The sequence below is a fragment of the Lucilia sericata genome, unplaced genomic scaffold, assembly GCF_015586225.1.
Source record: "Lucilia sericata isolate MDLA Ls3-8-SP2 unplaced genomic scaffold, ASM1558622v1 Contig000097F_arrow, whole genome shotgun sequence".
Classification (NCBI taxonomy): Eukaryota; Metazoa; Arthropoda; class Insecta; order Diptera; family Calliphoridae; genus Lucilia; species Lucilia sericata.
The window spans coordinates 690648-748822 of record NW_023994129.1 but is presented as its reverse complement, the minus strand read 5'-3'; the positions used below and the strand labels follow the sequence as shown (position 1 = coordinate 748822).

General features: G+C 29.3%; 4 protein-coding genes across 4 annotated transcripts; 2 read left to right on the top strand and 2 right to left on the bottom strand.

The window, feature by feature from the left end:
* Positions 1-4375: 4375 nt before the first annotated feature.
* On the top strand, positions 4376-7085 carry LOC119599925. Its single transcript, XM_037949870.1, has 4 exons — positions 4376-4887; positions 5233-5283; positions 5346-7005; positions 7071-7085. Exons 1-4 carry the CDS (start codon positions 4376-4378, stop codon positions 7083-7085), a joined length of 2238 nt encoding a protein of 745 aa, XP_037805798.1.
* A 6223-nt stretch (positions 7086-13308) lies between these two features.
* LOC119599924 lies at positions 13309-16019 on the bottom strand. The gene is made up of 4 exons (XM_037949869.1): positions 15508-16019; positions 15112-15162; positions 13389-15048; positions 13309-13323 (listed from the first exon to the last, which is right to left on the bottom strand). Exons 1-4 carry the CDS (start codon positions 16017-16019, stop codon positions 13309-13311), a joined length of 2238 nt encoding a protein of 745 aa, XP_037805797.1.
* Positions 16020-18332: 2313 nt separating this feature from the next.
* On the bottom strand, positions 18333-21080 carry LOC119599943 (probable cytochrome P450 308a1). The gene is made up of 9 exons (XM_037949894.1): positions 20896-21080; positions 20553-20793; positions 20363-20458; positions 19627-19814; positions 19283-19523; positions 19059-19185; positions 18817-18961; positions 18631-18749; positions 18333-18559 (listed from the first exon to the last, which is right to left on the bottom strand). Exons 1-9 carry the CDS (start codon positions 21078-21080, stop codon positions 18390-18392), a joined length of 1512 nt encoding a protein of 503 aa, XP_037805822.1. The 3' UTR covers positions 18333-18389.
* Positions 21081-21637: 557 nt separating this feature from the next.
* On the top strand, positions 21638-25432 carry LOC119599922 (D(1A) dopamine receptor-like). The gene is made up of 3 exons (XM_037949868.1): positions 21638-21662; positions 22773-23241; positions 23689-25432. Exons 1-3 carry the CDS (start codon positions 21638-21640, stop codon positions 24086-24088), a joined length of 894 nt encoding a protein of 297 aa, XP_037805796.1. The 3' UTR covers positions 24089-25432.
* The last annotated feature ends 32743 nt before the right edge of the window (positions 25433-58175 follow it).

The window sequence follows — 58175 nt, the reverse complement described above, 5'->3', positions numbered from 1 at the left end:
ATTAAACACAAATACCCCCAACCATTATATATAATATTATTCTAGACAATTCTCCTCTATTTCTTCCTTTTTGCTGTCTAATTCTATGCCGTTTTTTGTATAATTTTCTAATATATTATTTTGAAAACTCATTATTAACAAACGCTTAAAGTAATTTACTTATACCATATTTCTTTTATCCCACAAAACCCTTACCTTATCTCCGGCTAAATTAGGCAATTATGCCGAAATAATAAAAAGGTGCTGCTCTATGTCTATACAAAAATTTCATAGGAAAAAAAACCATGAACTTATAAAATATTTGCTTTTTTTCAACGAAAGCTTTTATCTGCTAAAAAGAAAATAAAACCTTAAAAATTCTTTTCTTTATATATATTCTTTTATAAAAAAAGTTGTGCAATTTATTAAAAAATTGTAAAAAGTAAACAAAAGGTACAACAGGACGTATGAGTTTGTTCCTAATACAACTGAGAGTATTAATATAAATCATACGCACTATAGGCCTTGAAGTTTTTAATGATATATTAAAATGTAGAGCAGACAATAAACAAAGTTTGAATAATTTGTTAAGGTTTTTGAATTACAAAAAAACCATATGAATAGAAAATAAATATAAATATATTTTTCATTAAAATTTTGTTAAAAAAGAGAATAGGACGTTTAAAAATAAAAAATAGCATTAAAATATATGTAAAAAAAACGCTGTCATTGCTAGTAGTAAGCTTGTGGTTAAAACAGTTTAAATTTCTTTACATATTTTTCAACCTGCTTATTGCATAAAACTTGTATTAGTATTACAATATAATTCTAAGTTTAGATTATATTTTTATGTAAAATAATTTTTTTTTAACACATCTCTTATGATATGTTTAAGATTACTTGATGTCTTTTTCAAGTTTTTATAATCCTTGACCTAATGATGTTTTGAAACTAACAATTCCTTAAGAAAAAAATACTAAGAAGCTTAACATATTTTTCCTTTAAAAAATTCACTAAAAAGCATTCATTAAAAATATGAAACAAAATAACAATAAGTAGTAAAATTCTTATACAGATATCCTACAAACATCTCAGACATATACGAATATGCAGAGAAAAGAAAAAATACAATAACTTACCTATAAAATAATTTGTAACAGTTCGCATACGTTTTGTTGTCATAACAATCCAAACAACAATAAGATTTCCGCCAGTCGCCACAATAACCATGCCACCAAATAAAATGCTCCACAATACTTGGCGCCACCATGGCAATATAAATGAAATATCTCTGCAAGAAGAATGGTGGAAACAATATGATAAAGAATACAAAATGAAATTTAGCAAAGAGTGAATAAAAATAATGACAGTAATCAGTGTTAGAATTTAGATTATTCTTAAGAAATATAAAGTTAAATAAGATGTTAAGATTTATTTGCACTTTGTTATGGGATTAAAGTCAATTGAAGGTATTATTGTTGTGGATAAGAAGTGTTAACGAAGAGTCTATAAAGAAAATTATAGAAAATGTTCGAAAAATTTTTCAAAATTATGTTTTTTCTATGAAAAATTTCGAAAGTTTCTCTTTTTATAGAAAAATTTCGAAAATTTCTCTTTCTAAAGAAAATTTTTGAAAGTTTCTCTTATTATAGAAAATTTTCGAAAATTTCTTTTTTTATATAATTATTTCGAAAATTTCTCTTTTTATAGAACATTTTCGAAAATTTCTCTTTTTATAGAAAATTTTCGAAAATTTCTCTTATTATAGAACATTTTCGAAAATTTCTCTTTTTATAGAACATTTTCAAAAATTTCTCTTTTTATAGAACATTTTCGAAAATGTCTCTTAGTATAGAACATTTTTGAAAGTTTCTCTTATTATAGAACATTTTCGAAAATTTCTCTTTTTAAAGAACATTTTCGAAAATTTCTCTGATTATGGAACATTTTTGAAAGTTTTTCTTATTATAGAACATTTTCGAAAATGTCTCTTATTATAGAACATTTTGAAAATTTCTCTTATTATAGAACATTTCAAAAATTTCTCTTTTTATAGAACATTTTCGAAAATTTCTCTTATTATAGAACATTTTCGAAAATGTCTCTTTGAATAGAACATTTTCGAAAGTTTCTCTTATTATAGAACATTTTCGAAAATTTCTCTTTTTATAGAACATTTTCGAAAATATCCCTCTTGTTATAGAAAATTTCTCTTTTTATAGAAAATTTTCGAAAATTTATCTTTTTTAAGAAATTCTTCAAAAATTTCTCTTTTTTATGAAATTCTTCGAAAATATAACTTTTTATAGAAAAATTTCGACAATTTCTCTCTTCATAGAAAATTTCGATAATATCACTTTTTTTGTAGAAAATTTGCCAAAATTTCACTTTTTATAAAAAAAGTTCGAAAAATTTCTCTTTGTATAGAAAATTTTCGAAAATTTATTATTTAAATTTTTTTTGAAAATTGTCCTTTTTTATAAAAACAAATTAAAAAACCTCAATGTTACAAATTTAATATTTATGCACTGATAACAAATTTTTACCTTTATTCTCTGACTCTGGCATTTAATGGTTTGTAACATTTGCAAAATGTATAAAGACAATGTCAACTAAAATGTTTAAAGTTTCTGCAACACAAACAACATACATAATAAAAAAGTACTTTTTAATTAAAACTCATAAGTAGTATGTTTGAAGGGATTCCAGGCCACTTTTTAATGACAGACATTGCAACCGAAATGTTCGAAGGTTCGATCGCTGTTTGGTTCGATGCAACCAGTTAATGTGTTCGACGATGTTCGTTTGATTGTTACTTTAGCCACATACAACAACATTATATTTATTGTGAAATCAAAATAAAGTAGCCCGACGGTTCAAGGAGGTAGTTTCCAACCTAGTGACCGACGGTTCAAGGAGATAGTTCCAACCTAGTGACGTTGCATATAATGGTTTACCACTGGCGGCTAGGCTGATAACCAGACGGATAGAAGATAGGAGGTGTGGTAGGAATAGGGATAATATAGAAAGGTGAAGGATTTAGGATGATCGAGATGGGGAAAAAGAGAGGGAGGATGGAAGGTTGAAAGAGAGAGAAGGATAGATAGAAGATTCGAACAATATAGTTTACTTACAGGTTTAGAGTTAGGTGACAGACCCGTTTAGGGTTGCCACTTGTTCAAGAAGAATTGGCTTTATGACTAGTTATTCCAACATGGGCTTAGAAGATAATGACTTTTAAAGTTAAAGGTAAAAAAAGTTACATGTTTCCACACCCTAGGTTACTTGGGGACACTAAAGTAACGATTGACTAGTCTATGCATTTCAAAGGGTACATTAGTGACTAATGACCCAAATATATACTTTTACTAATGTCTATCCACTATAGTGGTTTGACTTTAGTAAAAATTATAATCTTTTACGTGTGTACTGACTCCTGGTCGAACTGCTGGATTCATTCCAACCAAAATCGTTGGTTGGTTGTTTGTTCGATCGACTCAAAAATTGTTATTTTTATAAAAAATTAATCGAACATGTATGAATAATTCCATATATGACCAGAGAGGGAATAGTGGTGATAAGCAGAAAAATATCAGACATAGTCGACCTTATTATATCCTAACCCATTTTCATATTTTAGCATTAATATCAAACTGTAACATAACTCCATTTTACATACATTTGAATACAATTAATACATTATAAACAAATTTTTAGGAATTGGATAGGTGAATTTACGTTCGTATAGAACTTATTTATGTTGAGTTTTATTGGGATTTTAATATGATGATCGTCTGCTTATTAAAGATGATCATTTTTATAATGTTTATTTCTTGTTTGATTTTTTAAAGTGCGAATGCGTATTTTTATTTACATTATTCTCTTCTTTTGTTTATATTAGAGTTTACATTTGTTAGCATGTGTCATATACTATATGCTAAGATTGTCGTTTATATGTATGTTGATATATTTGAGAGTTTCTATCATGTTTGTGCATGATTTCTACATTTAAAGAAAGTTAATATGGAGGCGTGAATCAAGTTCATTACTATCTTCAGTTACGTTAGTGCATATTTATATCTTAAATGAACTGATTCAATTAAAAAATTATCAAGTGTATGTTTATAGTTACTTCAATTCAAATATTAGAGAAATAAATAATATTTCAATATATGAATCCAAAGGAGTTAACATAAAAAAGTAGATTATTGACTTGTCATATATTTAAAACAAAATATTTTAACGTATTATATTCAGTATACTTCACTACTTTCCCAAGAACGGATCAATTGTTCTAAACATACTTTTTTAATTAATTAAAAATTTAAACATTTAAATTTTGTTAATTATACTATATTTGAAATAAACAATTAAAATATATAAATTAAATAAAAAAATGCCTGAAATAAGTCATGAATCCACTCCAGGCAGTGCTGCTGCCGAACAATCAACATTTAATGGTTTTATTAAAAGGGAGAAGAGCGCGTTTAAAAACAGAATTATCACATTATCATACAATATCAATAATGAACAATGTCTCATACCAGAAATATTGTTGAAAAAAGCTGGCAGAGAATTTATGGAGGAAGTCTATAAATTTTTAAAACTTAATATTGGCTTAAAGTTCAACGTTGAACTCCATGCTCTTTACGCCAAGCCCAACTTAGATGATTTAGAAAACACCCCATTAGATGTGAAAAGTTTTCAAACAAAAATGAAAGAAATGTTCGACATCAGCGAATTTGAAGTAAAATTTACCAACAATATTGGAAGCATTTTACAAAAAATGGAAGAGTTTCAGGAAAGAGACAGTGGTTGGACTTTAGTACAATTAATAAAAGTTGTTCTAAATATAAATAAGTATCAACCACTGAAGGGTTCATCCTATATATCACTACCCAAAAAATTGTTAATGAAGAACGCATGCGTAAATGTCAAAAATAATGATGAATTTTGTTTCAAATGGGCCGTGATTTCAGCCATAGTTAATTTGGAAACAAAGGCAAATCGTACATCAAATTATAAAGTGAATATTTTGTCGAAAAATATTAACTTAAAGGGCTATTGCTTAAATTTCAATGGGTTGAGCTTCCCATTAAAAATAAAGGATATAACCATTTTTGAAGAAAATAATCCATGTATAAGTATAAATGTATTTGGATATGATGAAGCAAAAAACATTGTTGTTGGGCCATACTATAAAACAAAATGCAAAAAGCCTAATCATATTAATCTTTTATTTCTTCAAAAAAGTATTGGGGATAATACCATGTGTCATTATGTATGGATTAAATCTATTTCAAGGTATGTATAATATAAAAAAAAAACATATCCTTTTGACTATTTGTATTTTACTAATTTTACAGATTGATTAGAAACCAACAAACGAAAAGAAAAGAGAAGGTATTTGTATGTGATGATTGCTTACAACATTTTCATCTGATAGAAAAATTGGTAGCACACCAGAAGAATTGCGGTCAAAAAGTATCTTATGTTCCGGAAAAAGATAAGTCTACTTTAGAATTTCAAAACTATTGTAATTCCATGGATGTACCGTTTGTAGTATATGCTGATTCTGAATGTATATTTGAAAATATTCAAACATGCATTCCGAACATGGATTCATCATCGACAACATTAGTTGATAAACATATTCCATATGCATTTTCATACTACATTAAGTGTGCTTTTGATAATAGTTTAAGTAAATTACGTAGTTTTAAGGGATTTAACTCAGCAAAATTATTTATAGAGAATTTAGTATCAGATGCTAAATTTTTAAATGATAATTATTTAAAAAATATTATACCAATGGCACCCTTGACCGAAGAGGAAAATTTAGATTTTTATTCAAATAATATATGTCATATTTGCTCAAAAAATATTTTAAATGAAGAAAAAGTAAGAGATCATTGTCATTTAAGTGGAAAATATAGAGGACCGGCTCATAATACTTGTAATATAAATTACAAATTACCTTCATTTATCCCAGTTATTTTTCACAACTTTTCGGCATATGATTGTCATTTATTTGTGAAAGAGCTTAATAATATTGATGATGGTCCCATTAATATTATTCCACTCAATAAGGAGTTGTATATATCTCTTTCAAAAACTATTAATAGCGATAACGGTCGCAATATTGAAATAAGATTTTTAGACTCATACCGGTTTATGACATCGAGTTTAGATAATTTAGTTAAAAATTTAACTCAGGATGAACTGAAAGTCGTCAAAGAATTTCATTCTGACGATAAAAGTAAATTTAATTTGTTAATAAGAAAGGGTGTTTTTCCATATACATATTTAAATTCAGTAGAAAAACTCCAAGAACCTTGTTTACCAACCATAGATGAGTTCTTTAATAAATTAACTGAATCAGAATGTTCTATAGAGGACTATGCACATGCACAAAAAGTTTGGAATACTTTTGAGTGCAAAACATTAGAAGATTACTTAATGTTATACTTAAGAAGTGATGTTTTATTATTAGCCGATGTATTTGAAAACTTTAGATTAGTCTGTAAAAACATCTATAATTTAGATCCATGTCATTACTATACGGCACCTGGTCTATCTTGGGATGCAATGCTAAAAATAACAAACATAAAACTAGATTTGCTTACCGATATTGAAATGATTAATTTTTTACAAAAAGGAATTAGAGGTGGAATTGTTCAATGTTCTCAAAGACATTCTGTTGCAAACAACAAATATCTTTCTGACTACAATGACAAATTGCCCTCTAAATATTTAACATATTTAGATGCTAACAACTTATATGGTTGGGCAATGTCTCAATCTTTACCAGAGTGTGATTTTGAGTGGATTGAAGATATTAGAAACTTTTCATTGGAAAGTATTCCGATAGATTCTGATACTGGATATATTTTAGAGGTAGATTTGATATATCCCATAGAAATTCATGATAGTCACAACAATCTACCATTTTGTTGTGAAAATAAAGCACCACCCAGTTCTAAAGAGAAAAAATTAATTGTGGATTTAAACAACAAACATCAATATGTAATCTATTATAAGAATTTACAACAATGCTTAAACCACGGTCTAAAATTAAATAAAATACATAGAATCCTAAAATTTAAGCAGTCTAACTGGTTAAAAAAGTATATTTCCTTAAATAATTTTCACCGAACAAATGCAAAAAATACATTTGAGAAAAATTTTTTCAAACTGCTTAATAACGCTGTATATGGTAAAACTATGGAAAACGTTGATAAACGTAAAAACATTAAAATTGTGAGTAAATGGGAAAATGAAGGAAAAAGACTTGGAGCTCGTGCTCTAATAGCAAAACCAGAATTTCATTCTGTTAGTATATTTGAAGAAAATATGCTAGCAATTGAATTAAATAAAACGTATTCATTTTATAACAAACCCATTTATCTAGGTTTTACAATTCTAGAACTATCTAAATGGAAGATGTATGATTTCCATTATGATTATATTGTTCCTAAATACAATTCAAAAGCTCAACTTAATTATATGGACACTGATTCATTCATTTATACAATTGAAACGGATGATTTCTATAAAGATATAATTGATGATATCGATTCAAGATTCGACACTTCGGAATACGAATCTGATAATCGTTTTGGTATACCAAAAAAGAATAAGAAAGTATTAGGAATGATGAAGGATGAAAATAATGGTATACTTATGAAAGAATTTATAGGTTTAAGAGCTAAAATGTATTCATTTAAAACTGAAGATCATAAAGAAATCAAAAAAGCTAAGGGTGTCAAAAGTAATGTAGTTAAAAATTTAAGTCTTTCAGACTATAAGAACTGTTTGTATAATAAAAAAGTATATTATGGAAATATGATTATCTTTAAATCAAAATTACATGTTTTGTACACAGCATATATAAATAAAATTAGTTTAAGTTATTTAGATAATAAACGATTTATTTGTAATAATAATGTTAATACTCTTGCTTGGGGGCATTATAAACAAAAACTTTTAATAAATAATGATGATGAAGATCATGTTATGACCGATTTAAACATGATTAAAATGAAAGTAAATGACATCAATGATGCATCCATAAGCAATGGAGATGAATATTTAATGGAAATAGAATAATAAGATTTTCCTTTTATATAAAAAATGTTTAGACTTAGGCTAATAATTTTTAAGAAATTATATATCACTTAATATACATACATATAATATTATATTAACTTAAGTATGTTAGTTAAGGGAAATTTATAATGAAAAATAATAAAAACAAAAAACTATAGAAATTTCGTTTCATTTTAAGAATTTAGAGCCAATAACGAATGTTTTAATATTGGTGTTACACTTGCGTACATCGAACTCATATATGAATATTATTGCGCAAGGTTATGAAATTTTAATAAAACAATTTATGCTGGAGATATTAAGTGTCCACAAAAGGGACAAACAAAAAATCGAAAGCAAATAAAAATAAACATTTTAACTGCCATATGAATGCCACACGAACGGATAACAACAAAAAATTAAACACACTCATTCAGTGAGTACGGCGCATACGTATATACAATCCAACATACAAACACAACAGGACAGACGAATTTAGCTAATGGAATCAGACTTAAGTAAAATGCAACATAAACATAAATAATTATCGATATTATTACGCAAGATTATGAAAGACAACTACTTAGAACAGAAGAATTTGGGTCAAAAACTCATTTTTGATAAAGATTTGATTTTTACCTTAAAATATGAATTTTTACAAAGTTAAGTTGTAATTGAATTCTAATTAAGTTGGATTCAACGTTAGTTGAGTTTTAATATAAGTTCAATTTAAATTTTTTGTTAAGTTATAGTTTTGTTCTATCTCAATTCGAGGCTGATTATTGTTTAGATCTAGTTCAGTTGGAACATTTTTGGACTAAAGAATCATATTTTAGTCAAAAAAAACTTAATTTTAGGAGAAAATGTATAAAATTGCTCTAAGAATGCAATGATTTGTTAAAAAGTCTATTTTTCTGCAAATTCTTGTTCATTTAAGTTGGAATCTAAATAATTTTATGTTAAGTAGCAGTCAAGTTGTAGTTTGTTCTAGTCCGGTTCTGTATAAATTACAGTGTCGTTAGGGCTTAGTTCTAGTTAAGTTGGGATATTTTTGGATTAAAAATCTTATTTTAGTCAAAAACTTAATTTTTGGAGAAAAATTAATTAAAACTACACTATGAATGCAATGTTTTTCGAAAAAGTATATTTTCCAGCAAATTCTTGTTCATTTAATGTAGAATTTAATTCGTTTTATATTAAGTCGAAGTTAAGTCGAAGTTAAGTTGTAGTTTAGTTCTAGTCCGGATAAATTCCAGTTTGATTCTTATTTAGCTCCAGTTAAGTAACAAAAATATTTAAAATTTTACAAACTAATTTAGTGAACATGGAGCATTCGTATGATTTCGACATGGACAGACATAATTGACTCAGATGAAGAGAAAATCACATATTTACAAAAAATATTCATATATATATACATACGTATGTATATGTACATATATATGAATATCATCTGTCTTCTTAATAATGTTTATTATTCTTATAGTTTTTTTTTTTTTTTTACAGTTTCAAGTGCGATTGCGTATTGTTTTCATTATCCTGTTCTTTTGTTTATAATTTAAACAAACTTTTTGACTTCAAAATAGTGAGTGTATTAAACATATGTGCTTTATTACTGATATTTCTGTACGCCTGGTGCTAACCATTCGATATTAATGCATTTTATCCTACAAATATACTACATGGACAGACATAATTGACTCAGATGAAGAGAAAATCATATATTTACAAAACAATGCACACATATAATATATACATATATGTATATGTACATACATATTGATATCATTTGTCTTTCTTAATAAAGTTTACTGTTCTTATCTGTGTTTTACAGTTTCAAGTGCGACTGCGTATTGTTGATATTTCTCTACGCCTGGTACTAAACATTCGAGATTAGTGCATTTTTTTTAAAAAAGTGTTAAATTCTCGGATTTCACCCATTAAAATTTAAAATTTACTATGAAAATTTCAAATTTTAATTGCCCATAAAAATTAATTGTTGCTGTGCATACAATCAAAGTAGTTGTGTAATGTACGTTTATCAACCATTAATTTTAATGGGCAATTAAAATTTGAAATTTACTATGAAAATTTAAAATTTAATTGCCAAAATTTAAAAATTTTTTTTTTTTTTTTCAAAAAAATTTTTTTTAAGCAAATTTTTTTTTTTTTGCCAAAATATTTTGTTTATAAATTAAAAAAAAAAATATATGAATCACATTCAATACACAACTACTTTGATTGTATGCACAGCAACAATTAATTTTTATGGGCAATTAAAATTTGAAATTTTCATAGTAAATTTTAAATTTTAATGGGTGAAATCCGAGAATTTAACACTTTTTTTAAAAAAATGCACTAATCTCGAATGTTTAGCACCAGGCGTACAGAAATATCAACAATACGCAGTCGCACTTGAAACTGTAAAACACAGATAAGAACAGTAAACTTTATTAAGAAAGACAAATGATATCAATATGTATGTACATATACATATATGTATATATATGTGTACATTGTTTTGTAAATATATGATTTTCTCTTCATCTGAGTCAATTATGTCTGTCCATGTAGTATATTTAGTGTATTTGTAGGATAAAATGCATTAATATCGAATGGTTAGCACCAGGCGTACAGAAATATCAGTAATAAAGCATATATGTTTAATACACTCACTATTTTGAAGTCAAAAAGTTTGTTTAAATTATAAACAAAACAAGAGGATAATGAAAACAATACGCAATCGCACTTGAAACTGTAAAAAAAAAAAAAAACTATAAGAATAATAAACATTATTAAGAAGACAGATGATATTCATATGTATGTACATATACATACGTATGTATATATGTATGAATATTTTTTGTAAATATGTGATTTTCTCTTCATCTGAGTCAATTATGTCTGTCCATGTCGAAATCATACGAATGCTCCATGTTCACTAAATTAGTTTGTAAAATTTTAAATATTTTTGTTACTTAACTGGAGCTAAATAAGAATCAAACTGGAATTTATCCGGACTAGAACTAAACTACAACTTAACTTCGACTTAACTTCGACTTAATATAAACGAATTAAATTCTACATTAAATGAACAAGAATTTGCTGGAAAATATACTTTTTCGAAAAACATTGCATTCATAGTGTAGTTTTAATTAATTTTTATCCAAAAATTAAGTTTTTGACTAAAAATAAGATTTTTAATCCAAAAATATCCCAACTTAACTAGAACTAAGCCCTAACCACACTGTAATTTATACAGAACCGGACTAGAACAAACTACAACTTGACTGCTACTTAACATAAAATTATTTAGATTCCAACTTAAATGAACAAGAATTTGCAGAAAAATAGACTTTTTAACAAATCATTGCATTCTTAGAGCCATTTTATACATTTTCTCCTAAAATTAAGTTTTTTTTGACTAAAATATGATTCTTTAGTCCAAAAATATTCCAACTGAACTAGATCTAAACAATAATCAGCCTCGAATTGAGATAGAACAAAACTATAACTTAACAAAAAATTTAAATTGAACTTATATTAAAACTCAACTAATGTTGAATCCAACTTAATTAGAATTCAATTACAACTTAACTTTGTAAAAATTCATATTTTAAGGTAAAAATCAAATATTTATCAAAAATGAGTTTTTGACCCAAATTCTTCTGTTCTAAGTAGTTGTCTTTCATAATCTTGCGTAATAATATCGATAATTATTTATGTTTATGTTGCATTTTACTTAAGTCTGATTCCATTAGCTAAATTCGTCTGTCCTGTTGTGTTTGTATGTTGGATTGTATATACGTATGCGCCGTACTCACTGAATGAGTGTGTTTAATTTTTTGTTGTTATCCGATCGTGTGGCATTCATATGGCAGTTAAAATGTTTATTTTTATTTGCTTTCGATTTTTTGTTTGTCCCTTTTGTGGACACTTAATATCTCCAGCATAAATTGTTTTATTAAAATTTCATAACCTTGCGCAATAATATTCATATATGAGTTCGATGTACGCAAGTGTAACACCAATATTAAAACATTCGTTATTGGTTCTAAATTCTTAAAATGAAACGAAATTTCTATAGTTTTTTGTTTTTATTATTTTTCATTATAAATTTCCCTTAACTAACATACTTAAGTTAATATAATATTATATGTATGTATATTAAGTGATATATAATTTCTTAAAAATTATTAGCCTAAGTCTAAACATTTTTATATAAAAGGAAAATCTTATTATTCTATTTCCATTAAATATTCATCTCCATTGCATATGGATGCATCATTGATGTCATTTACTTTCATTTTAATCATGTTTAAATCGGTCATAACATGATCTTCATCATCATTATTTATTAAAAGTTTTTGTTTATAATGCCCCCAAGCAAGAGTATTAACATTATTATTACAAATAAATCGTTTATTATCTAAATAACTTAAACTAATTTTATTTATATATGCTGTGTACAAAACATGTAATTTTGATTTAAAGATAATCATATTTCCATAATATACTTTTTTATTATACAAACAGTTCTTATAGTCTGAAAGACTTAAATTTTTAACTACATTACTTTTGACACCCTTAGCTTTTTTGATTTCTTTATGATCTTCAGTTTTAAATGAATACATTTTAGCTCTTAAACCTATAAATTCTTTCATAAGTATACCATTATTTTCATCCTTCATCATTCCTAATACTTTCTTATTCTTTTTTGGTATACCAAAACGATTATCAGATTCGTATTCCGAAGTGTCGAATCTTGAATCGATATCATTAATTATATCTTTATAGAAATCATCCGTTTCAATTGTATAAATGAATGAATCAGTGTCCATATAATTAAGTTGAGCTTTTGAATTGTATTTAGGAACAATATAATCATAATGGAAATCATACATCTTCCATTTAGATAGTTCTAGAATTGTAAAACCTAGATAAATGGGTTTGTTATAAAATGAATACGTTTTATTTAATTCAATTGCTAGCATATTTTCTTCAAATATACTAACAGAATGAAATTCTGGTTTTGCTATTAGAGCACGAGCTCCAAGTCTTTTTCCTTCATTTTCCCATTTACTCACAATTTTAATGTTTTTACGTTTATCAACGTTTTCCATAGTTTTACCATATACAGCGTTATTAAGCAGTTTGAAAAAATTTTTCTCAAATGTATTTTTTGCATTTGTTCGGTGAAAATTATTTAAGGAAATATACTTTTTTAACCAGTTAGACTGCTTAAATTTTAGGATTCTATGTATTTTATTTAATTTTAGACCGTGGTTTAAGCATTGTTGTAAATTCTTATAATAGATTACATAATGATGTTTGTTGGTTAAATCCACAATTAATTTTTTCTCTTTAGAACTGGGTGGTGCTTTATTTTCACAACAAAATGGTAGATTGTTGTGACTATCATGAATTTCTATGGGATATATCAAATCTACCTCTAAAATATATCCAGTATCAGAATCTATCGGAATACTTTCCAATGAAAAGTTTCTAATATCTTCAATCCACTCAAAATCACACTCTGGTAAAGATTGAGACATTGCCCAACCATATAAGTTGTTAGCATCTAAATATGTTAAATATTTAGAGGGCAATTTGTCATTGTAGTCAGAAAGATATTTGTTGTTTGCAACAGAATGTCTTTGAGAACATTGAACAATTCCACCTCTAATTCCTTTTTGTAAAAAATTAATCATTTCAATATCGGTAAGCAAATCTAGTTTTATGTTGGTTATTTTTAGCATTGCATCCCAAGATAGACCAGGTGCCGTATAGTAATGACATGGATCTAAATTATAGATGTTTTTACAGACTAATCTAAAGTTTTCAAATACATCGGCTAATAATAAAACATCACTTCTTAAGTATAACATTAAGTAATCTTCTAATGTTTTGCACTCAAAAGTATTCCAAACTTTTTGTGCATGTGCATAGTCCTCTATAGAACATTCTGATTCAGTTAATTTATTAAAGAACTCATCTATGGTTGGTAAACAAGGTTCTTGGAGTTTTTCTACTGAATTTATATATGTATATGGAAAAACACCCTTTCTTATTAACAAATTAAATTTACTTTTATCGTCAGAATGAAATTCTTTGACGACTTTCAGTTCATCCTGAGTTAAATTTTTAACTAAATTATCTAAACTCGATGTCATAAACCGGTATGAGTCTAAAAATCTTATTTCAATATTGCGACCGTTATCGCTATTAATAGTTTTTGAAAGAGATATATACAACTCCTTATTGAGTGGAATAATATTAATGGGACCATCATCAATATTATTAAGCTCTTTCACAAATAAATGACAATCATATGCCGAAAAGTTGTGAAAAATAACTGGGATAAATGAAGGTAATTTGTAATTTATATTACAAGTATTATGAGCCGGTCCTCTATATTTTCCACTTAAATGACAATGATCTCTTACTTTTTCTTCATTTAAAATATTTTTTGAGCAAATATGACATATATTATTTGAATAAAAATCTAAATTTTCCTCTTCGGTCAAGGGTGCCATTGGTATAATATTTTTTAAATAATTATCATTTAAAAATTTAGCATCTGATACTAAATTCTCTATAAATAATTTTGCTGAGTTAAATCCCTTAAAACTACGTAATTTACTTAAACTATTATCAAAAGCACACTTAATGTAGTATGAAAATGCATATGGAATATGTTTATCAACTAATGTTGTCGATGATGAATCCATGTTCGGAATGCATGTTTGAATATTTTCAAATATACATTCAGAATCAGCATATACTACAAACGGTACATCCATGGAATTACAATAGTTTTGAAATTCTAAAGTAGACTTATCTTTTTCCGGAACATAAGATACTTTTTGACCGCAATTCTTCTGGTGTGCTACCAATTTTTCTATCAGATGAAAATGTTGTAAGCAATCATCACATACAAATACCTTCTCTTTTCTTTTCGTTTGTTGGTTTCTAATCAATCTGTAAAATTAGTAAAATACAAATAGTCAAAAGGATATGTTTTTTTTTTTATATTATACATACCTTGAAATAGATTTAATCCATACATAATGACACATGGTATTATCCCCAATACTTTTTTGAAGAAATAAAAGATTAATATGATTAGGCTTTTTGCATTTTGTTTTATAGTATGGCCCAACAACAATGTTTTTTGCTTCATCATATCCAAATACATTTATACTTATACATGGATTATTTTCTTCAAAAATGGTTATATCCTTTATTTTTAATGGGAAGCTCAACCCATTGAAATTTAAGCAATAGCCCTTCAAGTTAATATTTTTCGACAAAATATTCACTTTATAATTTGATGTACGATTTGCCTTTGTTTCCAAATTAACTATGGCTGAAATCACGGCCCATTTGAAACAAAATTCATCATTATTTTTGACATTTACGCATGCGTTCTTCATTAACAATTTTTTGGGTAGTGATATATAGGATGAACCCTTCAGTGGTTGATACTTATTTATATTTAGAACAACTTTTATTAATTGTACTAAAGTCCAACCACTGTCTCTTTCCTGAAACTCTTCCATTTTTTGTAAAATGCTTCCAATATTGTTGGTAAATTTTACTTCAAATTCGCTGATGTCGAACATTTCTTTCATTTTTGTTTGAAAACTTTTCACATCTAATGGGGTGTTTTCTAAATCATCTAAGTTGGGCTTGGCGTAAAGAGCATGGAGTTCAACGTTGAACTTTAAGCCAATATTAAGTTTTAAAAATTTATAGACTTCCTCCATAAATTCTCTGCCAGCTTTTTTCAACAATATTTCTGGTATGAGACATTGTTCATTATTGATATTGTATGATAATGTGATAATTCTGTTTTTAAACGCGCTCTTCTCCCTTTTAATAAAACCATTAAATGTTGATTGTTCGGCAGCAGTACTGCCTGGAGTGGATTCATGACTTATTTCAGGCATTTTTTTATTTAATTTATTTATATTTTTAATTGTTTATTTCAAATATAGTATAATTAACAAAATTTAAATGTTTAAATTTTTAATTAATTAAAAAAGTATGTTTAGAACAATTGATCCGTTCTTGGGAAAGTAGTGAAGTATACTGAATATAATACGTTAAAATATTTTGTTTTAAATATATGACAAGTCAATAATCTACTTTTTTATGTTAACTCCTTTGGATTCATATATTGAAATATTATTTATTTCTCTAATATTTGAATTGAAGTAACTATAAACATACACTTGATAATTTTTTAATTGAATCAGTTCATTTAAGATATAAATATGCACTAACGTAACTGAAGATAGTAATGAACTTGATTCACGCCTCCATATTAACTTTCTTTAAATGTAGAAATCATGGACAAACATGATAGAAACTCTCAAATATATCAACATACATATAAACGACAATCTTAGCATATAGTATATGACACATGCTAACAAATGTAAACTCTAATATAAACAAAAGAAGAGAATAATGTAAATAAAAATACGCATTCGCACTTTAAAAAATCAAACAAGAAATAAACATTATAAAAATGATCATCTTTAATAAGCAGACGATCATCATATTAAAATCCTAATAAAACTCAACATAAATAAGTTCTATACGAACGTAAATTCACCTATCCAATTCCTAAAAATTTGTTTATAATGTATTAATTGTATTCAAATGTATGTAAAATGGAGTTATGTTACAGTTTGATATTAATGCTAAAATATGAAAATGGGTTAGGATATAATAAGGTCGACTATGTCTGATATTTTTCTGCTTATCACCACTATTCCCTCTCTGGTCATATATGGAATTATTCATACATGTTCGATTAATTTTTTATAAAAATAACAATTTTTGAGTCGATCGAACAAACAACCAACCAAACGATTTTGGTTGGAATGAATCCAGCAGTTCGACCAGGAGTCAGTACACACGTAAAAGATTATAATTTTTACTAAAGTCAAACCACTATAGTGGATAGACATTAGTAAAAGTATATATTTGGGTCATTAGTCATTAATGTATCCTTTAGTCATTAATGTACCCATAGACTAGTCAATCGTTACTTTAGTGTCCCCCCAGTAACCTAGTGTGTGGAAACATGTAACTTTTTTACCTTTAACTTTAAAAGTCATTATCTTCTAAGCCCATGTTGGAATAACTAGTCATAAAGCCAATTCTTCTTGAACAAGTGGCAACCCTAAACGGGTCTGCCACCTAACTCTAAACCGTAAGTAAACTATATTGTTCGGATCTTCTATCTATCCTTCTCTTTCTTTCAACCTTCCATCCTAACTCTCTTTTTCCCCATCTCGATCATCCTAAATCCTTCACCTTTCTATATTATCCCTATTCCTACCACCCCTCCTATCTTCTATCCGTCTGGTTACCGGCCTAGCCGCCAGTGGTAAAACAAGATTTTAAAAGGGAAACTTACTCGTTCGGGTCTAACAATTAACCATTATATGCAACGTCACTACGTTGGAACTATCTCCTTGAACCGTCGGTCACTAGGTTGGAACTACCTCCTTGAACCGTCGGGCTACTTTATTTTGATTTCACAATAAATATAATGTTGTTGTATGTGGCTAAAGCAACAATCAAACGAACGTCATCGAACTCATTAACTGGTTGCATCGAACCAAACAGCGATCGAACCTTCGAACATTTTGGTTGCAATGTCTGTCATTAAAAAGTGGCCTGGAATCCCTTCAAACATACTACTACCCACCTGAGATATGCATACACACAAAGACAACAATTTTCAACAACAATAAATGAGTTCAATTTTTTTTTCAAAAATAAACTTCTCTTAATAAGAGGAACAACAAGAAATATGTTCATATGTACATAAGTACATTGCATGAATACTCATGTGTGCATTTGATGCATTATTTTAAAAATAAAAATATTTATTTTTTTTTTAAAACAAGGCAAAACAAAATAAATAACAACACACTTGCACAGCTAAAATTTTATACACAAATACATCCAGCTGTATTGCAAGGAGTCAAACAATTATTGTTTGACTCCTTACAATACAGCTGCAAGCTTGTTTATTTGGTTTTTGGGTCTTTGGACAATTAGTTATTCTTTATAATGGAAAAAAGAAGCCAATACTTTTATTAATGAGCTCAAGTGATAATAGAAGATCCTACATAAGATCCTTGGTAATGAATAAAAACCATTTTCTATACTTCTCACTATTTAGAAGTAAACACCCCAAACTGCAGGGCATATAACTACAAACTAAATTTATTTAAGTTTATATTAACATATTCTCTTTATTTTACTTAGGGATTTATATTAAAGAATTTAATACCATTTTATGTTCTTGGCTTAAACTTAATCCAAATGCCATTCTTAGCAGCTGTTAGAAATGTAGTTGTTGACATTACTAATGGTTTGTGCTGTGCATTGTCAGGCAAATGTACGGAAAACTGGGACAGCAATGAAACTAAGCCTGCTTTGGTTTGGGCCAAAGCAAAACGACCACCTTTAAAAAAATTAAACATAAAACAGAACAAATTTTACTTAAAAACACAAACTTAAATTTTGCAAACATACCAGGACACATGCGAGGACCTTCGCCAAAACCCAAAAATGAGCAACTTGGACGATTTTCTTTATCCACTAAAAAACGTTCTGGTTTAAAGGCCAAAGGATCGGGATATAAAACAGGATCACTGTTTACATTTACATATACAAAGAAATGAAATTGTATCTTGTTTTGGAATAGAATTAAAGACTTACTAGTGTACTGCTTTTACCGGCACTATAAATACCATGCCTTCTGGTACTTTAAAACTAGAGCCATTTACAGTTTGTGCTGGCAATTTAAATGATTTGGTGCAGTGTTTTAATAAGGCCATCATGGGTGGATGCAGACGTAATGTTTCTATCGTTTGCAATAACAAACCGCCACAGCATAATAAAATAAAAAAGTTTTTTAAGATTTAGTTATGCAAATGCAAAGAGAAAATGGAAAACTTTACCATATAGGGAAGCATCAAAATATGTCATCTCCTGCAAAGCATCGTAACTTAGTTGGCCATTATAACGCTTTAAAACTTCATCAATTTCCCATAAAACTTTTTGTTGCTCCAAAGGATTTGTAGCATACTGAAACATACAAAGATACATATTATGTATGTATATATAGAGAGACACAATTGCTTTTGCACACTATTGCATTTAAACTTTTTTCTTTTCCTCTCACCTCGTACATTGCAAAGGCCATTAAAGATGATGAAGTTTCAAAACCTTCTAATAGAAATGTACTACAATGTCCCACAATGGTAGCCGGGTCTATGGGTTCATTAAGTTTTTGCTTGTTTTCGATTAACCACTGTATAAAGTCCATGTGGTCTTTAGAGTTTCCATTATCATTGTTTAAGCGTAATTTTAATATGTTTGTTATAATAGTTTTTAACCACATTGCTACACCATCTGGTATGTAGCTGCAAAATAATTTTATTATCCCTATTTCATTTCGTCCACAATTTCAAAGGAATACTATTATATTGGGACTGCTAAACAAATGGGATTGTCAAACATACTTACGTATATTTCATGAGTTTACCCAATGTTGGTGAAAAGAGTAGAGCTGTTGTTTCCAAAAGACTTAATGGATTGGGTAAAAATAACTTCTCTACTAGTTGGGTAAAATCAGAATTTTTATTGGTAAAAGATTGTGCATCTAAGCCGTAAGCAGCAGAGGCCACCACATCCAATGTGTATTTGGAAAATAACTACTTATTTAGATGGGGGGAAAAGTTGTATGTGAAATGTATTAGAAAATGTTAAACTTTCATAAATTATTTTAAATAAAATGAGAAAAAATGGCAGCAAGTGTGTTTAAAAGTTTTTTTTTTATATTTACCTAAAATGTTCAAAAATCTAAAGCTAAAGAATGTAAAAGGTATGCTCTTGTTTGGGAATATTTCATACATTTTATTTTGTCCTCATTACCCTAATAATTCTTTGCAATTTAAAAAATTTCTGAAATTAAAAAGTTAGTCAAAAAAATAACAAATTTCTATATATGTTATGGATCCTTATTAGATTCTAAAAGGATCAAGTCATGTCCGTCCGTATGTCTGTCTGTTTGTCTCACTGTTTAACTGTTTAAAAAATCTTAAAAATATAAACTTTGAACATCGATAAAATCTAAACCATAACGATTTTAAAAATTTCGAAGAGCTTTAATTTTTGTTTCCAAATGTTATGAAATAATATAGCCGCTTAGCTCTTATTTGTTAATGTCTACATAAATTGTTGTCAATGTTTCATTACTTACATCTTTCGCTTCAAAGCAATTCGTATTGATATTATCCACAACATATGCATTCAACTTCTTGCAGACATTCTCAATATGGGGAAATGAAAATTTAACCTTAAGCAAAAATAAAAAAGCAAAATCTTAATTGGTGTATTTACGAGCGGCTTACATACTTACATATGAATGTAAATATACAACACATACTTACTTTATTGGGCGTGAATATGGGTACAATTTCATTTCGCATTTTACGCCATTTCTCCCCTTTGGCTATAAAAGGATTACACATTGCCACAACATCACGTTTGGGATCAACCCACAAAACATTATCCTGAAAATGTTGAAAACTACGTATCATCACCTCTTTGAGCATTTCAGAGCTACGCAACAGTATGCAAGGTTCATTGAACAGACGATAAATGCCAATGTAGGGTAAATCATGGTATTCACTAGACAAGTTAAGACAGGAGAACATTAGACATATTTATTACACACACTTACAATTTTTGTCTAAATGCATGCGAAGTATTTTGTAATTATTCTCTACACACTTGTAAATATTTTGATACACATCACCATAGTGCTGGCGAGACATTACATATTTCAACATATTGCCAACTATAGGCACACCCAGAGGTCCTTTAACACCATGTCTCTGCCAATAGGTGCACTTCCAGGCCATGTATGAGATCAGGATTATAACAGTAATAGCGAGAATAAATAATATTGAGAACATTTTCGTGATGTTGTCTTAAGCCTCAGTAATTTACTACTGATTGCATGCGAATATAAAAATTGACACACAACAGGTTTGTAAAAAAAGCAGTAATAGGGAGGTATTTGTTTTAGAAAACGGTTTTTGTTTAAAAACCAATTGTTTTATAAAACTTTAAATGTTTTAAAACCTTTTGTAATGCCTATTATTTGCACTACCCTAGCTTAAGTGCATAGCATGTATGCTGCCACACGACATCATGCATGTTGTTTTCATTAAGTTGTATACATATGTAGGTATCGTTGTTTTTTCCTAGTTTATATTGTATTGTACTTTTAATAAAAACAATACGATGCCTGTCTATCATTTTGTTTAATGCGATTAAATTTAATCAAAATAGATTAAACACATATGCATCTGATATACAGCAGCAACAAATAGTGATTGAATTGCATCAAATTATTTAATAGAAAACAAATTACACGCAAAATAAAACAAAATAAACTGAAGCGCACAATACTTTAAATGAAATATATCTTGCACGATAGCGCTTCTACTCAGCAAAAGTTACTTTCATAATGACTTTCAATTGTTTTAACTTAGGTTATAACATACTCTTAAATGACAACTACATATTGTCTTACCCGCGTATTCATAAAGATGTTAATTGTTATTTTGAATTAATTACTTGCATTTTCCACACAAAATTCTTACAATAAACCATAAACAGCTTTATTAAGCGTTTATGAATATGGGAATTAATTGCCAACACGTATACATACATAGTTATTCATTTAATATTTTCCTCTCAAGAGAAAAACTTTTCAACGTCCTACTTAAGCCCCTTTCACACGAGCACACAAGTAATATGATCTGTCAAAATTTTGTGTAGAAGAGAACAGATGGGATCGTCTAAACGCAATATGTAATGAAACCATAATACATTGAGAGAAAATACGGATGTAAAATTTGACAGTCGTATGGCTCTCTTCATTTTTTGAAATAAAAAACAAGCAAGTCGCAATAGATCAGGGATGTATTTTTATGTAAACACATACAAAAAAAGTGAAACAGCTGTTTCCATCTTACTTTGTTATTGTTTTATACCAATCGTGTAAACACAAAAAATATAAATCATAAAACTTTTCATTAGACTTGTCATACGTAAAGTGTGATCGTCTGAAGGGCCCTTTAGTAATAAAAGGTTTTGCTGGGTATTTATGTGTTTAAATTACTGTAATTTTTATACAATTTTCTACATGCGTTTATCGGTTGTAATTAAAAAAATGTTCTTCTTTTTATCATTTTTAATGTAGTTAATGAAATGTTAATAAATTTTATTATAAAAATCAAATTATATTTTATTTACTCGTGTTATATTTATCACAATATTTTAATAAAAACGTAATTGACTACTTCATTAATGCATAATCACTAAAATGAGAAATTTTCAGTTGATTTTTTATAAATAATCCAATAACCAGTATAATGAATTAATCACTATTATTTAAATCAACAAATTCGAATAATAAACCAATACATTAGACCTGCATTCAAAAATAGATTTAATGCGAAAGGTATTAATTTGGTTTTTAATACTAATAATACCATTTTTATTATTTAATGATAAAAACAAATTTAATGTTTTAATAAATGTCATGACATTGCTTATGAAATTTAAATTAAATTTTTTCCTTCCTTTATTAATTTCAGAACCCATTTCACGTTTATGCTGTAAACGTTCAAGCTCTTCCTCCTCCTCTAGTAACACATACAGCGGACGTCCTCACTTATATTGTATGCGTTTTGCCACTTTAAAAACTACACTACCGGAGAAGGAAGTCAGTGCCACCAGCAATTTTTGCACAGCAGACTGTTGCAGTAGTGGCGGTGGTGGCGGCAGTACGGCAGCTACAAACATTAACGCCAACAATTCAAATATGACAACAGCAACCATGTCATTGCCATCAACATCATCGGCTGTATCAGCATCAACATCGACAGCAACCGCAACCATGTATCGTTACCAAATGCAACAGCAATATCACAATCATCCACATAATCATGCCCGTTGTTATTGTATGGTGCAGCAAGTGGTGCCACAATTTAATAGCAAAACGGATGTTAAGAAATCTTTTAATAGCAAAAGAAGTTTAAAGGTCACAGAATCAGTGTTAAGAAGGTAAATTTGTTATAAAAGTATATACACATTCATACATGTTTTATAATTTAACCATACTGTAGTTAGTAGTCTTAAAAATGACCAATTTTAAATGGAATTTTGATAAATCTTTAATATTAAAGTTGTTTTTATCGAAAAACTTTATTTTCTTTTACATTATAAAAACATATTCAGAACATTCTGTGATAAAAATACCACAAGGATGTTATTTTTACATGAACAACTTATCTAGATATTTTTTGTCTCTTTGATTCCTTTTTCAATTCTGTCAATAGCAGTTGAAATTGGTGGTATTTCTCCAATACTGATACTGTTATTCGTAACAGTAATAGTCAATGACTATTAGTCATATTGCACATTCATGCTTATGAAAAATATTTTACAGGCTTTTACTACTTTTGCATATTTTTTTAAATTTCCTTTCCTCTCTTTTTCTTTTCGTTTCAGAAATAATATTGCCAAGAATTTGGAAAGTAAAAAACGTGTTGTTAAAATGCTGTCCGTTTTGGTTTTGGAATTCTTTATATGCTGGACACCACTCTATGTTATAAACACCGCGGCCATGTACATTGGCTCAGCCATTTACGAGTACATTGACTACAAGTCCATAAGTGCACTACAGTTGTTGGCGTATTCATCATCCTGCTGTAATCCTATCACATATTGTTTTATGAATGCAAATTTCCGTCGTGCATTCTGGGATACATTCAAGGGCATGCAATGGTGTGGCAAACGATTTCAACGGAAACGTTCCACCGCACAAAGTGGTGCAAATTTATGTTTAGCCGGCAGCATACGTGTCAATAGTTGCACGGTACAGACAGTAATTGATAGTCCACGTTTGTAAAATATGAAAATATTCCAGAGGGAATAACTTTTCCATGGCATTTTGTAAATTTAGTTTATTGTGAATTTGGAAACCTCATATAATGAAGGTGTTCTATTAAAATTACTGTGAAGAATTGTGAACCAAACCATAAAAGTTGTATACATTGTGAAATGTTAAGTGAACTAACTCACAACGAATTGTAGTAGATTTTTTAGTTTATATAAATATTCATTTTTGTAGCTTTTATATAAACATTTTGTAATGACTACTATATGTATTACCCAAAGATTAATTGTCAGTTTTATAAATTTATGAAACTCTTATTTGCTTAAGAATTACATTCATTCATACGTATTTTTATCAGACAAAGTACTCGTCATATTACAGTTTATATTTACAAAATAAAAGTTTCTCCGAAGTGATTGTAAAATTAAATTATATAAAATATTATTCAATTTATAAACCGTTATGGTATGTTTATCTAAACAATTTATCTTATATGTACATATGTTATATTTTTTATACCCACCATCACAACATTCATTTTATCATTCAATTTGTAACACATCGAAGTATCGGAGTATCATACACAGAGGGAAAAAGAAATATACTAATATACTATATTGACAACAAAAATTTTATAATTTTACAATAACATTCGTTGTTAAAGTATATACATACGTACTATAACTCTATGTAATGTTGACAACGAAACGTTGTCAACATTGCAACAATTCGTTGTCGAAATCTAAATTTTATTCACATCCGTTGTTAAATGTTAACAAACGTGGTAAGGTCACTATGTAGCAATGTTGTCAACATTATATAGTGTTGTCGTACGTATGATATACTTTGACAACGGATGTTATTGAAAAAATAATAAATAGTTTGGTGTCAATTTGGTACCAGGCGTGTATATTTCCTTTTCCCTCTATGCAGATCTACAAAAGTTTATATATTCTAGATCTAGATGATAACACAGTTCTGCATAAATAAAATTAAATTATAAATCCTGATATTATATAAAAAAAAATATGAATTCATAAAGTCCTATGTACGAAATTCATCTTCTTTGATGATGGGTATATAAGATTCGGCTTAGCCGAATACAACACTCTTACTTGTTACTTTTTGTATTGTTGTTATCAATGGACTATAAATGTAGCAAATACTAGATAAGTATTGCCAATACTTGAGTTGAGTTCAAATATCAAACCAAACGAAATTTGCATATTTTTTATGCAAATATAATTTTAAGAATTACTGTAAGGAGAACCAGAGCAACAACAAAATTGATTTCCTTATAAATATAAAATATTTTAAAATAGTTTTTCCTTTCAATTTTAAATTTTTAATAAATGTTTAAAATAAATAAAAAAAGAAAACATAAAATAAATAAAGCTGAGATTTTAAACTAAATTTGAGTTTATTAAAAAATATATGAAGTTTTGTTGTTTTCTTTTTTTAAAGGAGAATTTTAAGAGAGAAGGCAAGTTAAATGGTTAACCTTTCTATTTGTTCTAAAGAAACACAATTGAAATTACTTTATAAAATTACAAAAAAATAGTTTTGAGAAATAATGAGATCAAATGGGATTAAAATTGTTGTTAGATTTATAAAATCACTTAAAAGCCTGAGAAACTCTGGGTACAAAAATAAAGTTCTTTAATAAATACACATTTATATGTAGTAAAATGCAATGGACTTGCCATAGATGCACTTTCTTATGACGTCAAACATATGTATTTTTATGACATTTTTAAGAAAGGAATTACATAAAATGTAGTTTAATTGGAGATTGTCGGAAGACATGCACGACATATAGTCGGGCATGGACGACCATATGATACCCTACACCAGTGAGTATGTTAAAAATATGGATTATTTTTTAAATAATAATGCCTTTAATTTCTTTTTATACCCTTTTTATAACAGGTTTTGTCATTCTGTTCGTAACACATCAAAATATTGATCGTAGACCCATAAAATTACATATATTATGGGTTCTTATTATATACTAAGGCGATAAAGTCATGTCCATCTGTCCTTTTGTCCGTTGAAAGCATAGATAGAGTTCAACGTGAGTGCTATGGAGCTGAAATTTTGCATAAATATTCTCTATCTATGCAGTTTGTTGGTATTGAAAATGAGCCATATCGGTCCATGTTTTCGCGTAGCCCCATACAAGTGGCCCCATACATGTGCCCCGAAAAACAAATTAAAAATTCATAGTTGGGTTAAAAACACCACCATCAAGACAGGTTTTGTCATTCTGTTTATTACACATCGACATATTGATCGTCGACCCACAAAATTATATATATTCTGGGTCCTTAATAAATACTAAGGCGATCTAGTCATGTCCGTCTGTCCTTTTGTCTGTTGAAAGCACGATAGAGTCCAAACGAGAAGAGCTATATAGCTGAAATTTTGCATAAATATTGTCTATCTATGCAGTTTGTTGGTATTGAAAATGGGTAATATCCGTCCTTGTTTTATATGAACAAAAATCTCTTTACCAAATTTTATGAAGATCTATGGACCGATCTTCATAAAATTTGGTAATGGACCCTCTCAGAAAATGACTTTAACGATTATAACTTGCTTTAAAATGATAATAAGAAACGAAATTCGACATAATCAAGTTTTCGGAGAACTTAAATATCTCTTCCAAATTTTATGAGGATCGTTCCATTATTGACCCTACACCCCCATAACATGTCCCTCTCAGAAAATAACTTGCTTCAAAATGATAGTAAAGCAACGAGATTATATATAAACCATTTTAAGAGGAACTTAAGTATCTCTGCCAAATTTTATGAGGATCGGTCCATAATTGACCCTACCGATATAAGGTTCCCTATGAAAATGACTATAACACTCATAACTTGCTCCAAAAAATAATAGTAAAACAACGAAATTCGACATAAACAAGTTTTAGGGGAACTAAAATATCCCTGCCAGTTTATGGCGATAATTTACCCTATCCCTTATATATGGTCCTCCTCGTAGAAAGACATTAACGGCCATAACTGGGTTAAAAATACCAGTACAGAGATGAAATTCATCATGAACTAGTTTTATAGGATCTAAAATCTTTCTGTCAAATATTATGGATCAAAGTCTTCATAACAGGCTTAGAAAGTATTGATATTAAACATAACAATTTTATTGAAACCAAAATATTTGTAAAATCTTAGAATGATCGGTCAAAAATTTACCATAATTAAATTTACAAAAAATCAATATTCATTACTTTATAAATCATTTAAAAATTAATTATATTAAAATAATTACTACCACCACTCGACCTTCATATTACTATTCATATACAATAAAAGAGTTTAGGAAAAATCCAACAAATGAGTTAATTGTGGTAACATAAGAATCGATTCCACTTTCCGAAATTCTTTATTAATTTTAGTATAACGCTTGTATTTATAAAAAAATCTTATTTTGCTTTTAATGCACTCAATAGTTAAAGTACACTTTAGCCTTAAAAACCATTAATAAAATTGTGATATTCATAAACAAATAATAAACGTATTGTGCTGATTTATGTTTAAGTTGGCAGCACTGTACAATATGGCTGTCATTTTATGTGTTAGTGTTGCGTACAATTAGGATAAAATATTCGTTGATTCGGTTTTCTTAATTTCATATTTTTGTTTATAATAGATTTTTGACAATAAAAACAAACTTTTAAGAAAAATAAATATATATATGGCTTTAATAAATGTCTATTTAGTTCAGATGTATAAATATAACATATAATTTCTAATTATTATTAGAAGTATCCGAATAACGGATATTTTGCGACAAAATATACATCACTATGACATATTTTCTTATTTTTACTTATTTTCCTTGTAATTTTTGATAAATTTTTGCAAATATTGATAAATTTCTTTGATATTTGACTAATTTTAATGCCGGCGAATATATTTTGCATTAGTATAACACTAATCAATATAATTTACATGGTTAATTACTTTATGGCATTATATTTAACCAACAAACTTTGAAAAGGCCAAATCAAATGATTTTGTCCATCATTTGGTTGACAGACGGGCATTTCCAAATTGCCTAAAAATAGTGCTGGACAATTGGAATATTGTCAAATATTCATGCATTAATCCAATAATGCCTAGATTTGAGTTTTTTCCTCAAAATATAATCGTTTAAAAATTTTCTGGGATTTTATTTACAAATTTGTAAACGTTAAAATTAGAATTTTTAGATTTTATTTTAAAAGAAACCATAATTACTTTTCGCAATCAACCTAAAATTACCGGAAAAATCTTTATCTGAGAAAAAAATTGTTAAAAATCAAGTTATTGTTGGCTTAAAGAAGGGTCGAGCCTACAATAAAATTCTTCTAATTGTCAATGGTTTATTGAAGGTGTTTTAAGCTATTTCACGTTTATAAATACGATTTTCCTGAATTTTGCCTAAAATTGTTTAATAAACCTAAAATAAGTTTTTATAAATACAGCCGTAAGGATTTACGTCTACATTAAAGCTATTAATGGAGAATTTCATTTTAAATTTTGGCCGTGAAAACATTTTCTGAAGGCGACTTTTTATGGAGGCTTATCGGCATTATCATTAACACTTATCGCATTATCATTAACGCTTGCATGTGTCGGTCCACACAGAAACTTTAGTTGAGAAACTTTTTCTTAATTCTCTTTTAAAGTTTCCTTAATGTCTATACATAGAAACTTTTGTTTCAGAAACTACGTGTTAATTGCATTGATTTGTTTTTGTACGAATGAGAAGAATAACAAAACAAAACGAGTTTCCGAGTATGGGAAACTCCGTACCACGAGAGGGATGAATGATATTTCTTTATCTTTCACGTGAAATCAAAATTAAATAGTTTCCTAGTGTGGACCGGCAGTATAAAACTGTTGCAGATTTTTGTAGAGATACTAGAAACGTTTAACATAAATATGAGCTCAAAAGCCCTATTCGGTAGGTAAAGTTGTATGAGACCTAGGCAAAATAATCGACCCAATTTATCCATTTTCCTGTGCCTAATTTCATCAAATTATTTGAAAAATGGCGTGGGCACAAGGTTTACATGGGCACACAGACAGACAGATGGACGGATAGCTATATCGACTCATATAATGATTCTGATATACTTTAAGGTGGATGTAGGAGCAATATTTTAAACTAAATAAATGACTTTAGAACGGGCCATAATTTTTATTATTCAAAACCCTATATTTTGACTTATGTCAGTCTTGTAGTAAATATCAAAATTTACTTCTCAATCCAAAACCACTGTTTATAAGAAGGTCAAATAAACCTAAAAAAATAAACCACAAAACATATTCCACCTACACCTGCACTATTACTTTCAATCTATTCGAAATTAAAATTTTAGTTATTCTTCTACGAAAAACACATGTTTGTCAATCCTTTTTGTGTATGAACACATGTTTAAAATATCCTTTTACCAGTTCCAGTGATAAATCAGCAACATTTTATTTATTTATAGCTTAAGTTTGCTATTTTTGTATATTTTTTCTTTTTGTTTTTGCAAAAGCCATGTGGGCTTGTAAAACCACATGTTTGCATCATATAATTTATACAACATTAAACATTTTGGAAAAATACAAAAATAAGCACAATTTATTTTGTATTCTAAAACTATGCTACACTATTCATGAGCCTCTAATGTGTGGTAGAAGTGTAGATGTGTGATAAGTAAAATTTTTGAAGCATACTTTGGGGAGTAGTTTAAATAAACAATAAAGAGTGTGGTGAATTATATCATCATGTATTTAAAGAATAAAATTAAAGACACATCATACGTACATACATACATATTTCGCACATTTACTACAAGACTGGCATAATCCAAAATTAGGGTTTTTGAACTGAGGGCTACAAAGTAGGGTTCTATAGTTGAAACGAAAAGTCGACTTTTTTCATTTAGTTAATGGTCGACTTTTCGACTTTTTTCATTTAATTAAAAGTCGTATTTTAGACTTTTCGACTATAAGTATTTTATAAATAGTCGACCTTTTTCGACTTTTTGACTATTTTCGAATTTTTTTCGACTATTTTTTTACTTTTTTCGAGTTTTTCCGACTATTTTAGAGTTTTTGACTTTTTTCCATATTTTTGACTTTTTTGTACAATTTTCGAGTTTTCGAATTTTTTCGACTTTTTACGACTTTTCGACTTTTTTCGACTTTTTTCGACTTTATTCGACTTTTCGACTTTATCCACAGACGATAGTCGAGTTATCGACTTTTTTCGACAAAAAGTCGATTGTTCGATTATTCGAAAGTCGATTTATAGAACCCTACTACAAAGCACATGTCATACCAAAGTCTTTGATTTGTTTAAAAGTTATGTAAACAATAGTCAAATGTTATTAAACATTCAAAGCCATTTTTCTCGAAACTACTATTTTTGAGCGATATGTACATACATACGAATGAGCGTACGCATAAATTTTCTGGTTTTTAATTGTTTAAAATTTTAAGTTATAAAATAGTGTATGTTATCAACAACCTTAAATGTTTAGTCATTTTTTTTTCTCTGTTTTTATAGTTAATTGATAAATTAAATTATTCTATTTCCTTAAAAATAGAAATATTCCTTTAAGCTTAAAGTTTCAATAAAAGTTACCTATCCATTAAATTGTTTATGGTTTCATAGTTTTTTCCAACCCACATAATATAGTCAATGTAGCAAACATTTGGGTTCGGAAGTAAATTTCTCACACGAGAGTACTTAATAAACTGTTGTTCCGTAGCATAAGTTTAAATTTCACAAAAAGGATGTTTAAACAAAAGGTTAAATGTGTATTACCTAAAACAAATTTCCTACTGTTGTTATATTAAGGCTTCCATAATTTGTGTTTTTCCCCATTTTTATTATTATTTTTATCAAATCTTGTGAACAAACAACATCAATGTGCCAATATAAAACAAAACTTTTTTTTTACTGATAGATATAATTCTTGGTACTTTGTTCTTGGTTTTGGTAGACATTTTGAATTATGTATGTTTCGTGCTGTAGTTGTATTTAAACATAGAAAAATAATTTACCATGTATTAAAAGAGCTCAAAGCGAAACCTAATGAAAGTATAGTTGGTCAAAGCGACCATATGTACCCTACATGAGCTATGTTTATGTAGTCATATAACTTAAAGATGATATTCTGAGCCCTTCCAATAACTTGCGGAGTAATTATGTGCGGTTGTGTAAAACATTATCCTTAAATGTTATAAACATAGGCAGAAACGCATTATACCCCCTCTCTATTATAGTTTTAGGTTTAACAATAAATTTAGACAACAGAGCTTTTTTTCCAATTGCATGGATGAAAACATGTGTAAAGAGTAGGATGACAGTTCTTTTAACACAGCAATTATCATTGCAATAGGGGTCCACATATCTTTTAAATACGACTGTTACTGGGCAAAAAAAGGTGAATTTAAGTGGAAGTATGATTCTAACAGTTTTGACAATTGTACTTGTAATTTTAAAGGAAACAATTATATAGACATATTTACTATATGTACTAGGGATGTAAAAAACGAACAAATACTTTATAAATAAATAAGGATCACTTAAAGGTTTTCAAAACAGCTTCCAGTTTTCGATCGCAACTTTGGGATTTTAGAACATGTCGTCCAAAGCTTAAATTGTAATAAGATGAGGACAATTTCGAAAGAACGTTGGGCAACATATCCGTGAAATGTTCTAATATTCTTAATAAAATGTATGTAGATGTCGAAGGTGGAGTCCATTTTCAAAACTCGAATTCATCTTGGCTACACCCATATAAAATGTTATCCCGATTAGTACAACCGTTTAGAAATTCCTAAGGATAGGAATGTCCTAGGATAGGACATGTTGCAAAGAACTAGATTCTTTGAGTCTCCACTTAATTATTTACTGAGATCTCTCAAGTCTACCGGTTGGATCGTGATATGAATATATGAATATTAAAAGATCAGATGATCTCTATTTTAAAAGCAATATTTCCTGATGTTTGATTTTATGTAACTATCCAGCAAAAACTCGGTAATGGCTTTAAATTGTAACCACTTACCTATTAACATACTTTTCAATGACTACTACATATCGTCTGGACTACACAGAAGTAGTCTAAGAAGGTCTTACTAATAATGTGTTATATTAATACTTTCTAATTCATTAGTCATCTTGTATGTGAAGCTTCAGAGGCTGTATACGTTTTCTTATGCGATTTTGAATAACTACTTTTTCTAATTACCCGTAAGTACTTGCCTCCAGTGACATCACCGTGTTAAAATGATGACTTAAAATGCTATTGTGTAAGTAAATTTTAGCATTTTAACCTCTTACATATTAATGAAAGTTTTTACTGGATACACAGAGGAAAAAAATATATACGCCTGGTACCAAATTGACATCAAATTTTTCAATAACATCCGTTGTCAAGCATATACATACATACAACAACAACATGTAATGTAGACCACGCAACTGTGTCAACTTTGCAACAATTCGTTGTTGCAATCTAAACTTTATGCACATCCGTTGTCTAAAAGTGTGAGTTTAGATTGCGACAACGAATTGTTGCAATGTTGACAAAGTAGAACCCTTGTATTAAGCTTCACCCTAATGTTAGTCTTTATTAACGTTCATATGTACGCCTTCCTGTCTTTATGTCCGGAAAAAAACTATATATTTAGTTTGGGTAGGGGATTTTATTTATTTTCTAGTTTTTTTTTTTCTATTGTTTTGGTTTGCCTTTTTCTGGGCGATAAAAGATAAGTGGCAAATAAAGTGCTCCACAAAAATGTACACTCTTGAGTTGTATCATAATGTCAATGATTTTGGGGTAGTTTCGTGTAATATTTCTTTAATGCTTAAAACTTTGGAGAAAAGCAAAAGGATTTGCACGTGCTCTGTCGTATATAATTTAAGTTTTTCTTTTCTTTTTTGGTTTTGACACATCATAAGTTATGACAATTATTGGACCACATTTCGTTTCTCAAAATAAGTGACTTGAATCACCCTAATTAAATTTTAGTATGACAAAAATATAAAGGAAAAAAAAATACTGAAGTATTTTAGGCTAAGTACAAGTTTTGTAGGAGTGTTGGTGTCCATAAGTAATTGCTTTTAATAATATGGGTATTGATATGTAAATCATAAATATACTTTTATAAGTGGATTTTTTTATTTTGCAAATACTATAGCTATAAGTGTTTTATTTATTTTGAGATTTATATGTCTTAAGTAGTTTATTGTAATTATTGTGCGTTTATCTGTTTCAATTGTACCTTTTTTTGTTTTCTTTCTTATGATTTCAACACAATTTACATTGTATAAATATATTATTGTTTTGTTTTGTTTTTTATTTTTGATTTCGAAATTTCATTCAATTCTCTGTTCGTGAGACTTTCTTGGAATTTTAATCAGTTCATGGTCAATAATTGCGCAAAATTTTAATTTAAAAAAAATTGAGTTTGTTTGCCGCCATAGCGTTACAGTTTATTTTATGAAAATATATGTTTTTATTGTATATTTATCACTTGGAGTTTTGCATTGTGATTTTTAATTTTTTTCCGAACTTTTGGTAGGCTGATTTTTTACAAAATTACTGTTACCAAGTCGAGCCCCTTTAAGTAAATAAAGAATTTTGTTATTTTTTAACAGTAACATTTTAGTAATCCCTACCTGTCTTACGGACCTAATTTTTCATTATTCTAATAGTTTCGGGAATTTTTCTATTGTAACGCCTTTCATTTAATATGACATACATACAGACGTACATATATACCTCAGAGTTAAGTTTATTTTTGAAGTGTCCACTCTCTCACTTACAAAGGGGACTCTAAAGTGACGCTTATCTTCTCGTTAACAAAGAGTACATCAATGACGAAAGACAAATTAGTTGGTTAAGCGTTAGTGGAAATTACTGTCCTTTTCGGATACATTGACTCTTTGTCGAACTGCTGGGAATTTGCTGACAAACTTTCAGTATAAATGTATATGAGCTGCAAAGCTTTCGATTTATTATAGAACAAAACAAATTTTATTTTCTTTAATTATTTTTAATTTTTATTGTTTGGTCAATGATTGTTTGGTATTAAATTAAAAAAAAAATATCTTTTAATACTTTGCTGTGGCGTCATTGAATGTTTCCGTAAGCCTAGCAATTATATTTTCCAATAACTATTGGATTACGGTCGTAGCATTACACATGTTGTCACTGAATTTCGCATTAACTTTAGCAAACGTGTCAGCATCAATCATTATGCATAAAACTTTATGGACGTGCTTAAATAATTATATTAATGTTTATTCTAAATGGTCGGAAATACATATTTAAATTAATAAAAATTATTGCGTTAAATGGATTTCAAAATAATCTTTGGAGTAAAAACATATAAAAGTTTAGTTTTTTATTGAATTTATTATTGAAATTATTACCGTCCCGGCCAATTTGCATAAACCTCTAAACAATCGTATGTTTTTCTCATAAAATATTCTGCACAACATTTTGTCACGCATTTCTTTTTTAAACGCATGACTAATTGTTACAGTGACTCAACGAAATAAAATTTTTCAAAATATAGAATTGAAAACAAACATTAACTAAGGTCAGTACAAATTGCCAGTGGTAACAATATAACAGACCAACCGACTGACCGACTGCCTTCTGAAACGGAGGAGTAATAAAATGTGGTTGGTTGTTAGTGATTTTGAAATTAAAACAAACAAAACTTTTTTTCTGTTTTTGAATTTATTCGAATGTATTTTTATATTAAAAACTGGTAAAACACGCACGAGCTAATAAATTAAGTATTGCAGACACAGTGAAAAAACAAGCCTTTAATACTGTTTAAACAATTTTTTTGACAATACATGACAAAAACATTTAAATAACAACAAAAAATATCATCGTAAAACAAATTGGTATTATGCAATACCGCAAACATTTACGTATAACGGTCAATGATAAGAGCTCACAGTACATCACCCTTTTGCCACTCGAGCACTCGTGCGGTAAATGCACACTGTATTCCATAGTTCATGAATAAAAAATACTTATTTGCGATTTTTTAGGTTATTTCTGCTACCCCAAAAAAAAAGAAAAAATACAAGTAAATGTCAGTAAAATAAAGTTTAATAATTTGGTATTGTTATAACAGCAGCATGAATGAATTAATTCATTGGAAGTCAAAATTAGTGTTAAGATATTCGAACTTGTAAGTTATCTTAAATTGAGTCCATTTTCAATTGTTGTAAAAATTATAATTATATTAATCGAGATTTCGGTCGAATTTCATTGCTATATTTATATTTTTAAGAGAGTAATGAGAGTTAGGTTGGGTTGATAAGAGGATGCATACTACATCAAATCCGTAGAGATGCACCTAGGTCACCATCGGGCTTATTGTGCGCTTTTCATAAAAAAATTTCACTGAATATATTATTTTTCAATGTTCAGAAAATCAGTAATTCCTATGAATTTTCGAATCAGTATTAGTCAGAAATGTTATTCCGGAAAAATATCACTTCCTGACAGTGGCAAAGAAAGTGCTACAGAGTTTCACTGTCCTCTTCACATACTCTACATTCGTCTGAAACCGCACGTCCAATTTTGCACATTGAGCACATCGCTCGTAATCCTGTGTGTCCACTCAGAATACGTACTAACTTTAGACTTGCTTATTTTGAGGAGACTTTTCGTCTTGCTCTCATCAGGGTCACCCCATAGGATCTTCGTGGTTCTACCCACTGTTTCATTATTCCAAAAGGCCTTATGGGATTCTCTTACCCATATTTTTAGTTCAGCTTTTGTTGCGTCGAATGGTTTCGCGTTTGTCAGGTTAACTGCCTTGAGCTCGCTACCCTTTAAAGCTATTACATTCGCCCTTTCGTTACCGACCCACTCCCGAGTGGGCTGGTACCCATTTGATGTGAACCTTACCTCTGGGAGAGTATTCAGTTAAAGCTCTTTTACAATCCAATACGGTCTTAGATTTAGTTCTATCGCCTGATATCGCCCTAATTGCCTTCTGGTTATCGGTAAATATATTAAGCGCTGTGGGCGCCATATTTATTATAACCCAATTTACGCATTCCGTTATTGCTCGTACTTCCGTGTAACAACAGACTCCTACTGGTATTTGCTCTAATATTCCGCTTGACCAAGACATTCTTTCTGGGATCAGCGTTTCAAAGTGTCCGACATATTCTGTGTCTGTTATGCGATCAGACACGTCCGATAATCGTGTATAACCTTATACACGTATTATATAATCGCTTTTGGCCAGTTCGTCTAAAGTAACCTCATATCTTAAATATGTTTCAATGGGTGGAATATCTAACAACGTTTCCAGAGCCTTAGTTGAAGAAGTACATATGGCACCACTTATAGCCAAGCAACTCGTACGCTGAACACCCTGTAGTAGTTTGATATTACACTTTTTGTCTAAAGCAGTCCACCAGATTATTGAAGCATAAGCTAGAATTGGTCTAATTACACTTTTATAAAGCCAATTTGTCATAGTAGGACTAAGACCCCATTTCATGCCTATAGTTCTCCTACATATCGCCCAGCACCGATGTGCCTTGTTGATTCTATACTCTATGTGGTGTCTCCATTTTAATTTCCGGCCAAGGATTGCACTTAATTACTTAACTTTGTCTGTCACAGGTATCTTCTTGCCCAGGAAGCAGGGTTTAGTATACGTAGAAATGTTTGTTTTTGTTGTGAAAAGACAGATTTCCGTTTTCACCGGTTAACATTGAGGTCTCTCGGTCGAGCCCAGCTCAAGGTCGGATTCAGAGCCTCCTCACATCTTCTACACAAGTAATTTTGATTCTTTTCTTTTAAAAGTTAGGAAGTTATTAATCGTGGTAACCCAGAGTAAAGGAAAATGCCACCCTGTGGTACACCGCGAGATACCATTTTCCTGATAGTTATATCGTACATCTCGCAGCTTATCCATCTGTTCCTTAGCATGTAGTTGATCCAGTTACGGAGCACCCGGTCAACATAAAACTGAAAGGCGCCTTCGATGTAAATGCACACCGCCAGTGTATACAGTTGGCTATCGAAGGATTCACCTATATAGTGGACAACTTCGTTTCGATTCGATCGATCCCTTTACATAAGCATGTTGCTTATATTTAAGGTCGTTGTCTGGTATACTGCTTTTAACCATACTATCGACTATCTAGTCCAAGGTTTTAAGGAAGGACGTAAGACTTATCGGTCGATAGGACTTAGGTGTCGCATAGCTAGATTTCCCTGATTTGGGTATAAAAATTACCCTTGCATCCTGGGGTATATGTTAATTTCAAGCATGCAGTGAATATCTGTAACAGATGTAAGGAAACCAGTCCCGCCTCCATCTGTAAAATGGGAGTTAAAATTATTTTCTGAATAGTTCTTTTTATGGGGGTAGGTAGGTAGGGTCAGTTATGGACCGAACCTTATAAAATTTGTTAGAGTGATTTTCGTTCGCATTAAATTTGTTTACGTCGTGCTGTACACGTATTTTTAAACCAGTAATAAGCATTAAAATCATTTTTTGAAGGGAACCTTACATTGAAAGTAGGGAAATTATGGACCAATCCTTCGTATAAAACATGTTTGTATCGAATTGTACCAATGTATTCGTAGTTTTAAGCTAGCAATGAACGTTAAGCCATTTTCTGAAGAGGACCTTATATGGGGGGTAGTGCCAATTATGGACCGATCCTCATAAAACTTTGTATATCGATTTTTTATTTGCTTACCTATTGGGAATATTTGTGTAAACCCTCTACCTTCCTTCCTTTCGGAACTTATCATACTTTCAACAGACAGACACACTGACATCGCAATTCCTAGTTCTGACTACACAACTCAAGTAGTAATGAATCTTTCAAGAACACAAATATTTAAATATCTGTCTAATTTTCAATGTAATGTGATTAATGATCTTTAGCATATTTTTGGGCCAAGGTATAAAGCTAACAAATGCAATTTATAAATTCATTAGACATAATACTCCTTCAAATTCATGCATTTAATGCATGATTAAAATTAAAAATAAAAAATGGAATTTTGCAAATTAAAATTAAATTCAAAATGAAACATACGCCATCGAAATTGAAGAAATGTTATAAAAAAATAACTGAAATATTAATTAATAAATGTAAATATTTAAAAAAAGGAGTAAAAAAATTTTGGAGTATAACCTTGACCAGATTGCATTAAATTTTTGTTTTGTAACTTTCAACAAAAATATATATGTATGTATACATCGTACATACATATACATATGTATATGGCCGATTTTTGTAATTATATTCAATTCTATTTTTTCAACATTTAATAACTTTAAACTGGTTTTCTCTAGATAAAATTTCGCCCAACAAGTTTAAATAATTTATATTTACAAATAAGCCTACAAAGAAACAAAAGTTTATAACAAATAAACAAATACAAAGATAAAAACAACCAAAACAACAACAATAATATTAAAAATACTATATACATAAGTATTGTGTATTTGCGTAAACAAAACAAGCGTGCCGGTACATTTATAATTCGAAAAGTAAACTCAAACCAACATCAACTTTGCAAAAAAAAAAAAAAAAACTTAAATAAATGTTTATGTTTAACATGCGGTATTTGTTGCACGTATTCAGTAAGTATTATTATACTATGATGTTTTTATTAAAAAAAAAAAAAAACACACAAAACATTTATTCGTAGCGAATGAATACGACAAGTCTAAGAAAAATTAAAATTTAAAAAGAATCAGTTTGTCGTAGTAAGTTACTAGTGGCCCTTTTAAGATATTTAAAACACGATTTAAGCAATGTTTTTATTTAATTTATTTGCAGTTGAAGGAATTCTCTCGAAATTTACCGACAGACAAGCAAGTGGATTGACGTCTTTGGATTTCTTGTTTAAATTCGATAAATTTAAATAATGTTGAAAAAAAGAAGCCTTGATTTGTTTTTAATTTTTATTTAGCATTTCAATAAATAAACGTTTGTTTTGTTTACAGTTCTTTGTAACTGTTTAATATTTCATTAAATATTTTGATTTTCTTTTTAAATCATTTAGAATCCAATGTTAAACTTAAAAAAACACACATTTATTTATTTTCTTATGAAATTTTAATAAGTTCTTCTGAGTAACTTTTACTGTATAAAATTATAATCGTTTGAGTGACCTCTAACGGAAATGATGGCCAACTGAATTTGAATTATATTTGTTTTTAGCTTAGAACAGAACCTTTTATGTGATTATTGTGAATGATTCAAATTTCAAAAGTGTAGATTTCTATGCAAAACACTTGCTTATGACGAATCTTGTATACCCACAACTAAAGTATACAGAAAATAAGTTTTCTGGGTTTATCCGGCAAGGTCGGGTAAGCCAGTTATTTTTTGGTCATCGTCGCATAAAACTAAGTAGTTATTTCCAAAAAGTAAGTACTTACACTTTGCTCCAATATAGCTTACGTACTTACCGGGTAAGTAAAGATAATACATGAAGTCTCTCTGACTCCAGCCAAACTGTTTTTTGCTATAATTGTTCTCGCCTTTCTGTATCTTCAATATGATTTTTATTCAGAGAAGAGTATTTGTGAGGAATCAAACTACTGCCAATTATTATAGAGCTATGCTAGTCTTGCACAGACTTGAGGGGTAATCTTCTATCTATATATATAAAAATGAATGAACGTTATAGACTACTAAACGGCTTAACCGATCTTATTCAAATTTCCACAGCGTATTACTGTATGTCTGAAATTGGTAATAAGCTACTTTTTATTTTGAAATTCCAAGTGGGCGAAGAGCCACGCCCATATTAAGAAAATATGAAATCCGTATATTTGAGATAATATAACAGTTTTGTCGGAGCAACTTTAGTGTCAATATAATTATTTAGGACAAAAAGTGGGCGGACTAGCATTAGGGGGCGTGTCACTTCCCATATAAATTAAATACAAAAATTCCTTTATTTTGGAAAATATTACAGTTAGAATCATTTCAAATTTTGCACGAACAACGATAACATCCATCTAAACATTTTGGGTAATAACCGCCAATTTACCCATGAGGGGAGCGGCACCTCCAATATTAATTAAATACAAAAATTCGTTTATCTAGAAAACTAATGGAACTAAATTCTTAAAATTTTGCACGAAGAACTTAAATATACATCTAAACATTTTGGAGGAAAAAAAGCGGACTTTTTTCTGGGGGGCTTGAAGCCCCCATATGAATTCAATAAAAAATTCGTATATCTGAGAAGCTATTAGAGCTAGAATCTTCAAATTTTTCTTGAATAATCTTGACATTCATCTGAACATTTAGAGTATAACGGACTTTCAATGGGGAACTTGGCACCTCCCATATTCTTGATTCTTGGAACTTGGCACCTCCCATATTCTTGATTTGATTCTTAAAATTTTGCACAAATTAGTTTAGTATTCATCTGAACATTTTGGACTTTCATGTGGGGAGCTTGAAGCCCCAAATAAAAAATTTTGTATATCTGAGAAACTATTAGAGCTAGAATCTTCAAATTTTACATGAAGAACTTTGAAATTCATGTGAACATTTAGAGCATAACCGGCGGACTTTCAATGGGTGGCTGGGCACAACATATATGTATTAAATACAAAATTTCGTGCATCTTGGAAACTCTTATATTATTCAAATTTTTTATATATAGAAATTCTTCAAAATCGTTAAGTGGGATTTTTATTTATACATATTCCTTTTAGGGTAGCAAAGCACACTGGGTATAGCTAGTGATTACATAAAGTAATGGTCAATTGTAATGTGTAATTCAACAATAACTAATCATTATATAAATTATTATATATAATATTGACTAATATCCAATAACAATTACTTTAAATTGAAGTTTTGCCAATTGAAGAATTTCCAATTAGAATTGTAATTGAATGTAATGTAATTCAAAATGTAATCAATCCTAGCAAAAATATGGTATTAAATATACTTAATCAAGGTTTTACTTTTCAATGACTACTACATACCACATACATTACATAGAATGAATCTAGTAATGACTTTCAAATAACTATATATGTAAGTACTTACAACTTGGATTCTATCGGGGCTGTTGTGCGCTCCCTACTGGTTAGGGAGTGGGAATCGAACCCACCACCTCCGGTCTACCATAATACATTTTGTTTTCTTTTTGGCACAATTAATTTCAATTTAAATTAGAACTAAAATACTTCCGCATTGATTTGTTTACTATAAAAATACTATAAAGGGTTATAGTACTTTAACTATGGGTAGTAGTAAAAGTTTTTTTTTTGTTATTGTAAAATTGTAATCATAGTTTTATTAACCTTTTGGCAAGTCATTTACACTAAAAATAAAAATTGAAATATCATCAAAACAAATAATTATGAGATTAATGAAAACATTTCTAGTAAGAAATATTTAGACTTAAATTACAAATAACAGTAATAGGGACGTATGTATATATTTACACAAATATCTACTTGGCTGAATATTAAATGCCCTACGCACATATCCATAACTATAATTATCATACACCCAACGAAACTTTATTAAAGTAATAAAGTTTCGTATTAGTATATGCATAAGTATATATTTATACTAAATTTAGCTAAAATTTAAAAGTATAAGAATAGTAGGCGTGGTACCTCCCAGGCAAAGTAAAGATTTTTTAATTGTCCCCAATAAAATAATGTTTTTAATAGATTAGAAACGTAAAGAATAAAATAAAATAATAACTCAACACTTTCAATATAAAATTTAGCGGATGGCAAACATTATCTCTAATTTCAAAATAACCTATAATGTAAGTCACGGGTGGTGTACTTATATGTATACCTACTAATCTACATACATCTAGACAAAAGTCAAACAACTAATTAAAATATTCTAATTTTTGTGTTTCTTTGCCAAATATAATCAAAATTAAACAGTACAAATTATTTAAACAAATTTTTAGGCCATTCATAAATGAAATTAAGAATTTTGATTAAAATGTTTCATCATTCGTTTGTCGTATCTACATGTACTTTCACACAAAAAAATAAGAAAAAAAAAACATAGATAACATTTTGCCGCCCAGTACCATCACAATAACTTTGTTTTATTATATTCTTTTAAAGAAAATAAACAAATAAATCTCTTTTTTTTCAACATTCGGTTTGCATTTTTTATTGGTGCTTTTTTGGCGATGTGGGTCAATGTTAAAAAACTTTTTTTGTGTTATACTTTTCGTTTTTTTTTAACATAATAAATTTACAATTTAAATTCATAAAAAATGTCAATTGTATGGTAGGAAAGTGGACAGAAGGGGGAATATGGAAATATGATAAGATACGGGAAAGAGTCAACAATGGGAAAGCGGGTATTTGCATCATTGAAATCAAAAGTGTTTTCTACAGAAAATTTAATACAGAACAGAAATTTACTTATTTTTTTGATGTTTGAAATTTTTAATAAAGTCAATGAAATTTAAATAAACAGATTTTTTTCTTCTTAATTTTTGTACCAGACGAAATGTGATGATCTTTGAGTTTCTTTAGTCATGTTTTGTAAACGGAGATAGAATATAGAAAATATAATGCTCTTAACATTAATAATATTTTTTCCAGATTAGACATTAGAGTGGTACGAAATGTATATACATAACTACAAATTTTAAATTTACTATCCTAAACACGGAGTTTTGGACAATAATGGATAACTCTTTTGGTACTATATGATTAAATATGTATGTATATATGTATGTATATGATCTTATAAAAGTTCAGTCATGTTAGTCAATTTAGAATACGGAGAAAAATTAAGACCCTTTCCTTTCACTTTTCAATAACTAATTCATACCACTACTTCAATGACTACTTCAAACCAATACGTTTAAGTAGTAAAGTAATGACTTACATATGTAAAATCTTATTAATTAGTACTTTTTATGCTTTTGGCATTTTACGTTAGCAATTGGTCTATAGTTAAAGCTATAGACTGGTCTATAGTCCTAACTATAGACTGATCTATAGTCAAGGATATAGTCAAGGCTATAGTCAAGGCTATAGACTGGTTTATAGTCAAGGTTATAGACTGGTTAATAGTCAAGGTTATAGACTGGTTTATAGTGAAGACAACAGACTGGTCTAAAGTCAAGGCAATAGACTGCTCTATAGTCAAGGTCTGTGTCAAGGCTAAAGACTTATCTATAGTCAAGACTACATACTGGTCTATAGTCAAGACTACAGACTGGTTATATGCAAGGCTATATACATATTATATGCAAGGCTATAAGCTGGTGTATAGTAAAGGCTATACATTGGTCTTTATGCTAGTACAGCATACGTCCTTACTCAAGTTTGTTTAATCACTTCTGTAAAGCTTAAAAATCAATTTTTTATTTAACATAATTCCTTCCTAAAAAAATTGGTTTACGTAGTATGATAAAGTCAATGCATTTTTAAATTCAAATCCCCTAATGCTGACACAGCTGGTATTAAATTTGCGTATAAAACTTTTCCCACCATAAAAGTTTTTCCCACAATTTTGTGTACCCACGAAATACAATCAACAAAATATATTTTTGTTACCATTTCATCTCGTCTATTTTTGAATACATTTGATATTTGCGAATGAATTTCGCAAAAAAAAAATGTAAACATCACAAAACAAAAGCTTAAATTTTGTGCAAATTTAGCATTAAAACGAGAAAAAATACTAAATAAAATAAGAAATATTTATAACGTATAAAAAACGAATAAAATGTTCTATACAGCGGACAATCACACTTAAAGTGAATGACTTTTTTACGAAACAAAAAAAAGTAGAAATATTTGTGAATTTAAAAAAAAAACACACAAATACAATTATTATCTACGAATGCATTTTTAATGACCTGGAGAAACTTTTTTTCAAAAAATAATAATAACATTTATAATATTTTATTCTTTACAGGTGTTTGACACTGAACTGAAACCGTAAACACTGGGAACCAACTTGACAAGGGTGAAATTTGTTTACTATACCAGACACAGAAAAATAAATATGTATTCAGCAGAAATTCAAGAATTTCGGTAAAAAAATACGTTATTATATTATGTTTGACTGGCAAAAAAAAAATATTAATATATTTCAATGCAAAACATTGATGACAAATGCATGAATGTTTCGTCGATATCATGATTATGGGTCATGATGTTAATGGCAATGACCCAACTTTTTTTCGGTGTTCTTCGAAAAAAAGACAAATTTGGTTAGCACAAAGTAAGTACATGTGTAACCTTAAAAAATATAATTCTAGACGGTCATTTTTACAAATACATGACAAGTTGTAACATTTTACTGTAATGTCGAGTTGACAGAATTTTGGATGCATATCCCTCACAAAGTGCCAAGTGTAATGTGATTTGTATTCCCAAGGGGAGCAAAACTTCACACACTAGGGCTAAACATTACAGAGCAATAAGTCTGGCATCGTTTCTGCTGAAAACATTGGAAAGGATAATCGATAGCCATATAAGATCCTCGGTCGATAAATCCTCTCTACCTCTCAACATGCATACACAAAAGGTAAATCTGTTGAGACGGCTCTTCATACTCTTGTCGGGCATATTGAGAAACCGATGGGTATAGAAGGTGCTTTTCTTGATGTAGAAGTCGCTTTTAATAACGATAAACTTGCTTCTATCTGTCAATCTCTATCTCAAGCAGAGCTTGACAACCGTTATGGGTTTTGTTGAGAGTATTCTCTCAAGTAGGTCCACTCTTATGGAATATGACTATTAATGATATTCTAGAAAACTAGATACTCTTGGCTACAAAACAGTTGCCTATGCCGATGATGTAGCGGTAGCGGTATCAGGCGATCATCTTGAAACTTTATCTAAAAGGCGATAAAAAGGGCGTCGAATTGGCTAAGGTACTATTGGATATCTAACAAGGATATCAGAATTTATACCGATATCCAAGCTGCTATTAAATCCCTAATCGGTGTGTTTTCCACATATACAATTGTCCATGAATGCCGGACGTCTCTCAACGAGATGGCGAGACATTCGAACATCATCCTAATTTGCGGGCACTAATATTGCTGACACCTTGGCAAGAGCTGGAAATAGATCAGTTCTGAGGTGTTCCACTTCTTGTAATAAAGAGACAAATTATTGAAAACTGCTCCTCTATTGCTCGTAACCGATGGTCGCGTGAACACACGTGCTCAATAGCTAGAGCACTCTGGCCACATATAGATCCATGCAGATCTAAATATCTCCTTGGATAAAGTTAGCTGTTATCGATTATTACTGGCCACTGTAAATTTGAAAACTATATCTCATTATCTGTAATTGTCCTGTCTTGCAATAGATCTCAATTCGGACGCTTGGATCGGCCTACTTTGGCGATCAATCCGAATTGTCAAATATCAAATTGGAGCGTCTTTTAGCGTTCCAATTCAATATTGGTGGGATCATTTGAAATTTCCATTTTGGGACCAACTTAATATACATAGTACATATGTATGTATGTGTATTTTATGTATATGTAAATATATTGCATGAACGTATTCCATTCAATTAAATTATTCTGCGTTCATTTTATATTCAGAAAAATCAATATAGATAGATTACATTTTATATGCAAATACCTGTGTTCGATGAATGGCTTTATCAAAACAAGAGATGATCTGAAATGAAAATATATAAAAAATTTAATTAGATAGTTACTAAAAATTATATAAATTATAATGTATTAAAAAAATTTTGCATGATCGATTCTTTAGTAAATGATTTCCACCAACAAATTAAATCAATAAACAAATTATGTCTCTTAAAACATATCCCATATATACGATTTTACTCTCAAATTACTGATTATAATATTCATCATCTTTTTCCATTATCAAACACTTACAAATCTAGTAATTCCTAACAATTTAATATTAATACCAACAATAACAAAAAAAAACTTTAATAGTATACAAATTATGATAACATTTCTAAACTTAATAACAGGTGCACTTTATTATTGCGCTGCAAAGAAAAATATTCATGATCGCAAATAGATTTTTAATTTTTCATATTATTTAATTTGCGTAGTTATAATGAAAGTGAATCTGAATTTAATTGATAATGAACAAATGCGTTTTGAATTATTTATGTTTCAAAATAATAAATTTCTAATTCAGAACATCTGACATTTAAACAGATAAACCTAAACCAGAATTGACGCACGCACGCGATCATAATTTTTTAGAATGTATTAAATGCATTTAAAAAAATAACAAGAATATAAACATAATTTATGGTATTATTGACAAAAAATAAACACTTAATTAAATAGTTGAATAACAATAATATTTAAAAATAGAAAAAACACGAAAACAAACTAATAAAATGCGTAATAAATTTAGAAATTTATTTGATCGAAAATTGTATGTATTCTATAATATATATTAATTGATATACTTAACATGTAATCTCACACATTCCTTACTATCGATATATCTACATATGTATATGAGATTTCCGACAGGTTAATCTCCTCTAATTTTAACGATGGCAGCAGCAGAAGCAACAATAACAAGAATACTAATGAAGTATTTAAAAAAATTACGAAATTCTTAAAAAATTCTTGTCAAATAACTATGAAGTAAATCAACATATCAAATGGGTCAATGGACATAAAAACAAGAATAACCTTGAAATTGTTAAAATCTGTAACTATAGTCGGTCATAGAAGGTAATGCAATGTGAAATGTGTAAGAGGTCAGCAAAAGATCACTCTTAAATAATTGGTCAAATAAAAAGCGAAACAACTTCTAACATGGATCCAGCCCAACAATAGGAGTATAATAATTGGAAAGTCTGCAACAGTTTAACAGAATTATTGGCGCAAGACAAGGAAATAAAACTCACAGTATGATATGTAGGGTGTGTGTTGAAACTTTTCTACTACTACTATTAAATAAAAAGAAACACGCTACAACTCAAGCAATTAAAGAAAACAAATTATACGGAATAGTGGAGTAAAAACTTTTCAAAACAAACAAAAATTAAAAAAAATCAAGAGAATATCCACTACTACTACCAACCTACGCATATTAGTAATTTGAATAAAGTATAGTAAATAACACTGATCGACAAGTTTGAATTCATTTTGAATAATGTAAGAAGCTGATTCTATTTTCTCCTATTGATGACAGAATCAAATAAATTCTTGGTGCTTTGATCCTTATGGATCAGCAAGTATGCATGGTGATCTTCTTAACAATACAATAGTCAAACATTTCCTGGCAGACTCAGATAAGTTCGATTTATAATGAAGAATAGAGTCGCGCAGGGACGCGCTTTTAGTACCTCTTGGATTTGATTCTAATAATGATGCTGTAGACTAGACTATAGACTAGACTATACTAGACTATAGACTAGACTATAGACTAGACTATAGACTAGACTATAGACTAGACTATAGACTAGACTATAGACTACTAGACTAGACTATAGACTAGACTATAGACTAGACTATAGACTAGACTATAGACTAGACTATAGACTAGACTATAGACTAGACTATAGACTAGACTATAGACTAGACTATAGACTAGTCTATAGACTAGACTATAGACTAGACTATAGACTAGACTATAGACTAGACTATAGACTAGACTATAGACTAGACTATAGACTAGACTATAGACTAGACTATAGACTAGTCTATAGACTAGACTATAGACTAGACTATAGACTAGACTATAGACTAGACTATAGACTAGACTATAGACTAGACTATAGACTAGACTATAGACTAGACTATAGACTAGACTATAGACTAGACTTAGACTAGACTAGACTATAGACTACTATAGACTAGACTATAGACTAGACTATAGACTAGACTATAGACTAGACTATAGACTAGACTATAGACTAGACTATAGACTAGACTATAGACTAGACTATAGACTAGACTATAGACTAGACTATAGACTAGACTATAGACTAGACTATAGACTAGACTATAGACTAGACTATAGACTAGACTATAGACTAGACTATAGACTAGACTATAGACTAGACTATAGACTAGACTATAGACTAGACTATAGACTAGACTATAGACTAGACTATAGACTAGACTATAGACTAGACTATAGACTAGACTATAGACTAGACTATAGACTAGACTATAGACTAGACTATAGACTAGACTATAGACTAGACTATAGACTAGACTATAGACTAGACTATAGACTAGACTATAGACTAGACTATAGACTAGACTATAGACTAGATATAGACTAGACTATAGACTAGACTATAGACTAGACTATAGACTAGGACTATAGACTAGACTATAGACTAGACTATAGACTAGACTATAGACTAGACTATAGACTAGACTATAGACTAGACTATAGACTAGACTATAGACTAGACTATAGACTAGACTATAGACTAGACTATAGACTAGACTATAGACTAGACTATAGACTAGACTATAGACTAGACTATAGACTAGACTATAGACTAGACTATAGACTAGACTATAGACTAGACTATAGACTAGACTATAGACTAGACTATAGACTAGACTATAGACTAGACTATAGACTAGACTATAGACTAGACTATAGACTAGACTATAGACTAGACTATAGACTAGACTATAGACTAGACTATAGACTAGACTATAGACTAGACTATAGACTAGACTACTAGACTAGACTAGACTATAGACTAGACTATAGACTAGACTATAGACTAGACTAGACTAGCCAACCGCTAGAACGCATTTTTTCCGCTATTTCAAAAACGTCAGATTTGACGAAATAAACGTCAAATTAGCATCACTGCAAGACTGGCAGCGTTTCTTTGGAATATGATGAAACTAACCATCATTTGGAAAATGTTGTTATGTCAAAACTCTTAAAATCAGTTCAACATAATGAGAAAAATTAACCATATATTCAGTATAGTATTTTGACGATCAGTGTAAAACAGCCAACTACTTAATACACACACAAATATTTATCGCACAATTTCGATACATTTCCTTAACAAATAAACCAAAACAAAACATGTACCATCAACAACTATTTATTATCAATAAATTATTTGCAAAAATTTAAATATTTCTAGAATGTAAAAATTCTTAACAATTTAAATCGACGGCACATGTCAGAAGCTTCGACACTTCATTCATTGAAGTGGCCGTAAAAGTTGTTGTGAAGTGAGAGTTGTGACGAAGATGTTTGTATTTAGTTTTATTTATTTTATTTCACAATATTTTTGAATAATATTGTATAAGTATTTTTGCAAATTTTAACCAATCTCAAGTAAAGTATGTCCACGAAATGCGTAACAGATGATATTTATATTTTTGCAGATAGAGGGTATGTTTGAACTGATTTCCGGAAACATTCACTTTAGAATAAAGAAAATATTATGGAACTTTAAGTAAGGATGTTAAATTATAATATACGGCTATTTAAGAATAATGTATCCAAATTATAAAGTAACTCGGAAACACCCACATTAGAAGGACAGCTTCAAGAAATAGGCAGTCTAATGTTGGACTGCTTTCATTTCCTTCTAGTAGGTACCACTTCCGCCATAAATATTAAATATTATTTTGAAATGAGTCCTTGATGTTAACAATGTTGCTTTGATCTGTAAATCATATCGATAAAGATTCATCAATCTTAAAGAGAATTTTACGTCTCGAAATGCTAATCAATTCTTTAGTCAATTAATTACCCCGGATACCATGAGGTGTTGGCTAAACTATCAGTTTTTCGTGCACACACTTTGTTTATATTGTTTATTGTATAGAATTTCTTGAAACTGTGTATAGTTGAGTGTTTATACCTTTTAGTATTCTTGATAGTAGCGTTATTGTAATATCATCCATAAAATTAACTGCTCATTAAAACGTTCGTTAACATTATTTTTATTAATTCATGCAAATTTGTATTCTCATAATAATGTTGCTACTTGTACAACTGTCACTATTAACCCATTAAGATCAGAACGAATATGTATTCATTATGATGAAAATATACGTTTTAAATCATATTATTAAAAGTATTTTTTTTTATAAAATCAATATATTCATAGTATCTCGATCATATTTCAGTGATTGTTTTGAAAATGTTTCGATACTCCATAAACACAATATTTGGTGTATAAGATATACATATGTATGTGTATAACTATATGTAGAAGCCAAATCGACTTTTCCTAATCCCAAGTATGTAACGATTATATAGAGCTTCCATAAACAAGGGGTTATTGTCCAGAATTTAGATAAAGCTATATGAATTAAAATGTTTACTTTTAAATTTTTATAAATCGTATGTTGTTTTTACGCATTTCATAAAATCGGACAACAACCCTCTTCTTCAACATGTCCATCTTGATGGTTGTTAATGTTGGCACACGCTCATAAATTTAATCAAATTAACCACGTTTTTTTTGCCGGCTTTTTAAACTATTGCTACAAATGATGAGAGGCCTAAGTTTTGCTATAGAAATATTCAAATTAAAATCGCGGTTTTCTAAAGAAAACTAAACAAAACTTTGTATTTAAAAATTAATATAATTGGTATATTTCCACTAGTATGTATATTAAATAGAATATTTATAAATTTAAATATGTATTAATACAAATACTCAATTTACAATGGAATATACGATAAACATACGATAACTCGACGATTTGACTTGTTGTTATTATTCTCTAATAACAGTGGTCAACAATTAAAGCCATGCTTTTGTGCTTTTAAAAAACGATCTTGTTTAATAATTTTCGAACGCTGATCACCACTTATCCGATGTGCTAGACTATAAAAATAAGTCTGATACCCTGAATCTTAATATCAGAATATATCTTGAATGTATGGTAGTGGTCAGAGGTTGTGGAAGTGTTGTCGAAGCCGTTCCGGCAACAGGTCCTAGAGATGTATTAGATAGACCAAAACACGAAATTTTCAAATATGCTGAGGACTTGTTCCGTATGAACATAGTAAACCCTAAACATTCCTGGACAAGGAAGGAAAATTCAATGTAAAAGATACCTTTTATCCATCACCATTCAACCCATACTTCTCATTCATTGAACACACTCGTAAATAATAACATTCGACACACTCAATCTATGTATACGGGTGGGTAACCGACATTCTCTTCTCACGAATTTGGGTTTAAACCACAGCCAACATGTGCACCCGGAGGGACCTCCCCAATAACCGGGAGAAGACAAAGTCCAAACCTCTGCCCTGTGGGCTGGTATCAGATTATGTGGTTCTCTGGTTCTACTCCATGTCATTCCAAACAAAGGCCGAGGATACATTTGATCATCACAAGTTTATAGTCCCGGGAGGCTAGAGGTACTAGTAGCACCACTTTTCCCCAGAATTGCAATAACAATAAGATGAGGGTCTTTCATCAAGGTAACATGTCCCCGGGGGGAGTGGTCATAGGATGTGTGTTCCAAAAATGTTATAGAACATATTTCTTCACTTTAACTTAAACAGTTAATAATCGAATAATTTAAAATATCTACGCTAACTTGCAATTTGGGACTTCAATAAGTCGTTACAAATAGGTGTTAAGTATTTTAATGGCAAAACGCAAAATAAGTATTAGATTTATATGTAAATCATTACAAAGTAATGCAGATAGTATAAAGTAGTTATTTAAAATTAAATTCTCGAGTAATTAAAAGACATTACAAAATTTTTTGCTGGGTATGTACTCATATACATAATATGTATATGAGTACATATTATGTACATATTTTTCAAAATTCCCAGCAATTAGATATCAACTTTTTGTTGCATACCAATAAAATTCAAAATCAAGTATCTAACGTTCATTAACATTCATTAAAAAAATGCCATAAAATTTAATGATTTGCAAAATATTTTCGATTTCGAAATATAAAATAAAATTTTGCAGAATTTTAAATTAGACAATAGAAACAAAACGCTCATAAAATTTAACAATCAACAAAAAAATAATAAAACAAAATAAAATCAAATCAAATTGCAAATAAAAAAGAATTTACATTCGAATTTAAATTCACAATAACTGCCGCCAAATGTTTTGAATTTAAAAAGAATAATATGAAATCAATAAACAAAAACACAACTGAAAATCAATATTACAAAAAATATCGTCTGCATTTTACCAATGAATGAGCTCATCGTCATGCCGAGATGATGTCAAGGTTAAGATGACCACGAATGGTGCCAAACAGCCAGAACAGATTAATAAACTGAATTATCACTTTCGATTTTAACATACTTTCGTTTTTGTTTCGAACCCAAGGAAAGGAGAAAGAAAAGAAACGAGAACTCAAAACGGGAACAAGCCGATAATTTGCACATACATATTTACAATATGCTTGAATTCTGGAACAAAATTTTTGTATTTCCTAATATGTGTTTATTACGAAGTTTCTTTACAGAATGAAAATACAATAAACAACCTGTCACTACGAGCCATTAAGAGTGAAATGATTTGTGGGATTAGCGATAATAAAGTCCAAAAAATAAAGATTGTTCCTTTTTTTTTTTGTTTTTCTTTTTTGCCAAAAAATCCCTATTATGAATTGAGAGTCATTGTATTTGAAATCAGTATTCATAACCAGGGTTGCGACTTTTAAATAAATGTGTGTTTTTAATTAACTAGTCCAATGGCCCGAAGATCTGAGATGTCATCACTATATTAATCCCTAAATTTATGCAATCAATTCTGTTACAATGCTGTAAGTTAGTTAGTTCGAAAGGAGGATATACTTACATAAAATTCGAAGAAATAAACTTAGGCCTCTATCGGACCCATTATGCGCTCCATTACCAGTGCCTCAGGTGGGAATCGAACCCACTTCATCCGGTCTACCAGACTAGAACACTAACCACTAACCTACCGGAGGCCTCTATAGTTAATCAGTTAGTTTGAAAAGACGATGTGGGTTACATTATTTCCTTGGCTTTCATCGGCTCTATTCTGGGCTCATTAGTGCGATTCGAACCCACAACCTACCACAAATTAAGTTTTAGAAATTATCATTATTTTTGCAAGATAATGCTAATTTTTGGTATATTTTCCTATACACACCATTTTGCTGTTAAATACATATTTGTAATGAAAATCTCATCCCTGTTTATAACATATTGTTCTTAGAATATCGTCAGAACAGATTTTTGCCTTATTTTAATAGCTTTTTTTGTACACAAGAATTATTTTATGGCTGTTGTTTTTCTCCTTTTTTTGTCCATAAATTAAAAGTCATTCACTTTTTGTTTTGAACAAGAAATTTGCAAAAAAAAAAAACAAGAAGAACCAAATATCTTATATAATCTGAATGTTTGTTTACAAACATTCTTGCTCATGAAAACAAAACAAAGTGAAATTAACAAAAAAAAACTTTATTTTTTTCATACGCAATTTATTAAAGTTTCTTTTTAGCTTTTACTTTCTTATGCTAAGAATGTGATAAAATGGAAATATAAAAGAATGCTAAATGGTTTAACCTTGAAAAACTTGCTAAAAGAAAGATTTAAAGAAATGGTCGACCAACATAAACACTATAAAATTTCTTAGATATGCGCATTGGGGTGGATCCTAGGGTCAACTTCTAATAACGGAATTGTGATGTATTTTAACGTTAAGTTTAAAAAATCATTCCAAAGTTTCAAAATTTAATATACATATGAAATACTAAAATTTGCCGAAGTTCAAAGGTGAAATTTCATAGAAATGCGAAAATCATAGAAAAATCAAATCTGTACTAAAATAATTCTTCAATATACAAATATACATTAGGGTATTAGGTCATTCTGCGGATGATCCGAAAAAATATTTGATGAGTTGGATAAAAAGATAAAAGTTTTAATTTTTTCATACTTCACTCGAAGGAATTTTATGAAAGTTTGATATCGCCTTCATCGTCGTATTAGAAATTTTTGTTCTACACAGAGGGAAAAAACTGGTAGAAAAGTACCGAAATTGATACAATCCGATGCCAAAAGTTACCAGTTATAATTTTGATAACCAACGTTGTAATTTTGACAACGCATTGTTGTCATTCCGATTACGTTGTCACTTTGGTAACACATTATGTCTCTTTAATAACAAAAAATTTATATAAATTATCACAAATTGTTTTTGTATTTCAATACAAATTTCAAATATTTTTGGAACAATTATTTTAGTTATTGATCAGATTTTTTTGTTGATTTGATAACGTCGTGTATTTTTATATTTTTGTTGTTGATTTGTCAACTATCCGTACATACTTTGAAAACGGATGTTATTAAAAAATTTTATATAAACATATATATAAATTTGTTACCAGACATGGATAATTTTGAAATGTTTTTTCTCCCTCTGTGTAGTTCAAACATCAAAAATTTTACAATTTACAGGAAATGTGAATTTTTCAATCATTACATAGATTCATTTAATACAGTCAAACTCGTTTATAACGAACTCCGCGGGACCGCGGGAGGATTCGTAGTAACCGAGTTCTTTATAAGAGATGTTTTTTGTATGAAAATAGTTACCAAAATTGCGGGACTTGAAAACTTGTTCGTAATAACCGAGAATTCGTTATAACCGAGTTCGTTATAAGCGAGTTTGACTGTATAGTGAAAATAATATATCATAGACCGCATTAAATTTTACTGCAAAAGTTTTTCGTTTTTCGAATTTCCATCTTAAACAAATTTTATTTGAATTTTTCAAAACATCCTAGCCGAAATGACTTTCAACTGTAATTACTTGCCTAACAACATACTTTTCAATGACTACTGCATATCTTCTGGATTACATAGAAGTAGTCTAATAAGGTCTTAGTCATCTTGCCGGTTAATATATAGAAGCTTTTTTTCATGAGATTTACAATGACTACTTTATCTTGTAATCGTTTGTGGTAAGTACTTGCTTCCAATGCCATCACCGTGTTAAAATATTGACTTAAAATGCTATTGTGTAAGTATGAAAGTTTTTAAGGGATAACTTAATAATGTAAAAAACAACATTCAAAATATTTACAAAGTAAGCAAGGAAGCTTTACAGAAGGGATTTTAAAACATTTTCGATAAAATTATACAAGATTTAAAACGTAATAATTTCAATTTTATTTAAATAATTCTATTGAAAAATTTGAAGAATCAATATTCTTTAAAGAAATGTTAAAAAAATTTTATTAGTTTTGTAATCGCACATCAATGCTTGATACGATATTGAAAGCACACATTTTAAACGCCTTTACAAATTGTTCGTATAATGTCATTGCAAGAAATATGTAAAAATTCACGAAAACTTCTTTTAATCCAGCTCAAGAAATATTAACGCCAGGACAAAAAGAATCATTTAATTTAATGACTAATATGTCTGATAAATTTTTTTGCACATTTCAACTGTCAATTTGAAACCTATATACATATAATATTTTTTGCGCATCTACTTTTTTGTCCTTTACTAAAACAAAATAATAACAAGTTAGAGAGCTATATTCGGCTGAGCCGAATCTTAAATACCCTCCACCAGCAACTTTTGTATTAATACATTTCTAATTAATAAAATATTTGTAGAAATAAGTTTTCTCATGTCATAAATAGAAAAATCCCAAGATTTAAACAGCTTAAATCTACTACAATTCCAAGATTTATTGAACATTAGAAACGCCACTTTCTTTTAAATTTTTATAGCGCCCTAAGATATGCTTTAGCGATATCTAGTATTTGCATGTATGCATGTGTGTGAAACATTTAAGGATTTTCAAAATACATACATATATATAATTATGTTCTACACAAATTGATAATGCAAATAGTTAAATACGGTTAAAGCGCTTTTAGGGGCAGGACCTAGTATGAGAGATATGACCAAATATAGACCGATCGTGAAAAATTTTTGAAATAACATTAAGTGCTTTTTGCATTACAAAATAGTATTTATGAACAAAAATAGTATTTATTTATATCATTATTTGGTAATGAGTTATGTGCCTTTAAGTGTTTTTCTGAAAGGGACCTTGTATGGGAGCTATGATCAATTATGGATCGATAGGAAAACAATTTCACAGTAATATTTCTCTGTATATGAGCAATATTTCTGCCATACTTTATATGGATATCTTAATTTAGTAATGAGTTATGTGCGTTTAAGTGATTTTCGGGAGGGGACCTTGTATGAGAGCTATGACCAGTTATGGACCGATCGGAAAAAAATTTATCTGTAATATTTCTGTGCATATGAGTAATATTTGTACCATATGGGTATCTTAATTAAGCAATGAGTTATGCGCGTTTAAGTGATTTTCGGGAGGGGACCATGTATGGGAGCTATGACCAATTATGGACCGATCGAAAAAAATTTTCATAGTAATATTTCTGTCCATATGAGTAATACTTGTGCCAAATTTTATGTTGATCTTAATTTAGTAATGAGTTGTGTGCGTTTAAGTGATTTTCGGGAGGGGACTTTGTATGGGAGCTATGACCAGTTATGGACCGATAGGAAAAAATTTCACAGTAATATTTCTATGCATATGGACAATACTTATACCAAATTTTATATGCATATCTTAATTTAGTAATGAGTTATGCGCGTTTAAGTGATTTTCGGGAGGGGACCTTGTATGGGAGCTATGACCAATTATGGACCGATCGGAAAAAAATTTCACAGTAATATTTCTATGCATATGGGCAATACTTATACCAAATTTTATATGGATATCTTAATTAAGTAATGAGTTATGCGCGTTTAAGTGATTTTCGGGAGGGGACCTTGTATGGGAGCTATGACCAATTATTGACCGATCAGAAAAAAATTTCACAGTAATATTTCTGTGTATATGAGTAATACTTGTACCAAATTTTATATGGATATCTTAATTTAGTAATGAGTTATGCGCGTTTAAGTGATTTTCGGGAGGGGACCTTGTATGGGAGCTATGACCAATTATGGACCGATCGGAAAAAAATTTCACAGTAATATTTCTATGCATATGGGCAATACTTATACCTAATTTTATATGGATATCTTAATTAAGTAATGAGTTATGCGCGTTTAAGTGATTTTCGGGAGGGGACCTTGTATGGGAGCTATGACCAATTATTGACCGATCAGAAAAAAATTTCACAGTAATATTTCTGTGTATATGAGTAATACTTGTACCAAATTTTATATGGATATCTTAATTTAGTAATGAGTTATGCGCGTTTAAGTGATTTTCGGGAGGGGACCTTGTATGGGAGCTATGACCAATTATGGACCGATCGGAAAAAAATTTCACAGTAATATTTCTATGCATATGGGCAATACTTATACCAAATTTTATATTGATATCTTAATTTAGTTATGAGTTATGCTCGTTTAAGTGATTTTCGGGAGGGGACCTTGTATGGGAGCTATGACCAATTATGGACCGATCGGAAAAAAATTTCACAGTAATATTTCTATGCATATGGGCAATACTTATACCTAATTTTATATGGATATCTTAATTAAGTAATGAGTTATGCGCGTTTAAGTGATTTTCGGGAGGGGACCTTGTATGGGAGCTATGACCAATTATTGACCGATCAGAAAAAAATTTCACAGTAATATTTCTGTGCATATGAGTAATACTTGTACCAAATTTTATATGGATATCTTAATTTAGTTATGAGTTATGCGCGTTTAAGTGATTTTCGGGAGGGGACCTTGTATGGGAGCTATGACCAATTGTGGACTGATCGGGAAAAAATTTCACAGTAATATTTCTATGCATATGGACAATACTTATACCAAATTTTATATGGATATCTTAATTTAGTAATGAGTTATGCGCGTTTAAGTGATTTTCGGGAGGGGACCTTGTATGGGAGCTGTGACCAATTATGGACCGATCGGAAAAAACTTTCACAGTAATATTTCTATGCATATGGGCAATACTTATACCAAATCTTATATGGATATCTTAATTTAGTAATGAGTTATGCTCGTTTAAATGATTTTCGGGAGGGGACCTTGTATGGGAGCTATGTCCAATTATGGACCGATCCATAAAATTTTTCCTCTGAAAGAATTCT

Coding starts and splice junctions, on each gene's coding strand:
- LOC119599925 (XM_037949870.1), top strand. CDS start 4,376: ATGCCTGAAATAAGTCATGAATCCACTCCAGGCAGTGCTGCTGCCGAA. Junction 4,888..5,232: donor ATATCACTACCCAAAAAATT/GTTAATGAAGAA, acceptor TCTTCAAAAAAG/TATTGGGGATAATACCATGT. Junction 5,284..5,345: donor TGGATTAAATCTATTTCAAG/GTATGTATAATA, acceptor CTAATTTTACAG/ATTGATTAGAAACCAACAAA.
- LOC119599922 (XM_037949868.1), top strand. CDS start 21,638: ATGACTTTCAATTGTTTTAACTTAG. Junction 21,663..22,772: donor TTTCAATTGTTTTAACTTAG/GTTATAACATAC, acceptor TATTAATTTCAG/AACCCATTTCACGTTTATGC. Junction 23,242..23,688: donor ACAGAATCAGTGTTAAGAAG/GTAAATTTGTTA, acceptor TTTTCGTTTCAG/AAATAATATTGCCAAGAATT.
- LOC119599943 (XM_037949894.1), bottom strand. CDS start 21,080: ATGTTCTCAATATTATTTATTCTCGCTATTACTGTTATAATCCTGATC. Junction 19,815..20,362: donor ATTGCTTTGAAGCGAAAGAT/GTAAGTAATGAA, acceptor CTAAATAAGTAG/TTATTTTCCAAATACACATT. Junction 19,524..19,626: donor GGTAAACTCATGAAATATAC/GTAAGTATGTTT, acceptor ATTATTTTGCAG/CTACATACCAGATGGTGTAG.
- LOC119599924 (XM_037949869.1), bottom strand. CDS start 16,019: ATGCCTGAAATAAGTCATGAATCCACTCCAGGCAGTACTGCTGCCGAA. Junction 15,163..15,507: donor ATATCACTACCCAAAAAATT/GTTAATGAAGAA, acceptor TCTTCAAAAAAG/TATTGGGGATAATACCATGT. Junction 15,049..15,111: donor TGGATTAAATCTATTTCAAG/GTATGTATAATA, acceptor CTAATTTTACAG/ATTGATTAGAAACCAACAAA.